The sequence below is a fragment of the Triticum aestivum genome, chromosome 3B (assembly GCF_018294505.1).
Source record: "Triticum aestivum cultivar Chinese Spring chromosome 3B, IWGSC CS RefSeq v2.1, whole genome shotgun sequence".
Lineage (NCBI taxonomy): Eukaryota > Viridiplantae > Streptophyta > Magnoliopsida > Poales > Poaceae > Triticum > Triticum aestivum.
The window spans coordinates 572,170,968-572,243,056 of NC_057801.1; the positions used below are offsets into that span (position 1 = coordinate 572,170,968).

The 72,089-nt window shown below is 46.1% G+C and overlaps 2 protein-coding genes and 1 long non-coding RNA gene across 3 annotated transcripts; 1 reads left to right on the forward strand and 2 right to left on the reverse strand.

Moving 5' to 3' along the window:
- Window positions 1–6,033: 6,033 nt before the first annotated feature.
- LOC123065764 (expansin-A8) lies at window positions 6,034–7,144 on the reverse strand. Its single transcript, XM_044488984.1, has 2 exons — window positions 6,967–7,144; window positions 6,034–6,869 (listed from the first exon to the last, which is right to left on the reverse strand). The coding sequence occupies exons 1-2, from the start codon at window positions 7,088–7,090 to the stop codon at window positions 6,244–6,246; spliced, it is 750 nt and encodes a 249-aa protein (XP_044344919.1). The 5' UTR covers window positions 7,091–7,144; the 3' UTR covers window positions 6,034–6,243.
- A 14,043-nt stretch (window positions 7,145–21,187) lies between these two features.
- On the reverse strand, window positions 21,188–22,257 carry LOC123065765 (expansin-A8). Its single transcript, XM_044488985.1, has 2 exons — window positions 22,077–22,257; window positions 21,188–21,979 (listed from the first exon to the last, which is right to left on the reverse strand). The coding sequence occupies exons 1-2, from the start codon at window positions 22,198–22,200 to the stop codon at window positions 21,354–21,356; spliced, it is 750 nt and encodes a 249-aa protein (XP_044344920.1). The 5' UTR covers window positions 22,201–22,257; the 3' UTR covers window positions 21,188–21,353.
- Window positions 22,258–33,426: 11,169 nt separating this feature from the next.
- On the forward strand, window positions 33,427–35,307 carry LOC123065766 (uncharacterized). The gene is made up of 4 exons (XR_006431137.1): window positions 33,427–34,232; window positions 34,306–34,421; window positions 34,593–34,684; window positions 35,100–35,307. It is a non-coding gene; the product is annotated as an uncharacterized lncRNA (long non-coding RNA).
- The last annotated feature ends 36,782 nt before the right edge of the window (window positions 35,308–72,089 follow it).

The following is a 72,089-nucleotide window of genomic DNA, read 5'->3' on the forward strand; positions in this document are numbered from 1 at the left end:
TGGCGGAGCATAAATCTTGGCTGAGCCTATGGGATACTGTAGCACCGGGCAAGGTTAAAATACATATGTGGCGTCTCATTCGGAATGGGCTGGCTGTGGGCACAGAGTTACAGAGGAGGAAGATCAAGGAGGGAGTTGTTTGTGTTGCTTGTGGGAGGGAGGAGACTAACTATCATAGATTTTGGGGTTGCTTTCACTCAGCAAAATTCTGGAAGATCATGCAGTGGGAATTGGGGGTACCGGTGGCGATCCCACCGGAGTCAGCATGCCCTCAGAGTGCATTATCTAGGTGGCTCATGGAGTGGCTCCCGACAGTGTCCGATGATGAGAAAGCCGTCTTGGTTCAAGGTGTGTATGCACTCTGGTTAGCCAGGAATAACGCAAGAGAAGGACGGAGGATCGAGGATGCTGCAGCTATTGCGAGAAGAGTTTTCCAGTTAATGGAGGAGTGGCAGTCCATACATGGTCGAAAATGCAAGCAAGACAACCCTGCTCCGAAGGAAAAATGGCAACCACCTGATCAAGGGTGGGTGAAGGCAAACGTGGACGGAGCTACGTCCAAGGGAGGGGAGTTGGGAGGCGTAGGAGTGGTCATCAGGAACCAGGAGGGCGCGTTCATGGCCGGGGCGTGCCAGGCCTATCCTGGGTGCAAGGATGCGGCGATGGTGGAAATACAGGCATGCAAAAGGGCAGCACAACTAGCTCAGGAGCTAAATGTTGGACGCCTGCATGTGGAGATGGACTCCCTTGAGATAGTCAGCAAGCTGAATAACAAGGAGAGGGACTTATCTATGCTGGGATCGGTCATAGAAGAGGTTAAGCAACTTCTGGCGTTGAGGGATGGCTGGAAAGTCACTTGGGTTAGACGTTCTGTTAATAATGCAGCTCATCTGTTAGCTAGACATAGTGTGGCAAATAATCTGTGTAAGGTTTGGCTAGCCGAACCCCCGGACTGTATTTTGCAGGCTGTTTCGGACGAGATCCCTGCTTGGGACGTTTAAATAAAGAGTATGCGAGCTTCAAAAAAAAAAAAGAATTAACCCCGTACCCGGCGTTGTACAAGTTCCCGTACCCGCACGCACCACCTGCATATTTGTGTAAGTTGCGTCCTGCTTAGTAAAAGAAGATCGAGGATCTGCGGCATCCAAATAATGCATGCAGCTCAAGCGTAAAAGAAACCTTACCCATGGTGTCCGACGCGTCGCTGCCGCCGTAGAATGTTGCAAATGCAGGCGTCCATTGAGCAACGGAGGCCTTGAATGCAAAGGCCAACAAGGTGGTGAGAAGAAGCAGAGAAGGAGCGTCCATTTCAATTTCAGAGCACGCCTAGTAAGTAATGTAGCTAGGCCGACAAGTCCTCAAGGTTTATGTCTTGTGCTTTTGCAATGGTAATGGTGTCCCTATTTATAGTGTTCACATCATCAGAGCTTGCGTGTTGGTTGCTAATAATTGTAAGCTTGATTGATTATGGAGATTTTCTATGTGATGATTTTCGTTAGGATTGGTCAGCTTAACAATTATTGGGATGAACATGCCTTGATTTGCTTAGGATGGCCGTTGGCTCTTGACGGTTAAGACTAACACGGGTACGCGGATTAAACAGGATCATACCCATGTGCAGTTTTTCCCTATCAAATTGCAGGAGGCACGTCTTATATTCCGACGAAGCATGAAGTTCTAGTAGGCCGGCCGGCAGACAGGCGTATGATCTTTATCGGGAAAAAAGAAGTAAAGACAGACTTGTGATGTTATTTCAGGCAAGATATCTGAACTTGTGAAGAGGATTGTGACCTTGTCCTTTCAAGTTTATCATAATTCAACTATAGCAGCGTGACGATCTGTTTGGCGGTGAACGAAAATCATTTCTTTGACATTATTCAGTTTTTTCGATTAATCAATCCTCGTTGGAGTTCTAACACTAGAATGAATATTCAATCTCTGAACTGCTAGCACGTCATTGCTTACACTGAAATCATTTTGGAGTACATCATTTGTGAGCATACCTGACAGTCTGACGCTAATCACTAATGCTCTCGTGTGCGAACGCTATTGTAGCATGTCAGGTGTACATAGGTAGATTAATCGTGTAGACAATACATAGTCAACCCCATAACCACCGTGCCCTTCAGTTAGAACATGCATGCATGTCAGTCTAACAAAGTCTTGGGTAATCATGTGCAAGTACATTTTAATTCACCGATCAATCAGGCATGTCATAACTTGGACCTGCTTAATCCAGAAAAATAATGTACCTGCTTAAGTTAAATAATTCTGGAAAAAATACACTCGTACATTAGGGTGTACTAGTAACAATTTTATATTAGGTAGGATATTAGTTGCATGTTATATTAGGTAAGATATATCTGTTGCACGTTGGTATTTGGTAAGATATCAATTATTTTTTTCGCAGGAATGGTAGGATATTAATTACATGGCAGATTTCATGGGATAGCGTTGAGTCAAAACGTGTTTATAACCAATGGCAGTGGTGGGTAATTAGTGCGTTAAACGTGTTTGGTGCTCAACATTGGAGGAATTTGAACCGCTAGATAACATGATTTGACGGCCGAGATGGTTTGGATCTGCCCCTTTGGGTTTTTTTATATTGGTATAGATATAGATACTGCATTGGTGTCAATTTTTATAATGAAAATACATTTTTTAAGTGTGGTACACAAAACAAATCACGGACTATTATAGTGAACAGTACATGCGGTAGAAACACGTGGTTATTATTTTTGTAGCTCACATAAAACTTATTAACCGAAAGAAAAAACGTCACAGTCCCCCCGGGCGACGCGAGCGGCAACTAGTGTTCCTTCGCGCGCTGCCTCCCCTCCCACCTCCATCTTTCGTCATCTCCCAAGGCGAACACCGGCCAAGGTCATGCAGACGCCGATGACGGTGGCGGCTAGGCCTCAGTTGCTCCGTACCGTGAGGAGGACTTTGGAACCTGCGCCCTGCATCTGGCATGGCGACATCGCCCTCGGCAGGCGGTGGTCGTGGGTGGTTCCAGCCGGCGCTCTCGACCACTCGGGTGGTGCGACGCCGGCGGGCAGTTGGTTGCAACGTGGTGCTCCTTCTCCTCGCCAGATCGGAGGTTCGGTCCCCTCCCTTCAACTCCCCCTTCCTGCTTTCCAGTTTTATTCGACTCTATGCTGCCGGGATCCGGAGCGGGTTTGTTTCTGGTGGTGTAGTTTGGACCGGGGGGAACCCTAATTCGGCTAGCCCGGCCAGGCGATGGCGATGCCCTAAGACGCCTCTTATCCTCCTTGGAGGCGCAGCCGTGGTCCTCCTAGCCGGCCCCGTCCCCTCTCCCGAATGAAAATTCAAAATCCGTATCGGTTTGGACGGTGACGGTGCACTGCGCGTCGTGTTCTCCATGGAGGCACCGCTTGGGGAGGATCTGGGCTACGAGTAAGGGGCGTCGAACAGGGGCGGAGCCCAATGTGCCGACCCCGAGGCACATGAATACTGCTCCAAATTCATATTTACTATTACATGTCATCTGAAAAAGGCTTGGGCATCAGGGTTGAGGTGAAGCGGTACATCAGGCAGGTTCCACGATCACGCAAAACCCTATGCGCCGCTCGTTGTGTTAATATGTCGACACAACGCACAGGGGAAGCCCCGCATCGCTAGCAGTGGGACGACCCATTATACAAAATCTAGCCAGCCGGTTTTGGGAAACTGCTAGAAGGTTCCTTAAACCGTTTTTTTCTTTTTGACCTGTTTTCTGTTTCTTCTTGGGTTTTTTTGTTTTTCCGCTTTTATATTTCTTTTTCTTCTTTCTTAATTTTGTTGTTTTTTTCTTCTTTTTCGTTTTTAAGCTTATTTCATTTTTCAAGTTTATTTTTTAACGATCATCTTTCAAAAATTGTTTGAAATTTTCAAAAAATGTTCATATTTTAAAGAAATGTTCCTATTTTATAAAATTGTTCATAAATTCAAAAAATGTTCTTGTTTTAAAAAATTGTTTGCATTTTTGAAAGAATTCGAAAATTGTTCGCATTTTTCAAAAATTGTTCTGGAATTTCAAAAAATGTTCTTATCTTACAAAAATGTTTGAATGTTTTCTTTTCAAATTGTTGACAATGTTCAAAAAATGTTCCTGTTCAAAAAAAATTGTTAACAAATTTTAAAAGTTGTTCACGTTTTCACTTATTCAGCAATTTCAATAAATATTCACAAGTTTCTTAAAAAATAATGTGTTCAATTTTTTTTCAGGAATTTTAAAAATGTTCGTGTTTCCCAATTTTGTTTTGGAATTTGGAAAAATGTTCCCGTTTTAAAAAACTGCTCGTGATTTTAAAAAAATTCCTATTTTTCAAAAAATTTATAGTTTTCGAAAAAATCGCAATTTTGGAAATTGTTTGCGTCTCACAACATTCCGTTTTTCGAAAATAAATTGCTTTCGAAATTCTTAAACTAATTCGGATCTGCGCAACATGTTTGGGCTATAAGTGTGATGCTCCCATGTCATTAGATACGGCTCCTAGCTTAGCTGGTAGGAATGCGTCGTTTATAGCAATTGATCATGATCATGTGTTCTAATCAATTGTTGTGCAATTTTTTTAGCTACAGTGCAATTTGACGCAGAGAGCGTCACACAGAAGGTCCCCATGACCTGCCCCTTTTCGATCCAAATGTCATTGTTTTGCTAGCCTTTTTAAGGCAAACTTGTTTACTTATATCTGTACTCAGATATTGTTGTTCGCTGACTCTTGTATATTCGAGCGAATATATTCGAGCCTTAAGGGCCCTGGCTTGTAATATAAAGATTGTATTATTTTAATTTACGTCTAGAGTTGTGTCATAAAGTCTTCACGCGAGTCTCCGATCTTGATCGTGTATATTTGTGTTTATGACTAATGCACGATGTATAGAAGTATGTCATTGGAGGAAGAAGTGGGAGGAGGAAGATGTCCAAGCCGTTGGATTTCAACCCAAAAGAAAAGAAAGTCAACTAAAATTCAAGCACAAACAGGCGACCCCGTATTAAACAGCTCCACCTCTTCGGATATTGGGCATACACATATAATCTTATGATCTTATGGCACAAGAGAATTAATAGAAAAGTACAAAAACTTGGACAAGCAAAACAGAGATACAAAGAAACAAAAGAGGAGATAAAGCCTCAGATGAAATCATCGGGCCTGACTATTTGAGTATCCTTGAGTGAGTACCTACATCAACCTCGCAAAAGTCTGTTTAATCCGCACGGCTTTCGGCAGAGAACTGTTTGCGTTAGGCTACCTTGCACAAACGTTTCCACACACAAAATTGTGTGTGATATACATACGAACGGAAATGTTTTTTTTAGAATTCACCGTGTGGGATGTACAAACGAACGGAAACGATTGGCTTTCGATGCCTCGCCAGATCACACACAAACTCATTTTACCCCAGCCTGTGTGCCAGGAGGGCCTATCCCCGACGGTTTCTGGGTCGTGTGGGAAGGACCCCCCTATAACCCACACTCATTTGGCGACGGTTCCAAACACCATCGCGGAAAGGCGTTAAAAACCGTTTGTATAGCAGGTCTGTGCATCAGTGGATGTACGACGTCCCTCTCCAATAGGCGTTCCCAAGTCAGGGATCTCGTTCCCGACTATGATACCACTTGTTGGAATAGGAAACACACGGTGATCTGTTGAGCATCGGCAAGCAACCACACGATTTGTTAACCGGTCGGTGAACAAGCATGACTATGGTGCTCCTAATCTGCATTACCACCACCAAAACATTGGGCCACCGAGCATCAGCTCCCCCTTGACGGTTTCGGGTGCAGGTAGTTTGGGGAGGTCACCGGCGATACAATCGTGGCAAGGTTCAAAGAGATGACCAGGGCTTGCAAGGCGTGCACGATAGTGCCGCGGCCACGGTTGACAGGTACATGTGGTTGGTTGGCGGTATATACAAGTATGTCATTGGTTACAGGAGGAAGATGTCCCAGCCGTTGGATTTCAACCCAAAAGAAAAGAAAATCGACTGAAATTCAGGTACAAATAGACGACCCCATACTAAACAGTAGAGTTTTGATTGAAGATAAATTACTCTTTCGATGTTGGGCACACACATATAATCTTATGATCTTATGCCACAAGAGAACTAATAGAAAAACTTGGACAAGCAAAACAAAGATACAAAGAAACAAAAAACGAGATAGAGCCTCAGATGAAATCATCGGGCCAGACTATTTGAGTACCCCCACATGAGTACCTACATCAACCTCGCAAGATGTTAGAACTGCTGCCACGAAGTGTAGGTGCCACCGAACCACCAGTTGGACGGCGCAACATTGTCGGCCGTGACGACCCGACCGTCGTCAGTCTGTACCCGGAAGGACATGCTCTGGCCGTTGAGGTAGGCATTGCTCTGCCAGGTGGCACCCCAGTTCCTGCTCATTACCATCCAGTCAGTCTTGGACCCCTTGATCCACATTTGGGACAACACGCCGCTACCGCCGACATTTGCCACCGTCACGAGCTCAAAGTAGTCGTTCCCGTTAATGGTGAACCTCATGCCCCCACTCCTCTGGCATGGAACCCTCCTGTAGTTCACAGGCACAATGCCGGCTTGGTAGACGGCGATGGTCTCCCACGCGGGCTGCGACATATCGAAGTGTTGTCGCGGCGGGTTGCACCATCCACCGTTGTCGCTGGCCAGGGCGTAGTTGGGCGGGCAGAAGTTGGTTGCCGTGATGGTGATGGACGTGCCCTGTTTGCACGACGGCGTCTTGCTTGCGTCGCAGGTGATGGTGAAGCACATGCCGCATGATGCGCCGTTGTTGAAGAGCGCCGTGCTCAACGCAGCTGAATTAACCCCGTACCCGGCGTTGTACAAGTTTCCGTACCCGCACGCACCACCTGCATTTTTGTGTAAGTTGTGTCTTGTTTAGTAAGAAGATCAAGGATGTGCGTCATCCAAATAATGTATGCAGCTCAAGCGTAAAAGAAACATTACCCATGGTGTCCGACGCGTCGCTGCCGCCGTAGAATGTTGCAAATGCAGGCGTCCATTGAGCAACGGAGGCCTTGAATGCAAAGGCCAACAAGGTGGTGAGAAGAAGCAAAGAAGGAGTATCCATTTCAATTTCAGACTACGCCTAGTAAGTAATGTAGCAAGGCAGGCAAGTCCTCAAGATTTTTGTCTTGTCCTTTTGCAATGGTAATGGCGTCCCTATTTATAGTGTTCAGATCATCAGAGCTTGCGTGTTGGTTGCTAATAATTGTAAGCTTGATTGATTATGGAGATTTTCTATGTGATGATTTTCGTTAGGAATGGTCAGCATAACAATTATTGGGATGAACATGCCTTGATTTGCTCAGGATGGCCGTTGGCTCTTGACGGTTAAGACTTAAGACACGGATACGCGGATTAAACAGCATCATACCCATGTGCCGTTTTTCCCTAGCAAAGTACACGAGGCACCGCTTTCAAGTTCTCTTAGTGGATGGGATGTCTTGTATTGCGACGAAGTATGAATTTCTAGTAGGCCGGCCGGCAACAGACGTATGATCTTCATCAGAAAAAAACAAAGTAGAAACAGACTTGTGAATTGTGATGTTATTCAGTGAACTTGTGAAGTGGAATAACGTTGTCCCTTAAACTTTATCAGAATTCAGTAATGCAAGCGTGACGATTTGTTAGACCGTGAAGGAAAATCATTCTTTTAACACTATTCAGTTGTTTCCAATAATCAAATGATTTGTTTGTAACTTAGGAGGATGCGATGGGGATAAATCTCAGATTTTATTTCAAGTTCGAACACTAGAATGAATATTGAAACTCTGAACTGCCAGCACGTCATTGCTTACAACTGCAACCATTTTCGAGTACAATTTGTGAGCATACCTGACAGTCTTTAGCTAATCAGTCATGCTCTCATGAGGTTACGTGTGAACACTATTATACCATATCAGGCGTACATATGGATTAATTGTGTAGGCAATCCATAGTCAACCCCATAACCACCGTTTCTTTCAGTTAGAACATGCATGTCAGGTTCACAAAGTCTTGGGTAAGGGTAATCATGTGCGAGTAAATTTTAATCCACCGATCAACAATCAAGCATGTGATAATTTTTGCACCTGCTTAATCCAGAAAAATAACGTACATGCTTAAGTTAAAAATTCTGAAAAAATAGACAAGCACATTAGGATGTTTTTCTTAGGGGAAGTATACATTAGGATGTATACTGCATTGCTGTAAATTTTCATGATGAAAATACACTTCTATGTGTGCTATACAAAACAAATCATGAACTTTTATAGAGAACAGTATACATGATAGAAACACATGATTATTTTTTGTGTAGCTCACATATAACTTATTCACCATGAAACTTTACAAACATTTAATATACATCCCTATGTTTATGTGTATTTTTTGTCAGATTTTTTTGAAACAAAAAAATTGATTTTTGATTATTTATTAATTCAGCCTCCATGGAGCTCGACATCCATTAGTGATTTCCGGCACACACCATGCTATTAAAACATTTTCTCAAGCGCTCTCTGGATCCATGTTATGAGTGTGTTCAAAATGCGGGAATGTGTATGTGATGATCACAAGCTTGGTGGAGCATAGAGAATGAAAAGAGAAAATATGGCTTGGTTTGCTAGGGATAAATTGATTCTCCCTAAATTCCAGGTGGCACGAGCTTGAGAGATATAAGGTTATTTGAAGTGTTGTAGTAATGGTGATAGTGTATTAAGGGCGAATCACTATAGATCACCTGATAGTGTATTATGGATAATCCTGATAATGTATTAAACTGTTCTAGTAATGGTGATTTATACTCAATATCGCTGATGACTGGATTTAAATCGACAACCGAGGGTTCATCGCTTCCTCCTCACAGAACGATTCACACACTCGCTAGACTGCAAACTTCATTTATTTTTCTCCTTGGTCACATGCACACCTTAGGCCCAATTGGACCAAATAATTGTATATTATCGATTTTGTCATGGGAGCAGTCACCCAGTCTGTGTAGCAATCTGTGTGCTTGGCATCAGAAGCCTGGGCGGGATTGCCAAAATAAAATCCAACGGCCAGAAACGCTGAACCTTCAAATCTGATGGCCGATACCACTAATGGTCTAAGAGGTCTGAGAAAGTACAGTTTCAATGTCTCTAAATGTGCTCGATTGTTGACAACAAACTATTACCGTAAATGGAAACTTGAGAAATCTTGCTTTTACTGGCAATGCATTTAAGGTTTGGCATGGTAAATAACATGGATTGGAACTGCTAAAGAGAGGCCCTGCTTGGCGAGTTGGCATTGGAAAATATAAAGGTTTGGACGGACCCGTGGATCCCTCACGACATGTCTCATCAAAGTTCGAACAGTCACAACGGAAGGTCATTGTAGGTTTAATACGGTGGATGATTTTCTAGGTAATCATGGACCATGGAAGTTTTGAGGGCCGTCGGCAATTTTATCTGCTACTTGATGCTGAAGCAATCTTAAAGATTAGAACATCGCCAAGAGGGGACGACGATTTATAGTTTTTTTCCTAGCAAGCATGGTAGATTCTCGATGAAGAGTGCATATAACCACAGAGACCATTTCGAGTGTTATTTGCGGCTCAAAACTTTTTGGAATTACCAAGAACCCTAAAATAATTTTAGGGTTATTCATAAAGCTAAAATTGATCTACAAAATGTGTGTGAGCTTTCCTTTTTAATGTTTTGCGTTGGGAAATAATTTCCCTAAATCCCACATAGCATTTGAAACCCTGGATTAAAGTTTGGAGATTTATATGAACCTTAAATCATTTTAGGGAATAAATATAATATCCCATAACAGAGTTGCAAAATATTTATTTGGTTTGAAATACATTTTCCTAAGCCCCAAGTATTTGTTGAACATATGTGGGGTTTTCCCCCCAAAAATTGGATTAGATTTGATCTTTGAATCAAATTCAAATTCAACTGCAAAAAGGAAACAGAAAAGAAAAGAAAGAAAAAGAGAAAACTAAACCTAGCCTACCCTATTACCTAGCCCACTAGCCCCTGACGTAACTAACGCTCAGTGAGCGAAGCTCAGCGTTCAGCGAGCCCAGTCGAGCGAGCCAATGGCCCATTTGTATTCCAAATTGGTACACAAGGGCAATATAACGTTGACCGTTTGATTTTATGACGATCCAATGATTTTTTTTTTAGAAAAGGAGGATGACCCCCAGCCTCTGCATCTGGCCGATGCATACAACCACTTTATTAATTATTCTTACAAGACCTCACAAAGTTATACAATAGTAAGACTAAAGTCGTCGTCTAAGCAACAAACTGTCGCTACACCTATCCAGTTGATGAAGGGGCGCAGATAGCCTGGGCCTAATACCAAACAGACATCGCAGCCAAGCCTAGCATCTAAGACCTGAGACCCCAACCTGTTGGAAATATGCCCTAGAGGCAATAATAAAATGGTTATTATTATATTTCCTTGTTCATGATAATTGTTTATCGTTCATGCTATAATTATATTAACTGGAAACTGTAATACATGTGTGAATACATAGACCACAACATGTCCCTAGTGAGCCTCTAGTTGACTAGCTCGTTGGTCAATAGATGGTTATGGTTTCCTGACCATGGACATAGGATGTCATTGATAACGGGATCACATCATTAGGAGAATGATGTGATGGACAAGATCCAATCCTAAGCATAGCACAAGATCGTGTAGTTCGTTTGCTAAAGCTTTTCTAATGTCAAGTATCATTTCCTTAGACCATGAGATTGTGCAACTCCCGGATACCGTAGGAATGCTTTGGGTGTACCAAACGTCACAACGTAACTGGGTGGCTATAAAGGTGCACTACAGGTATCTCCAAAAGTGTCTGTTGGGTTGGACGAATCGAGACTAGGATTTGTCACTCCGTATGACGGAGAGGTATCTCTGGGCCCCACTTGGTAATGCATCATCATAATGAGCTCAATGTGACTAAGTAGTTAGTCACGGGATCATGCATTATGGAACGAGTAAAGTGACTTGTCGGTAACGAGATTGAACGAGGTATTGGGATACCGACGATCGAATCTCGGGCAAGTAACATACCGATTGACAAAGGGAATTACATACGGGATTGCTTGAATCCTTGACATCATGGTTCATCCGATGAGATCATCGTGGAACATGTGGGAGCCAATATGGGTATCCAGATCCCGCTGTTGGTTATTGACCAGAGAACGTCTCGGTCATGTCTGCATGGTTCCTGAACCCGTAGGGTCTACACACTTAAGGTTCGGTGACGCTAGAGTTGTTATGGGAAATAGTATGTGGTTACCGAAGGTTGTTCGGAGTCTCGGATGAGATCCCGGACATGACGAGGAGCTCCGAAATGGTCCGGAGGTGAAGATCGGTATATTGGACGAAGGGTATTGGAGTCCGGAATTGTTTCGGGGGTACCAGGTGATGACCAGCGTGTCCGAAAGGGGTTTCAGAGGCCTCAGCAAGTGTTGGGGGCCTTATGGGCCAAGGGGAGAGGGCACATCAGCCCACTAAGGGGCTGAGCGCCCCTCCCACCCCATCTCACGTAACCAGGAGAGGTGGGGGCGCCACCCCTAGGGCAGCCGCCCCTCCCGGCTTGGGGGGCAAGTTTTCTAGGGGGTGGGGGCGCCCAAACCCATCTAGGGTTTCCCCTATGGCCGCCGCCCCTCCCCTAGGGAACCCTAGGGCACCTCCCCCTCCTCCCTTCCCCCTATATATAGTGAGGGAGAGAGAGGGCAGCCGCACCCTTCCCCTGGCGCAGCCCTCTCCCTCCTCCAACACCTCCTCCTCCTCCGTAGTGCTTGGCGAAGCCCTGCCGGAGAACCACGAGCTCCATCACCACCATGCCGTCGTGCTGTCGGAGTTTTCCCTCAACTTCTCCTCTCCCCTTGCTGGATCAAGAAGGAGGAGACGTCCCCGGGCTGTACGTGTGTTGAACGCGGAGGCGCCGTCCGTTCGGCGCTTAGATCGAAATTGACCGCGATCTGAATCGCTGCGAGTACGACTCCACCAACCGCGTTCTTGTAATGCTTCCGCATCGCGATCTTCAAGGGTATGAAGATGCACTCCCCTCTCCCTCGTTGCAAGTCTCTCCATAGATTGATCTTGATGATGCGTAGAAAATTTTGAATTATTGCTACATTCCCCAACAGTGGCATCATGAGCTAGGTCTATTGCGTAGATTCTATGCACGAGTAGAACACAAGTTGTTGTGGGCGTTGATTTTGTTCAATATGCTTACCGTTACTAGTCTTATCTTGTTTCGACGGTATTGTGGGATGAAGCCGCCCGGACCGACCTTACACGTACGCTTACGTGAGACAGGTTCCACCGACTGACATGCACTTGTTGCATAAAGTGGCTAGCGAGTGCCAGTCTCTCCCACTTTAGTCGGATCGAATTCGATGAAAAGGGTCCTTATGAAGGGTAAATAGCAATTGGCATATCACCGTTGTGGCTTTGCGTAGGTAAGAAACGTTCTTGCTAGAAACCCGTAGCAGCCACGTAAAACATGCAACAACAATTAGAGGACGTCTAACTTGTTTTTGCAGGGTATGCTATGTGATGTGATATGGCCCAAAAGAATGTGATGAATGATATATGTGATGTATGAGATTGATCATGTTCTTCTAATAGGAATCACGACTTGCATGTCGATGGGTATGACAACCGACAGGAGCCATAGGAGTTGTCTTAATTTATTGTATGACCTGCGTGTCATTGAATAACGCCATGTAATTACTTTACTTTATTGCTAAACCGTTAGCCATAGTAGTAGAAGTAATAGTTGGCGAGACAACTTCATGAAGACACGATGATGGAGATCATGATGATGGAGATCATGGTGTCATGCTGGTGACAATGATGATCATTGAGCCCCGAAGATGGACATCAAAAGGAGCAAAATGATATTGGCCATATCATGTCACTATTTGATTGCATGTGATGTTTATCATGTTTATGCATCTTATTTGCTTAGAACGACTGTAGTAAATAAGATATCCCTCATAATAATTTCAAGAAAGTGTTCCCGCTAACTGTGCACCATTGCGAAAGTTCGTTGTTTTGAAGCACCACGTGATGATCGGGTGTGATAGATTCTAACATTCACATACAACGGGTGTAAGCCAGATTTACACACGCGAAACACTTAGGTTGACTTGACGAGCCTAGCATGTACAGACATGGCTTCGGAACACAAGAGACCGAAAGGTCGAACATGAGTCGTATAGTGGATACGATCAACATGAAGATGTTCACCGATGATGACTATTCCGTCTCACGTGATGATCAGACACGGCCTAGTTGACTCGGATCATGTATCACTTAGATGACTAGAGGGATGTCTGTCTGAGTGGGAGTTCATAAGAGGAACTTAATTATCTCGAACATAGTCAAAAGGTTTTTGCAAATTATGTCGTAGCTCGCGCTTTAGTTCTACTGTTTTAGATATGTTCCTAGAGAAAATTTAGTTGAAAGTTGATAGTAGCAATTATGCGGACTGGGTCCGTAAACTGAGGATTGTCCTCATTGCAGCATAGAAGGCTTATGTCCTTAATGCACCGCTCGGTGTGCTGAACCTCGAACGTCGTCTGTGGATGTTGCGAACATCTGACATACACGCTTTGGTAACTACGTGATAGTTCAGTAATGTTAAACAATTTAGAATTGAGGCACCGAAGACGATTTCGAAACATCGCGGAACATATGAGATGTTTCGAGGGCTGAAATTGGGATTTCAGGCTCGTGCCCACGTCAAGAGGTATAAGACCTCCGACGAGTTTCTTAGCCTGCAAACTAAGGGAGAAAAGCTCAATCGTTGAGCTTGTGCTCAGATTGTCTGAGTACAACAATCACTTGAATCAAGTGGGAGTTAATCTTCCAGATAAGATAGTGATGTTTCTCCAAAGTCATTGCCACCAAGCTGCTAGAGCTTCGTGATGAACTATAACATATCAGGGATAGATATGATGATCCTTGAAATATTCGCGATGTTTGACGCCGCGAAAGTAGAAATCAAAAAGGAGCATCAATTATTGATGGTTAGTGAAACCACTAGTTTCAAGAAGGGCAAGGGCAAGAAGGGATACTTCATGAAATGGCAAATCAGTTGCTGCTCTAGTGAAGAAACCCAAGGTTGAAACCAAACCCAAGACTAAGTGCTTCTGTAATGAGGGAAACGGTCACTGAAGCAGGACTACCCTAGATACTTGGTAGATGAGAAGGCTGGCAAGGTCGATAGAAGTATATTGGATATACATTATATTAATGTGTACTTTACTAGTATTCTTAGTAGCACCAGGGTATTAGATACCGGTTCGGTTGCTAAGTGTTGGTAACTCGAAATAAAAGCTGCGGAATAAACGGAGACTAGCTAAAGGTGAGATGACGATATGTGTTGGAAGTGTTTCCAAGCTTGATGTGATCAAGCATCGCATACTCCCTCTACCATCGAGATTGGTGTTAAACCTAAATAATTGTTATTTGGTGTTTGCATTGAGCATAGACATGATTGGATTATGTTTATCGCAATATGGTTATTCATTTAAGGAGAATAATGGTTATTCTGTTTATTTGAATAATACCTTCAATGGTCTTGCACCTAAAATGAATGGTTTATTGAATCTCGATCGCAGTGATACACATGTTCATGCCAAAAGATATAAGATAGTAATGATAGTACCACATACTTGTGGCACTGCCACTTGAGTCATATTGGTATATATAAAACGCATGAAGAAGCTCCATGTTTGATGGATCTTTGGACTCACTCATTTTGAAAATATTGAGACATGCGAACCATGTCTATCGGTATATATGCATGAAGAAACTCCATACAGATGGATCGTTTGGACTCACTTGATTTTGAATCACTTGAGACATGCAAATCATACCACATGGGAAAGATGACTGAAGACCTCATATTCAGTGAGATGGAACAGGAGAGCAACTTGTTGGAAGTAATACATTTGATGTGTGCAATCCAATGAGTGCCGAGGCACGCAGTGAATATCATTATGTTCTTACTTCACAGATGATTTGAGTAGATGTTGAGTATATTTACTTGATGAAACAAAAGTCTGAATTATTGAAAGGTTCAAGTAATTTTAGAGTGAAGTTGAAGATCATCGTGACAAGAGGATATAATGTTTATGATATGATATAGAGATAAATATCTGAGTTACGAGTTTGGCACACAATTAAGACATTGTGGAGATTGTTTCACAACTAATACCGCCTGGAACACCATAGTGTGATGGTGTGTCTGAACATCATAATTGCACCCTATTGGATATGGTGCGTACCATGATGTCTCTTATCGAATTACCACTATCGTTTATGGGTTACGCATTAGAGACAACCGCATTCACTTTAATGGGCACCACGTAATTCCGTTGAGATGACACCGTATGAACTATGGTTTAGTGAAACTTAAGTTGCCGTTTCTTAAAAGTTTAGGGCTGCGACGCTTATGTGAAAAGTTTTGCCTGATAAGCTCAAACCCAAAGCGGATTAATGCATCTTCATAGGACACCCAAAACAGTTGGGTATACCTCCTAATTCAGATCCGGAAGCAAAAGTGATTGTTTCTAGAAACGGGTCCTTTCTCGAGGAAATGTTTCTCTCAAAAGAATTGAGTGGGAGGATGGCGGAGACTTGATGAGGTTATTGAACCGTCACTTCAACTAGTATGTAGTAGGGCACAGGAAGTTGTACCTGTGGCGCCTACACCAATTGAAGTGGAAGCTGATGATAGTGATCATGAAACTTCGGATCAAGTCACTACCAAACCTCGTAGGTCGACAAGGATGCGTACTACTTCAGAGTGGTACTTAATCCTGTCTTGGACGTCATGTTGCTAGTCAACAATGAACCTACGAGCTATGGAGAAGCGATGGTGGGCCCGGATTCCGACGAATGGCTCGAGGCCATAAAATCCGAGAGAGGATCCATGTATGAAAACAAAGTATAGACTTTGGAAGAACTACTCGATGGTCATAAGGCTGTTCAGTACAGATGGATTTTAAAAGGAAGACGGACAATGATGGTAAGTGTCACCATTAAGAAAGCTCGACTTGTCGCTAAGATGTTTTCTGACAAGTTCAACGAGTTGACTATGATGAGACTTTCTCACTCGTAGCGATGCTAAGAGTCTGTTGGAATTATATTAGCAATTACTGCATTATTTATGAAATCTTGCAGATAGGATGTCAAAACATTGTTTCCTCGACGATTTTCTTGAGGAAAGGTTGTATGTGATACAACCAAAAGGTTTTGTCAATCCTGAAAAATGCTAACAAGTATGCAAAGCTCCAGTAATCCTTCTAAGGACTGGAGTAAGCATCTCGGAGATGGAATATACACTTTGATGAGATGATCAAAGATTTTGGGTTTATACAAAGTTTATGAGAAACTTGTATTTCCAAAGAAGTGAGTGGGAGCACTATAGAATTTCTGATGAGTATATGTTGTTGACATATTGTTGATCAAAAATGATGTAGAGTTTCTGGAAAGCATATAGGATTATTTGAAAAGTGTTTTTCAATGGAAAACCTAGATTAAGCTGCTTGAACATTGAGCATCAAGATCTATAAGGATAGATCAAGATCGCTTGATAGTACTTTCAAACGAACACATACCGTGACAAGATTTTGAAGGAGTTCAAAATAGATCGGCAAAGAAGGAGTTCTTGGATGTGTTATAAGGTGTGAGTATTGAGTAAGACTCAATTCATGACCTCGGCAGAAGAGAGAGAATGTACGAAGGTCGTCCCCTATGCTTCAGACATAGACTCTACAGTATGCTATGCTGTGTACCGCACCTGAAGTGTGCCTTGCCATGAGTCAGTCAAGGGGTACAAGAGTGATCCAATAATGGATCACATGACAGCGGTCAAACTTATCCTTAGTAACTAGTGGACTAAGGAATTTTCTCGATTATGGAGGTGGTAAAAGAGTTCGTCGTAAAGGGTTACGCCGATGCAAACTTTGACACTAATCTGGGTGACTCTGAGTAGTAGACCGGATTCGTATAGTAGGGCAGTTATTTGGAATAGTTCCAAATAGCGCGTGGTAGCTGCATCTAGGAGATGACATAGATATTTGTAAAGCACACACGGATCTGAAAGGTTCAGACCCGTTGACTAATAAACCTCTCTCACAAGCGAGATATGATCAGACACCATGGGTGTTGGATTCAATACAATCACATAATGATGTGAACTAGATTATTGACTCTAGTGCAAGTGGGAGACTGTTGGAAATATGCCCTAGAGGCAATAATAAAATGGTTATTATTATATTTCCTTGTTCATGATAATTGTCTATTGTTCATGCTATAATTGTATTAACTGAAAACTGTAATACATGTGTGAATACATAGACCACAACATGTCCCTAGTGAGCCTCTAGTTGACTAGCTTGTTGATCAATAGATGGTTATAGTTTCCTGACCATGGACATAGAATGTCATTGATAATGGGATCACATCATTAGGAGAATGATGTGATGGACAAGACCCAATCCTAAGCATAGCACAAGATCGTGTAGTTCGTTTGCTAAAGCTTTTCTAATGTCAAGTATAATTTTCTTAGACCATGAGATTGTGCAACTCCCGGATACCGTAGGAATGCTTTGGGTGTACCAAACGTCACAACGTAACTGTGTGGCTATAAAGGTGCACTACAGGTATAATGAGCTCAATGTGACTAAGTAGTTAGTCATGGGATCATGCATTATGGAACGAATAAAGTGACTTGCCGGTAAGGAGATTGAACGAGGTATTGGGATACCGACGATCGAATCTCGGGCAAGTAACATACCGATTGACAAAGAGAATTGCATACGGGATTGCTTGAATCCTTGACATTGTGGTTCATCCGATGAGATCATCGTGGAACATGTGGGAGCCAATATGGGTATCCAGATCCCGCTGTTGGTTATTGAACGGAGAACGTCTCGGTCATTTCTGCATGGTTCCCGAACCCGTAGGGTCTACACACTTAAGATTCGGTGACGCTAGAGTTGTTACAGGAAATAGTATGTGGTTACCGAAGGTTGTTCGGAGTCCCGGATGAGATCCCGGACATGACGAGGAGCTCCGCAATGGTCCAGAGGTGAAGATCGGTATATTGGACGAAGGGTATTGAAGTCCGGAACTGTTCCGGGGGTACCAGGTGATGACCAGCGTGTCCGAAAGGGGTTTCGGAGGCCTCGGCAAGCGTTGGGGGGCCTTATGGGCCAAGGGGAGAGGGCACATCAGCCCACCAAGGGGCTGAGCGCCCCTCCCACCCCATCTCACTTAACCAGGGGAGGTGGGGGCGCCACCCCTAGGGCAGCCGCCCCTCCCGGCTTGGGGGCAAGTTTCCTAGGGGGTGGGGGCGCCCAAACCCATCTAGGGTTTCCCCTGTGGCCGCCGCCCCTCCCCTAGGGAACCCTAGGGCGCCTCCCCCTCCTCCCTTTCCCCTATATATAGTGAGGGAGAGAGAGGGCAGCCGCACCCTTCCCCTGGCGCAGCCCTCTCCCTCCTCCAACACCTCCTCCTCCTCCGTAGTGCTTGGAAGATCTGTCGTGTGTAGCACCTGCCGACCAGGTATGACAAAGCGTAGCACCTGTCGTTCAGGCATGACTTGACATCTCCACCGAAGCTCTGTGCAAGACGAAGCCGCTCCACCTCCTGCCTCTGACTTACAGCGCTGCTCCCAAGAGAGAAACGACACCGCAGTGCCGCCATCGTCCGATCTAGGACACGAGATCCTAGAGTTTCCCCCGGAGCAGTGCCCATCACCAGCAACCGTCAAGGACCCACACAGTGCCCACCACCACTCAGCCCTCAAGGCGACGCCTTTAGGAAGGTCATGACGTCAAGGACGCCGCCGCCACCCACCAAAGTTAGGGTGTTCACCCGAGAGGCAAAGAGGGGGGAAAATGAAGGAGCAAACATATATCGACGTCTCCAAGAAGAAGAACGGCGCCCTTGAGCGTTGTCGTCGGCGCGGCCGACTGGGGCCGACCAAGAGGTTTCCCCCTATCTCGATCTCCTCCACCAGCTTCACCCGCTGCCTGGGTCCCGGCAACCACGCCGACACCGTCAGGAACCCGCAGGAGAGAAGCCCACTGATCAGGGCCGGATGACTGCTGCCAGATCTAGCGCTAGAATCCACCGCCCGCGTGCACCGGCAGCCGAACGACCCCGACAACGCCGGCCATAGATCTAGACACACCCAGATCCGACGCACCCACCGCGCTGACGACCACCTCCACTCGCTGGAGTGGAGAACCACCCCGGCCGCGCAGCCAAGCGCCGGCGACACCACGGGCCGCCACCACCCACAACAGGACGAATTTGGGTAGGGGGCGCCCAGATCCGCTGCCACCACGCGCCATGGCTGACCACCACGCTGCCCCGGCAACCATGGAGGCGCAGCCCCGCCGAAAAGTCGTGGAGCCGCCGCTCCAGCTTCCTATCTCCGCCGCCACGCTTGACGCCCAGGGTCGCCGTCGCGCGCAGCCCGAGTCCGCCCCCAGGATGAAGGGCGAGCCTGCCACCACCATCCGCCGGACGAGCTTTGCTCGCCGGCTTCCTCCGGCGACGGTGGGGGAAGGTGGGTCGGGGTGGGTTGGGGGCGACGGCGGCTAGAGTTCGCCTGAGCCGCCCCCCTGGGGGCAGCGCGAGCGCGTCCTTCTAATGTCCTACAGCTAGCCCCAATGACTAATGATCTTCCATCTCTTCTCTCCCACTCACAGCTAGCCCCAACAACCCGTCGTCAACCTCTCGCTTGAGGAACGGGAGCCCATGATCCTGGCCTCACGCGCACAACCCCACTGAACTCCAGGGCAATGGCCACGATCCACCAGACATGCTTGCCCTGTAAATAGACCTCATTACCCTGCAAAAATCCCCTATAGAAGCTTCCCACATCGCCGCTAGGCAGTCTCAAATTTGACACAATGTCGCCACCTCTACAGTTACTATACCCGGTAATTCCGATGAGCACCGACCACCACTTGCCCAGGCACAGACACCCTCATCCTCGGCATGCATGGGCAAATAGGTTTGGCATGGTCCGCAACCCCAGCGCCCCCTCATAGCACGGCTTCACCATCACACAAATAGCGCCGCCGCACCATTGCCGATTTTAGCGAGGTAAGCTTGTCATCGACCTCACCGACATGCCCATCATATCTGCCTTGGCACGTTGCGCACCCTTGATTAGTAGATTTTTTGACGATCGTTCTAAATCAGCACATGCAACCTTACCGAAGCTCGAACGGCGCCGAGCAACTCTCGAGAGCCATTGCGATCCTCTTCTGATAATTCATCCAAGCCAAGAATTGTGATAATGTTCTGAAGTTCATTGTAGTGTTGTAAAGTTTCCGCCTGATCTCGTCAACCCCCAAGCACGCCAATGCCACCTTCATCTTTGCCGCACCATGAAGAGCACTGTCGACCATCGCAACGTTGATCCATCCAATCCCGATCCGTGCGTCGTTGTCCTCGAAATCTTTGGTGACTACCCCGGTGAGCACCGAAACCCTAGCCCGTGTATTGTACGATCTAAACCAACAACAAAGGATTAGAAACCACTAGAAATGGTATCAACCAATCACACAACGTCACGTCATTTATGATCGTAAAGCATTACCATCCAATCAGGACATGCCATCCCTTTAAGGCTGGCCATAGTGGGGGTAACATAAGTAGTATCATGCACTTGGGACTCGCAAACATGCTTATGTGGTAGGTAATTAAAGAAGAGAGAGATGAATATAGTAACATAGGTAGATACTGTAACATAATAAATGTGATGCTATTATGTGTCATGCATGACAATAAATGAGACCACCTATGATACTAATCTATGATACTATGCACTATAGAGGTAGTAACATAGACTAGTAACATATCCCCGCTATGACCAGCCTAAGTCCAACAACTCCATTATGTTCCTGCCTCGAACCAGAACTAGCCAATTAGAAGCCACCACATATCCCTTATTTTATTTAATAATTTTCACCAATTTAATCTTTGTAACTTTTATAGTAAACCCCTACATGTTCAAACCTTTATAAATTTTTACCTGCACTTCTAAATTGAGTGAATATCTTTTGCATATTAATCCTCATAGAATGCAATATTCTTCAGAACCATTTAAATTTACTTTTGAGATGTTGGGCACACACATATAATCTTATGATCTTATGCCACAAGAGAATTAAGGCAAGCTAAGTACACAAACTTGGACAAGCAAAACATAGATACAAAGAAACAAAATAGGAGATATAGCCTCGGATGAAATCATCGGGCCTGTTTATTTGAGTACCCACAAATGAAATCATCAACCTCGCAAGATGTTAGAACTGCTGCCACGAAGTGTAGGTGCCACCGAACCACCAGTTGTATGGCGCAACATTGTCGGCCGTGACGACCCGGCCGTCGTCGGTCTGTACCTTGAAGGACAAGCTCTGGCCGTTGAGGTAAGCATTGCTCTGCCAGCTGGCACCCCAGTTCCTGCTCATTACCATCCAGTCAGTCTTGGACCCCTTTATCCACATTTGGGACACCACGCCGCTACCGGCGACATTTGCCACCGTCACGAGCTCAAAGTAGTCGTTCCCGTTAATGGTGAACCTCATGCCCCCACTCCTCTGGCAGGGAACTCTCCTGTAGTTGACGGGCACAATGCCGGCTTGGTAGACAGCGATGGTCTCCCACGCGGGTTGCGACATGTCGAAGTGCTGCCGCGGCGGGTTGCACCATCCGCCGTTGTCGCTGGCCAGGGCGTAGTTGGGCGGGCAGAAGTTGGTGGCCGTGATGGTGATGGACGTGCCCTGTTTGCACGACTGCGTCTTGCTAGCGTCGCAGGTGATAGTGAAGCACATGCCGCATGATGCGCCGTTGTTGAAGAGCGTCGTGCTCAACGCGGCTGAATTAACCCCGTACCCAGCATTGTACAAGTTCCCGTACCCGCACGCACCACCTGCATTTTAGTGGAAGTTGCGTCCTGCTTAGTAAGAAGATCAAGGATGTGCGTCATCCAAATAATGCATGCAGCTCAAGCGTAAAAGAAACATTACCCATGGTGTCTGACGCGTCGCTGCCGCCGTAGAATGTTGCATATGCAGGCGTCCATTGAGCAACGGAGGCCTTGAATGCAAAGGCCAACAAGGTGGTGAGAAAAAGCAGAGAAGGAGTCTCCATTTCAATTTCAGAGTACGCCTAGTAAGTATAGCTAGGCAGGCAAGTCCTCAAGGTTTTTGTCTTGTGCTTTTGCAATGGTAATGGCGTCCCTATTTATAGTGTTCAGATCATCAGAGCTTGCGTGTTGGTTGCTAATGATTATAAGCTTGATTGATTGTGGAGATTTTCTATGTGATGATTTTCGTTAGGATTGGTCAGCTTAACAATTATTGGGATGAACATGCCTTGATTTGCTCAGGATGGCCGTTGGCTCTTGACGGTTAAGACTTAAGACACGGATACGCGGATTAAACAGAATCATACCCATGTGCCGTTTTTCCATAGCACATTTCTTAGTGGATGTGATGTCTTGGTACTCCGAAGAGGTATGAACTTCTATTAGATCGTGAGGTATAATGTTTATGAGAGAAAAAAAGACAGGCTTCTGATACTATTCGTCTTCGGTTTTATTTTAGAGACATTCAGTTATGCTGATCGAATGATACCTGAACCAGTGAAGAGGATTCGCGTTGCCCTTTCAAGTTTATCATAATTCAGCAATACCAGCGCGACGATCTGTTAGGCGGTTGAGCGAAAATCATTTCCGTGACGCTATTCAGTTGTTTCGAATACTCAATCCTCTTTGGGGGTCTAACACTAGAATGAATGTTCAAACTCTGAACTGTCAGAACGTCATTGCTTGCACTGCAATCATTTTCGGCGTACAGTTTGTGAGCATATCTGACAGTCTGATGCTAATCGTCATGCTCTCGTGAGGTTACGTGTGAACGCTATTGTACTGTATCAGGTGTACACATATCAACTAATCGTGTAGACAATCCATAGTCAACCCCATAACCACCGTGACCTTCAGTTAGAACATGCATGCATGTCAGCCTAACAGAGTCTTGGGTAATCATGTGCAAGTACATTTTAGTCCACCGATCAACAATCAGGCATGTGACAGTTCGCACTTGATTAGTCCTGAAAAATAACGCACATGGGTCTGCCAATATGGCAATATCACTATTACAAAAAGTGCAAAAGATATTCTGATTCAGTTTCTCAAGCACTCCTGAATTATGTTATGAGTGAGTTCAAATTGCCGCCAGGCGTTTGTGATGATCTCACAAGAATGATACAGTAGTATTGGTGGGGCATCGAGAATTGTAAAAAGAAGATAATTTGAGTAGGGCGTTTCGGTGTTCAGGCTCATCTGCACCTAGTTAGAAAATAATTCATAAAAAATAAAAAAAAATATCAAAAAATTCCAAAAAAAAATTGTGCGGCATACAATTTGATGCGTGAGGCCTGCTCCAAATTTCAAGTCATTTGGACATCTGAGCAGCTCTCAGCAAAAAAGACAAATCAGACCAAAACAGTGCACAAATAGTAAACATTTTTACAAACCTCCAATTTGTCTTTTTTGCAGAGAGCTCCTCGGATGTCCAAATGATTTAAAAATTGGAGCGGGCCTCACGCATCAAATTGTCTGCCACACAAAAAAAATGGAATTTTTTGAATTTTTCTGCTATTTGTTTTGATTTTTTTTTTGTCAGCGCGGGTGCAGATGAGCTCGGATGCAGAGATGGATTTTTTAGATAATTTGGGTTACTAGGGCACTCTTGAATTGTGATGATCAAAGAGTAAGGTTATTTAACTATGGCTTACCTGCTCTGTGACTATTTATGTGCTTAATTGTTGAAGGCGAACCAGCAGATGCGGCAAGATCATCACCTTTAAAAATGGTAAACGGATTTTATTTTCTAGGCTTGTCGAATAGTAACTACTAGAAGGGTTGGGCGCGCTTTGTTGTGCCTTTGGTATTGTTGGGTTACTTAAAAAGAATTACTCACTCTATTTCAAAATATAACGTGTATTACTTTTTTGAAAAGTCAAACATTTTAAGTTTGATCAAATTTGTAGGCAAATATATCAAATCAGTATGATTAGATTCATCATCAAATGAATTTTCATACTTTTTTTGTTTAATATTGTGGATCTCGATATTCTTTTCTCTGAACTTGGTCAAAGTTAAAGAAACGTGATTTTACAAAAAAAAAATGCCCCTTATATTTGGAATGATAGAATATTTAGTTTGGCGGGTGGGGAGATGATGGAATGTTTTTTTTTATAATGCAGTGATTTGTTGGGCCTTTCATGGTATGGTTTTGTGTTATTCGCTAACCAACATATATTATGTGGGAAATTTTTGGCATAGGTGCATGTACTATAATGATGATGTAGTATCACATGGTGGCACTTCTTTTTTCTGGGTGGTGGGTGGGCGCGTGGGATTGATATATTTTTATAGGCCGGTTGCTGCTTACTGATTTGAAAAATCGTTGACCCAGTCAAAATCGTAACCCAAATTTAAAAATGAACCTCAATCGAATGAAAGAGCATCAAAATTAGGAAACATATGGAATTAAAAGAATTGAGTGGGAGAGTTCCTTGAGAAATTGATGACCCAATTAAAATTGGGTGGCCCAATTCTAAATTGAAGACCTCAACTAATTGTGAGGCCTTAAAAATTAGGAAGCATAGTGTATAGTATAGTAGAATTAAATGAGAGAGCTTTGAGAAATTGTTGCCCGGTAAAATCGGATCACCCAATTAACAATTGAAGACATCAATTGAAGGTGAGCTCTTTAAAACTAGGGAGCATAGTGTTATAGAGGATGGCGCATAAGAGCATGGTTAATAATATAGCCAGGTGATGGCTATAAGGAACCGCCATGTCATCTATAGCCATCATCTATATGCACTCATACAATAATATGGGTTATAAAGTTGGCTATTGCATTAGTACTTTTTTCTATCTTCTCTCTATCTATTTCTTTACATTTATTGCATTTACTTAGGAATGTGTATGTAGTTAGGCTCTTGCATGAGAGCTCATTCCCCTTGCTTTTTCACATCTCTCTTCTTCACATAGGCAAAAGTGTCATGTAGGCGGGCTAAAAGCTCACTATTGTACTTGCTCAAAAGGAGTAATTTTGGCAAAGGATAACTTGGTAAAGCATAGTTACGAGGGTAGTAATTGACATTGCTTTTATGATCAGGACGAATCAATACAACAATTTTTATCCAATGCCCACTTGCTAAATTACTATGCTAGACCATTCATGCGTCCTTTAACGTATCTCCACCCCCACGTTATCGAATTTATTTGGGACTTGGTTAACCGGGGTAGAGCCTAAGCTTGCGGCACATATTCGAGTTAGAGTGTGTGCATTACTTCGGGTTATATGGGATTGACGGAATGATGTTGCCTTTAATAGACAAACTGTCATAATTTTTTTGCAGGTTATCTTCAGGGTGTATGCTAGGATCCGTACGTGCTCCTTACTCAGTCATATGGACCACAAGGAGCTTATAGATATTTGGTGCAGCCGATGAAAGATGGTCGATGGGATACTTACAACCAGTAGCAAATAAGCAGAGGCGCTTTGGCCGAGAGGTTATTAGCAAATAAGCAGGTTTAACTAAGAGCTGTTGCGAGCGTGTATTTGCAATTTCCTTCCGATTTTGATCGCGTGCTTGGGATGACGATCGGCCGGTCGAGGATACAGGGATTCACGAACCATTCCAGATGCATAAGATACAGCGCCGGTATCTAGTCATCTTATCCTATTTCACCCGTTGTGACAACTTTTTTTATGTGTTTCGTAGCATTGTTTGAGATTGTATTTTGAACATGGATCTTTTTAAATAATATGGATGTGTGCATCGGGAGACACAGAGGCCGAAGGTATGTCTCCATTTTGGAATAGAATATACATAGAGCAACGTTCATCAATAATCTCGTTGCGCCCTCAGTGCAGTATTTTAAGTATTTCAAGTCACACGCAAACTATGAGGACTCGATGCGCCATTGGCACAAAAACTAAAAGCAACGAGCAGATAGGCCAAGTGTTTCATGTTTGTTTGACCGTTGTATTTCTTTCTGTGCCCGAGCATCCAAAGTGATGTTCTAATCCTGAGTTTATATGAGCTTGGGTGAACAGTAAAATAAAAAAAATGAAAGAAATTTAATTTTTTTTATGAAACTTTAGCAAATATTTTCATAGCTTGCAAAATTTCATCACCAAATGGCCTTCATGTAAAATGTGGCAAAAAAACAAGATCGGTGCTTCAAAATGCGCTTGAAAATTATGTTTTAGAGCATCAATTTTATTTTTTTCGCTACAATTTTTCACGAATGTCATATGGTGGTGAAATTTTGCAGCTATTAAACATTTATCAAAATTTCACACAAAAGTATGTTTTTCCTATTTACTGTTCACCCGACCTCAGTGAGCCCAGGACGACAACAGCTGCGCTCCGCCGAGCACACTCAGCCGCGCTCGATAGATACATCAAGTTTGGTTGCATGCCTGCACCGAATATGTTGCCCAATGACCCATTCATGTGGCTTTCTCAGGCTAACGTTGCCACGGGTGTACTGTTGGCCTCCCATTTAGCTTCTTAGAGCATTTCTAGCAGACCCCCGCAAAATCCCGACCAGCATAAGCCGTTTACAGGTCGACTAAGATCTCGTTTGCGGGTTGAAAACGTGCGCGGCAAAACAAAAACCATATATGAAACTGCATAATTTGAAGAAAAAAAGGTTTGCGGGAGAAATCAACCATAGTAGTTCATCATATACTACATATACTACATGATCAAACACTAATTCATTACAAACACTAGTTCATATTACATACTACATTCACTACTAGTAGTAGGGGGTGGGGATCTCACGGCGGCGAGCTCGCGGCCATGGACGACGCGGTGGAGGAGCTCAATCCTCCTCGTCAGAGCTGCCGAGGTTGATGTACTTCTCTTTCTGCTCCTCGCGGATGCGCCTCCACTCGTTGTCCTTCTCCTTGGCGGCAAGGTTTGCCGCGACTGCCTGCTGGAACACGAGGTCTTCGAGCTCCTCGTGGTGGCTTCGGTGCTCCGCCTCCTCGCGCAAGCTGCGTTCGGAAATGGCGGCCGCGACTGTGTCAACATCGGCAACGAAGTCCTCGGGCCCAACGACGCGACGGCGCACAATCTCCTCGGGCTCCTGCGGCTCCTCCAGCTCCTCCGACCACTCCCTCTTCACGGGGAGAAGCCTCACGCCGGAAGAGGAAGAGCGCCACGCAGGTGAGCCCACGGCGGAGGAGCCCGCCGCGGAGGACCCCGCGGCCTGCTGACAGTTGCACTCATCCGTCTCGCGATGGAGGAACCTCGACGGCGGCGAGAGGCCCCTGTTCATCCACTTTTTGGCCCCGCGCTTCCTCGTGTCGTCCGAGCGGACATGATGCTCGCGCTCAGGGTCGCGGCGACTGCTGGAGCCGCGACCGAAGCTCCACATGGCGTTTCGAGGCGGGTGCGGGCTCGTCGGCGGCGAGAAATGCGAGAGGGCAGTGGAGAATCGCGGTGGAACACGGCAGCGGAGGGATAGGGTTTCGACCCCCCCCCCCAAACCCGTAGATATACCACTTCTGCTGGGCGGTTTGCGGGCCGCGGTAAAAAAAATTACGGGTCGGACGAGCATACGGGCTTTGTTCTGGCCAGAAAATTGGGCCAAACCCATATACTCGCCGGACTTATGCGGGTTTGCGAGATTTGCGGGGTCTGCTAGAGATGCAGACCCCTTAAAACTGCGACCCATATAAGTGTTTTACGGGCCGAGAAAAACACATTATAAGGGCTGATTTTAACTCCGGTCGAACAGAGCCCGTATAATCAACCCGTAAAAATGAATATTCTCTTAATATACCTCCGTTCTCTTCCTCAGGCTGTTCCCATCTCCACCTCCGTCCCAAACAAATCCACACATACAAGAGGACAGATGAGGTGCAAAATTGAGCGTGCCCGAGAAGAATTGGCAGGTTGAGAAACTAGTAATCAAACGCCTCAGCTTAACCTGCACTGACCGTAGTACGAGCAGGCTGTAGCCATTCGTCCGTTGACCATGAGCAAGAGCAGTACGCGCAGGCTGTAGCCAACTAGCCATTCGTCCTGCGAGGAAGGGGAATGGGGGACGAGGTGGGAGAGGCTCATGGCGAGGAGGAGGGACTCCTTGCGGAGAGGCACACCATCTCGCGGGCGTAGCTGGCAGCGGGCTCCCATGCCTGTGCATACACGTCGTACCCCCGGGGACGGACGGGCGGCGGCCCGGATGAGCAGCGCGGTGGCCGGGGACGGACGGGGCGGCGGCTCGGATGAGCAGCGCGGCAGCCGGGGACGAACGGAGCGGTGGCCTGGAGCGAGCCATGAAGGCTCCGATGGCAGTTGGACTCCCGCCAACTGTCTTTCGCATATACAGGGCCCTTTCAGGTTGGCTCCGAAATCCTTATTTTCACGGGTTTGGCATGGATATTTCCGCGCCCTTTAAAAAAATTTATAGGTCGGGGTCGTTTACGGATTCTATTCGGCTCGCTTTTTCTGTTTGAAACTGTAAACTGGCGGTTATTTTACAGTTTCGTGTGTTTTAAGGGGTCTGCTAGAGATGCTCTTTGGGCATCTTCAATGGCAACCCGCAGATTTCTTCCCCGCATTCGTCTGCGGACAGGGCGACTAGTCCGGACACGCATGCGGGAGGCAGCTATCCAATCGTATCCCGCTAGTAAATTTAAATTCAAATGTACTCCGATCCACACAACGTATTGGATCACACCCGCGGCGGATCGCATCCCCGATCATAACTAAAAAAGAGGCAAATACCTTTAGTTTTTACATGCCCAAACTCAAAAGAAAATCAATCCGACAGTCCGACATTTCTGCCCTCTCGGACGACAATCTTAGCCAGTTGCTCTCCAATCAAGGAGTTGCCGAACTGGGTGGGATCCGAGTCTTCCACCTGCCCATCCTCATAGCCTCCTCCTCCTCCCTCACCTCCACCGTGGATGATGTCGAGCATCTTCCTGTCCGCGTCGTACGCCTGCTCCCCCGCTCTTGGCATTGCAGCAAACAGCGTGCGGGCACCCATCTGCTCCCCGCCCGCCATCCTCACCCGGACGAGCTGCGACAAAGAATACTCGAGGAAGAGCGGCACCACGTTAACATCGACTATGTAAGGAACCGTACGAGCGATGGTTGTGAGCTGCTTGGCAGCGTAGTAGTACGTAGGCTTGTAAGGCTCCGGCCATGGCGCCATCTGTACTGTGGGAGCGCCCGTCTGGCGGCGTCTGCCACGGCCTCGCCAACCGCCTCGTCCACCACACCCTCCACGCCCATCGCCACCACTAGGCCCACCGGCGGCCAACCGCTTCTTGAGTTTCTCCTCCTTTGCGGCCTTCGCTTTGACTCGGCGAATTTACCGCGTCGCCAAGATGATCTTCTGGGCGAGCATGATGCTCGGATCCTCCGGCACCTCCGCCGGCTCCATCTTTGATAGGTTCTCCGACGGTTCCACGCATTGGCGGCGGAGGGAAGGAGAAGGCGGGAGAAAATAGCGGGAATTGGGCGAAAAGCGGTGAGTAGTGGAAGAAGAGAGTGCGGGATTTTGGCGCGGAAACAGTGTGGGATGCTACAAAAGCATGGTCTCCGCCTTTCTTTTGGGTGGGCCAAGGGAGGCGGGAGCGGCTTTTCACGTGTCCAGAGTCCCGCAACCCCCCCCCCCCACACACACACGTTTGTCTCCGGTTTGCGAGAGAAATCGCGCTCGGACTACTTCGTGGACCGGTACAAGACTGCGTTGGATGGCTTCCTCGGTCCAGACGATTGCGGAAGGTTTGGGGGTCGGCGTTGGAGATGCCCTTCTCTAGTATAATCTTGTTTTAAGCTCCTTTTGGTTTTTGTTTTTCCTTTACACCCATGTGATCATTTGATCAAACATGTTCCCGCTCTCTCCTTCTAAATCAATGAAGCCGGCAACCTGCCTGATCTTTCAAAAAATAGTATAGTCTTGTTTTATTTTATTTATTTCGAAATGGAGGCAAAAGATTTGCCTCATCGATTAATTAAGCAAAAGAGAATAGCCCAGTTAATTAACGGAAAACCGGACGAAAACCGATACAGACCAAGCACACGTACACTACTCTCATAGCATGCAACCTGACAACCAAACCCAACACCTAACGACCACCAATACATCGCAAAGACACCCCAACGAGAGTAACTTAGCTAAAGACCACGTGCACCACCAAATCGACAAAGACAAGTCAGGCCATAAGGACAACCCAAGAGACTGGTAACCATCCAGCAAGCACCTGCGGACATCTTATTGACCTTGTCTAAGGGCATATTTATCCCTTAGTAGTTTTGGTGATTGATGACAATGCTTTTGCGGACTAATCGTGTGCATTGAGCTTTTCAGATATATCATGTCTAAACACAAGACGATTTGGTGCCCCTAGAAGACTATTGAAGAAGGTGTTCCTCTACGTTTCTTTTCGGTGGATTTGAGTCATAGGAAAGCCGTACTATTAAGAGGGGTACGTGTTGGAAAGGTTTGGGTGGAATCTCACGTACACATTTGTTCCTTTTTGCACCACCTTTCCTTTGGCTCTTTGGAGCATCCTCCGTCTCTACGTGTCTCTACAAAATGAAGGATACCTATTGTTGCTGAACTGAGACAGGCGGTAGTACTGCTCCCCAAAGTGGTACTATCGCTGGCCCTTGCGGTAGTACCGGGTTCCTGCATGGTAGTACCGTGGCCTCAGGCCAGGAGCAGTTGCTCAAGCGGTAGTAGGGACGGATGTAATTTTTTACATCCGTGCCCTACGCGGTAGTACCGTGAGCTCTGGCCAGGCACAGCAGCACGAGCGGAAGTAGGGGCGGATGTAATTTTTTACATCCGCGCCCTACACGGTAGTACCACGCTAGGCTTGCGGTAGTACCATGACGGATTTTCGCATAGACCTAAACTCAGCGGGAGTAGTCACGGATATAATTTTTTATGTCCGTGCCTTCTCAGCCTTGACTATCCCTGCCTTGTGGTAGTACCGCAAGGGGGCGCGGTAGTACCGCGCCAGCAGTTCTACCGCTCCCTGTCTTTGCACAGCAGGTCTAGTCCTGGCCCGTGCCGTGCCAGCGGTAGTACCGTGGTGCACCGCGGTAGTACCGCAGGCCCGTGTGGTAGTACCGCTTGTATGGTGCAGTAGTACCGCGTGTCGCGGGCTGAGTTGGCGGATAACGGTTGGATTTGTTCTTCCACTATATAAGGGGAGTCTTCTTCTCCTAGTTGACCACCTCTTCCATCCCCAAGCTCCATTGATGCTCTAAGCTCCATTTTCGCTCGATCTCTCTCCCTAGCCAATCAAACTTGTTGATTCTCTAGAGATTGGTTGAGAAGGCCTCGATCTACACTTCCACCAAGAGAAATTTGATTCCCCCTCTAATCCCTTGCGGATCCATAGTCCATTGTGGTGAAGCTTCGTGGTGTCATTGGGATCCTCAAATTAAGTTGTGGAGATTGCCCCAACCTTGTTTCTAAAGGTTCGGTCGCCGCCTCCAAGGGCACCAATAGTGGAGTCACGGCATCTCGCATTGTGTGAGGGGGTCAGGAGAATACGGTGGACCTAGTGGCTTCTTGGGGTGCATTGTGCCTCCACACCGCTCCAATGGAGATGTACTTCCCCTCAAAGGGAAGGAACTTCAGTAACACATCCTCGTCTCCATCGGTTCCACTCATGGTTATCTCTTACCTTTACTTGTGTAAGTTGTTTTGTGTTATATCCTTTGCTTGCTTGTGTACTTATTGTTGTTGCATCATATAGGTTGGTCACCTAGTTGCATATCTAGACAACCTACTTTGATGCAAAGTTTAATTTGTAAAGAAAAGCTAAAAAATGTTAGTTGCCTATTCACCCCCCCCCTCTCTAGTCAACTATATTGATCCTTTCAATTGGTATCAGAGCCTCGTCTCTTTATAAGGACTTTGTCGTCCGAGGTGTATGGTTGACACCGGAGATGGTGAGGAGGAGCACCCCGGTGTGATTCCGTCCTCATCTACAGCCGATGGGGGAACCTCGGTCTCACGTGAGGAATTCAATGTGGCTTTGGACACATTGAAAACCTCCATGACAGCCGAGGTCAAAGGCATGCTTAAGAACTTTCTTGATGGTCTCAAATTATACACCACACTGTTGGAAGTTGTCGATCCCACTAACAAGGTGACGGATGCTAACTCCGACAAGGGGGAAGCTACTAGTGAGAAAGTTCCTTTGTCTAGTGTTAGAAATGGTAGTGGCACTTTTGCCCATGTGAACCTCCACTTACTTATGGAGGACCGGTTCCCTCTACTCATTTAAATCATGTCGGTTATCCCCCTAAGATTGTGAAAAATGAGGATTTTGATGATTGGTTCTATCGCTTTAAGTGTCATTTAAACCATGTTAAAACTAATCTTTGGAGAATCATTGAAGAAGGTTTCTATCCGCATGACCGAAGCAACTTCACCCCTAGAGAAGCCGCGGATGATCAATTCAATGAGAATGCTCTCTTCATCCTCCAAGATGCAATTCCACCCGAAGATATTGCACATCTCCGACCCTTCACCGTGGCCAAGGAAGCATGGCACCATGTTGTTTCCCTCTACAAGGGAAGCGCAAGCATTCAACGCTCCAACTATGAAGTGGTGCAAGACAAAGCCGATGAGTTTGCAATGAATGAAGATGAAGAACCTCATGAGCTTTACCGGAGATTAACCACTCTTGCGGTCTCACTCCGAGATCATGGGAGCAAGGATACGGATGGCAATTGGATCAAGCGCAAGTTCCTCAAGGCCATGATGCCCTACCACAAGGCCATGCCCTCCGTCATCCGTCAAAGGCCGGACTTACACACCTTGTCCTCAAGTGAAGTGTTGGATGAGTTCGTGGCAATGAGGATCTTGGACAAGACCGCCGAGGCGCCGACAATGCGGTCTTGCGTTCTCAAAGAGCAAAGAAGCCCAACCTTGCCTTGAAGGCCAAGGTTGGTGTGGAAGAAGAGGATGAAGAGGAAGAAGAGGAGAGTAACCCTGAAGATACGAAATATGATTACCATGAGCACATGGCTCTTGCTTCAAGGCAATTTTGGAGCAAGAAGAACACAAGGCCCAACTCCAACAAGAATAACCACTACAACGAGAACCCCCCTATACCAACACATGTCTACCAACGATGTGGTAATAAGTGTTGTTTGTTTAATCTCCCACTTCCCACGCACCACGCTCCTCCTCATTCCCTGAGAAATAGCCGTGCCCACCTCCCACCCACATCCGGGCTTCCCTGTCCAAATATTACGCAACCCATGTCAAAAAAGAAATAAATCACGCAGCCAAAATTTCTATGCGCCCTCTCCCTCTCCCCTGTCCCTTGGTTTCTCCCTCTCAACCACGACCTCACCGGCTAGATCCGACGCTCTCCCACGCTCTCGCTTATAGGCCCGGATTCCCCTCGGTCATCTCCTCTGATCGCTGCTGCCACCTCACCAGCTAGAACCGGCGATCTCCCACGCCCGTCGCTCATAGGCCCGGATTCCCTTTCGCCCTCTCCTCTGATTTTCCATCGGGGCGACGTTCTCCACACCTTTGCATGCGCCCCGCAGCAACCCTAGTGACATGTGGTCACCGGGGCGGCTCCATCGCCTCTGGTTTGTATCGCGCTGCTGCTGGATCGCGGATGACGGTGCTGTCCCGCGTTGGCTGTGTTGACGGTTAATCTGTACTACAGTTTGGATAAAAAACACAGTGCTTTATAGGCCCGTAAGGCATAATGCAACCCAAAGGTATGATTTTAGCTGCTGATGCTTTTCCCCTTCTGTTTTCAAGCTAAAACATCTCTGTTCTGGAGGATCTGGAGGAGCTCCAGGCTGTATTGACATTGGCTTCGGAACGAAATTTCCGAGCTCTGCAAACCACTTCCACACTGAAGTTGTACTACTCCATGACGGGGAGATTTGTGTCAGCTGTATCTAATTATTTGTCCACGTGTATCTCATTATGTGATTTTCCCCTTGCGGTTTTTGTGCCCGTAAGATGTCAGCTAACAGTTTGTCAGTCTCTGAATACTTGCAGTAACCATGATTTTGGTTTGGTATGAAATTATCCTACACGTGTGGTTTCAAACTGTTGACAATAGATGCACAGATAGGTAAGATTGTGTAAAAACTTTTAGCTTGCCTTGGCTGATTGTGTGAGGATTCACTTGCTTTAATTGCATACAGATTCATGGGCGGATGGATATGTACAGCTTACGACTACACTGGAGAAAGTGGAGCAACTCATTTGCTTCCTTGATACACCCTTGACCATCCCCTGGTTCAGAAGGCCACTAACACATGTCAGTTTACTTATCGTAGAATTCTTATTTAGTAGACATTCGTAGTTTTTACACTAACTGGTCCAGCGAGTCAAGTGTGCCATCATATGTCTGTTATACAGTGTTAACTTTTGTCTAGTCCCATATTTTGTACATTCATATAGGAATTGATGATCCATTATCCAATGACAGGACAAATGGTACACAATTAGGGAGCTGAGTGGTGATAAGGATCAAATTCTCTTGATTATATGATATGCCACATTGGCAGTAAAGGCGCATGGGTACTGTTTCTTTAACTTGGGAAGTACTGACAAAAATTGTTCAACCATTACTTAGATTTGCTTTTATTTAGATTGTCATTACATAGGTCTCCTCTGATGTATTTTCTGAAATATTTATTCAGCTTTTGTACTAGCTTGGTCTTGAAATATCAAATGGTGCCATGTTAATTTCGTTTTATTTCTCTGTAAACATCTTGGATCTCACTTCTCTAGAAACAAAATTCCCCTTCTATTCCTAGAGATGCCCATGTGATGATGTGTTTCTTTTACATGTTGTTGCTTCTGTTGGTTCCTTAATTATCTGTGCATTCGAAGAGTCTAATGTGTGGCATTGTAATTCTTAGGTAACTAGAAAGTTTGTCTAATGTAGATTATTAAATGATTTTGAGCTCCAATTTATGTCTAAATAGTGCAGGGACAGGAGCCTACTCGATGGGCTGAAAAAAGCGGAGGTTCGGTTGCGGCTCCCAGATGCACAGCAGCAGTGCGGCCACTCCCATATGCACAAGAGTGGCATGACGACTGCGAGATGTACAGATGTGGCACAGCCACTCTAGAGTGATGGTTTGTAGTGCAACACCATCAGTTAGTCATCTGCCTCATCCCGTACGATAATCCAGTACCATAGCTCAGTCACCTAGACTGATTTGTCCGCTCATATTTCTAATGCCGCATTAATGCGTCTATGATTAGTGGTTGGCATTCATTGTAGTTTTTTTCGTGGCGCTCTATGGGTTTTTATTTCTCGTATGTCTATTAATTTATACTTCTTGATAGCAACTTAGCCATATTCCTACAGTACAATGCAAGATGCAGCAGCCAGAAGATATACGGATATTACTAGGAGTAATTGCAGCTATCCATTTTGTACCAGTATAGTTGTTCAGTCAAGTAGGAAAAGTTAGATGCATGTACATGTATGAAACTGTCTACACAGTATGCAAGTTTGCAGCAATTTTTTCGTCAAAAAACCTAATCACTATTGAAAAAGTAGCTTCTATTTTGATAGTAATCTCTTAGTTTAAATACTGAACCATCTCACCTGACAAAGTTTATCTATTAGTTAAATAGATTGGCAATGCAAAGCGCACAAATTTCTCAGTATTTTAGATTATCTTAAGAGAATTCGTATTTAGAGAACCATTTGGTCTGGAGACCTTTGTGTGAGTAATGATGTTTTGATGACTTCTCCATTCTAACCATGGTATTGGCTTATGGAGATCACAGTTTATCTATGGAGCAACATTAATGTCAGTATACTTACATTTGAAATATTGGTTTGTGGTCCTCAAAATTACCAATACATATGTTGTATCTTCAGGTTACAGAAACTGATTGTTCCAGGCAGTGACGACTGCTTGTGTTTTACTACATTTAAGTGTAGTCTGTGTATGTGTAATTTAAAATATAGTTTTCAAATCACAACTGGTGAATCCTACCAACACTGGTTCCATGCAAAATTCTCGGCACTAAAACCTAGAACACCACAGGCGCCAAGTAGGAATTTCTGCTAGGTAATTTGTAATTGTAGTTCTATCACCAGTGCAAAATCTGACCAGTTGATAAGACCACAAAAAAGTTCAAAATTATTGGTCATGCAGTCGGATTAATTATTGCATAGCCTTCAACTTTTGTTTGTTGTCTTCTAAATTTTTCTGCTCTATTGACATTTTTTCTACCAGAAGTTACTGATCTCATTCGTTTATTTTTGTAGGTTCCTAAGATATTTTGATGATGGATGGCTCAGATGCAGATTGCAAGGTTGGGAATGGCATTCCTACTAGATAGTGTTATGTTATATTTTAGGACATCATTTCCGGTGTCAATGTTTCAAACATTATGTATTAGAATAGTTGAGATGTTGAATCAAACGTCCAGGATTGGCTATTACTTGTTAGTACCAAAACATGTAATCCTTGGAGTCATGTTCTTTGTAATGCAACAAAGTAAATTTAATATATTACACCTTTCTCTATATTATTTGTTCCTCCTATTAACTATCACCATTGATCTTATCATTCTGGAAGGTAATATATAAAATACATTTGATGACCATTTGAATATCCTTTTGTGCAGGGTGCTAGCAACGCATATGATATGTTGTCAATCTCTCACTCAATATGTTGATACCATGCAACGCTTTTTCACATGGTTTACCAACGCATGTGTATATGTTGTTGTAGACCGTCGCAACGCCACCAACGACAACGCATATTAATCCGTTGGTGTAGACCTTAGCAACGGTTATATGGACATGCACCAACGCATCGATGCATTGCTATAGGGGGGTTCGTGTTGTAGTAACTCAAGTGGCTTCAAGGGCAAGCAACATGTGAGAACATGCTACAATTGTGGTAATGTGAGCCATTTTGTTGCGGAGTGCCCTTACGAGAAGCGGGAAGACAATGGTGGCAAGCTCATCAAAAAAGACAAAGCCAAGCCCTTCCCCAACAAGAACAACTTCACCAAGAAGACTCCGACCAAAGGGTTGGTGGCACAAGAAGAGAATACAATGAGGATGATGATGACGATGAAGATAGTGAATCCATGGCCATGGCCTCCGTTGCCATTGCCACTACTCCACGGGTGTCTCTCTTCGATTCACCCAACGAGAACATCCCCGCCAAGTGCCTCATGGCTAAAGCCACCAACAAGGTAACCCCCAACATCAAAACCACCATCATTAATAATCCCTCCTTGACGGATTGCATTGATGAAAGTGAGGGGTCTAATGAGGAAGTAAATGAATTTGAGTCTTTTATGAGTAAGCTCAAGGGCAAATGCAAGAAGCACTTCGTTGCTCTATTGGAACAACTTGGAGAAGGCAATGACATGATCGAGGCTCATGAAGAAACCATCTCTAAGATGGAAGGTCATAGTCGTGACTATGCCGATGAGATATCGGATCTCTTTAATGCACTTGAGGAAGAGCATTTTCATCGTTTGGCTCTTGAGGAGTCACACAACGATGACCATGCTAAATTAAAGAAAGATATTGATCATGCTCTTGTTGTATCTCGTGTGCTAAATTCTGAGAAGGCTAAACTTGGGGTTGACCATGCTAGACTCAAGGAGGAGTTTGATATACTTGACAAGGCTCACAAGGTCTTGAAGGGTGCTCATGCTAGCCTCAAGGAGTCTCATGATCAACTCCAAGTGAAGCTAACCAAGGAGAAAGCCACTTTTCCTCATATGGTATTAATTGATAATGCAAATGCTACTAACCCGTGTCGTGAGCATGTGCATCTTGTGGAGGAGAATGCCAAGTTGAAGGAGCAACTTGAGAAAGGCCTTGTGTCGTGCATACAAGGTGAGAAGAACCTCAATGACCTTTTGAGCAATCAAAAGGAAGTTGTGGCCAAGGAGGGAGTTGGGTTCGCACCCAAGTCCAAGAACAAGAAGAAGAACATAAGACCAAACAACCTCCTCCTCTCAAGCAAACTTTTGTGAAGGAGGGAGAGGGTGCTCCAAAGGAGAAGAAGAACAATGTGAAGGGTGGTGATGTCAAAAAGGGCAATGCCACCCCTTCCAACAAAGCCGACGACTTTAACCCTTCTTATGTGTTGTGTCGTGCTAGTGATGGGCATGTTTATGCTAAATTTGTTGGTTCTCCTTATGAGCACATTGAATGGTCTATTTGGGTTCCTAAGACCCTTGTTACTAACATCAAAGGACCCATTACAAAATGGGTACCTAAAACTAAGCATTGATCTCTTGTAGGTGTTTTCTTTCGGTGGGGGATCATGGTTGCTCGATAGTGGAGCCACAAATCATATGACCGGAAGTAAGGACTTGGTGGTGGACATGCACAAGATCCCATCTATGCCCACCGACATCGAGTGGGGTGATGCCTCGTCTTCTAAGGTATTGGGTCTTGGCAAGGTTGTCATTTCTCATGATCTCATGATCGAGAAAGTTATGCTTGTTGAGTCCCTTGCATACAATTTACTTTCTGTTCGTCAACTTGCACTCATGGGCTTTGCCACATTCTTTGATATTGATATCGTGGCCCTCTTGTGGAGCAAGAATCTTAAAGTAGCCTTTGTTGGGCATGTCGAGAACGGTCTTTGTGTGATTAACTTTTTGGAGCGACCCACTAAGACCGTGACATGCCTAATGGCTAAAGTTGATGTGGGGTGGCTTTGGCATCGCCGTTTAGCCCATGTCAATATGAGATCTTTGCAAAGTATTCTCAAGGGGGACCATGTGTGTGGACTAACAAATGTTAGTTTTGCCAAATATCGTGCTTGCAGTGCTTGTATTGAAGGAAAGCTACATGAGAAGGCTCACCTTCCCACGACTATCATCTACTCGAAGAGACCCTTAGAGCTCCTTCACATGGATCTCTTTGGGCCTCCATCCTTTGATAGTCTTGGGGGTAGAAAGTATTGCTTTTTGATTGTCGATGATTACTCAAGGTACACTTGGGTATATTTCTTCAAGAGGAAGAGTGAAACACAACAAACTTTCATCGACTTTGCAAATGAAGCTCAACGTAAACACGATGCAAAGATCTTGACAATAAGAAGTGACAATGGCACCGAGTTCAAGAACTACACCTTGGATGAGTTTCTTAGTGATGAGGGAATCAAGCATCAATATTCCGCTCCATACACCCCTCAACAAAATGGTGTTGCAAAGAGGAAGAATCAGATGTTGATGGATGCGACAAGGACCATGATGGCGGAGTTCAAGTCTCCTTACAACTTTTGGACCGAAGCCATCAACACCGCGTGTCATGCCTCCAATCGGCTTTATATCCGCAAAGGCTTGAACAAGACTCCATATGAAATACTCACCGGTAACAAGCCCAACCTCAAGTACTTCCGTGTGTTCGGGTGTAAGTGCTTCATTCTCAAGAAAGGTGTTCGTTTGTCTAAATTTGAGGCTAGAGCTCATGAGGGCATATTTTTTGGTTATGCTACAAACTCTCATGCTTACCGTGTCCTCAACAAGTCCACGGGACTCATTGAGGAGACGTGTAACATGGAGTTTGACAAGAATAACGGCTCCCAAGTGGAGCAAAGTGGTACTGTGATGTAGGTGATGAAATTCCTCCCCAAGCCATAAGAAGAATGGGTGTTGGTCATATCCTACCCATTGAGGAACCCCTTGTGGCCAAAAGAGAAGGACAATGCTCCACTCAAGTGGAGCCATCACCGACCCAAGACTACATGCTTCCAAAGAACAAAGTGAAGGCCCTCAACCACATGAACAAGATCAAGGGCAATATCAACCTCAAGATGGTGGTGAGCCACCAAGTGATGCCCAAGTTCAAGTTCTCCCTCTCGAGCAAGTTCAAGATCAAGAACAAGCTCAAGACGACGCTCAAGATGATCAAGTTTCCGCTCCTCTTTTCACACCCGAGGAGGAATTAGAGCATCGTGCCGCTAAGATCACTTCCAAGCTCACAACCAAAGGTCATCTCATGGAGAATGTGGTTGGAAGCCTAAGAAAGGGAGTAAGCACTCGTAGACAATTAGCAAACTATTGTGAACATCACGCGTTTGTTTCTTGTGTCGAACCCCAAAAGGTCTATGAGGCGCTCGAGGATCCGGATTGGCTCAATGCCATGCATGAAGAGCTCAACAACTTTGAGCACAACCAAGTGTGGAAACTAGTGCCAAGGCCAACCGGGAATCATAATGTCATTGGAGCCGAGTGGATATTCAAGAACAAGCAAGATGCTCATGGAATCATTGTTCGCAACAAGGCTCGTTTGGTGGCACAAGGCTACTCCCAAGTAGAGGGTATCGACTATGGTGAAACTTTTGCTCCCGTTGCTCGCTTTGAATCTATTCGTTTGTTGATTGCCTATGCTTCTCATCATAATTCCAAGTTGCAACAAATGGATGTGAAGAGTGCTTTTCTTAATGGTCCCATTAATGAGTTGGTGTATGTCAAACAACCCCTGGGGTTCGAGGATCCCTATTTCCCCAATCATGTGTACCAACTCAACAAGGTAGTCTATGGCCTTAAACAAGCCCCACGTGCATGGTATGAGTATCTTACTGAGTTGTTGCAAGATTGTGGGTTCGAAATTGGGAAAATCGACCCCACTCTTTTTACTAAGAAGGTCAAAGGGGAGTTGTTTGTCTGCCAACTATATGTTGATGATGTTATCTTTGGTTCCCCTAACAAAGCTTTCAATGAGGAAATTGCCGCTCTCATGACCTCAAAGTTCAAGATGTCTATGATGGGAGAGTTGAAGTTTTTTCTCGAATTCGAAATCAAACAAAGAAGAGAAGGAACCTTCATCAACCAAGCCAAATACACTCAAGACATGCTCAACAGATTCAAGCTAAGTGATGTCAAGCCGGCTTCTACTCCAATGCCCTTCAAATGCCAACTTGATATAGATCCCAATGGTAAAGCGGTGGATCAAAAGGTATATCGCTCCATGATTGGCTCCCTGCTTTACCTTTGTGCATCTAGACCGGATATCATGTTCAGTGTGGGAATTTGTGCACAGTTTCAAGCCGCACCTAAGGAAAGCCACTTTGTGGCGGTCAAACGAATCTTTTGATATTTGGCTCATACCCCAAACTTTGGTCTTTGGTACCCAAGAGGAGACAACTTTGATATTTTGGGCTATACAGACTCAGATTGGGCGGGAGACAAAGTGGATAGGAAGTCCACCTCTGGAGGGTGCCAATTGCTCGGCTGCTCTTTGGTGAGTTGGTCTTCTAAGAAGCAAAGTTGTGTATCTCTCTCGTCCATCTAAGCAGAGTATGTGGCTGCCGTTAGTTGTTGTGCTCAACTTCTATGGATGAGGCAAACTTTGAAGGATTATGGTGTCACTTGTGACGAAGTGCCTCTTTGGTGTGACAATGAATGTGCCATCAAGATCTCTCTCAACCTGGTGCAACACTTCAAGACGAAGCATATTGAGATTTGGTATCACTTCATCCTGGATCACATTAGGCGAGGGGAGATCAAGCTCAAGTATGTCAACACTCATGATAACCTTGCAGATATTTTCATGAAGCCCTTGGATGAAGCAAGATTTCACGAGTTAAGGCATGAGTTAAATGTCATTGATTCGAGCAATGTAGCTTGAACCCATGCACACCCCACCATACTCAATGTGATATCTTGTTTAGGTGTAGGCATGGACATAGGGGCAGTGTTTTTCTCTCAATGAACTCTCCCTCCCCCCATTATGCATAAATTGATCAACTCTTTCACATTAGCCATTTTTATGGTACTTGTGCTTCAAAGACGAGTTTTGGTCATGGGCCCAAGGATAACTCTTCGCGGTGCCATACAAATTGACTCATACATAGGTGGCTCCGGCCACCGCCCTCTCTTCTTGAGAGTTTTGTTTCATGTTTTGGTCTTTGTTGTCTTTTGTCTTCGTTTGTGCCGTGTCTGTGTTTGTGTTAGCTCGCGTGCTAGCTCTTGGTGTGTCTGGTTGCGTGAAGGTTGCGTTGCAAAGGCTGTTTTCTTCTTTCGTTTGCGAAACTTGCATTTTCTTGGGTCTACGGTACTACCGTGGCTCGCTACGGTATTGCCGCAGGAGCTGCGCACCGTACTACTGCAACCAGCATGGCAGTAATTTTTTTTACTACCGCTGGTTGAGCGGTACTACCGCCAAGCGTGCAGTACTTCCCCCCGGATGGTACTATCGCAATGAGGCGCGGTACTACCACGCAATCGTGAGCGCGTGGGGGTTAAGAGTGGGCAGGGGGAGTTCTAACTCCCCCATACCCATTCAACTCCTTTTCCCCACGTCGTCTCTCTCTCTCCTGCTCAAGAACGGCACCGAAGGACCTCGCCGGATCTCCGTCTCCGGCCGCTCTCCTCGGATTCCGACCGGTAGGATCGTTCTCCACCTTGCCCTCTGGCCATGGACCAAGGTTTTTCCCCAAATCCCTTGCTTGTTGCTTCGTTGTCTTGTCTCTAGGTTTTGGGGGAGATGCTTGTGTTCTTGAGATTTTAGGCCAAATCTTTGCAAGAGTAGGGTGTAGGAGAGTCATTTTGCAGTAGAGATGCTATTTGGATCGTTGCTACTCGGTAGGTTTGATCAACCGTAGTACCGCTCCATTGTTGCGGCATTTTGGATCTGATCCCGTGTGGATCTGAACTCGAGCGGTACTACCGCACCTCCCCTGCGGTACTACCGCTCCCGCTGCGTTTGCCTCGCATGGTACTACCGCTCCCCCAGAGCAGTACTACCACACGCGGCGCGGAAGTAAAATTTTACTTCCACTCTAGGCACGGTACTATCGTGCTGTCCCAGCGCGGTACTACCGCGGCTAGAGTGGTAGTAAAATTTTAGTTCCGTACCTTGGAGCGGTACTATCGCTGACTTCAAACCTTCCTAGTAGCAACTACCCAATGTTATTTCTACTTGTTTCGTTTGTCTTCATGTGGTCTTTGAATTGATACTTCTTGCTTCTTCTTGCGTGTTCTTGTGTTTGTGTCATAGGTGGTGGCTCCGGTTCCAATGTTCGTCGCTCGAATCCCAGTCGTGACACCGGTTCGAAGCGCATGCGCAACCAAGATGAAGCTCCAGAGGGCTCTAATGCCTCCCAATGCAGAACCAAGCACACCGCCACCAAGCTCAAGGAGCCCACCATGGGCATGGATGAGATACCACTGACTGAGTTCATCGTTCGAAGGAAGATCAACCCCTATGTGAATCCCCGTTCCAACTTCAAAGGGAATGATCTGTTCTGGACCAAGTAGCAGAACCTTATCTATCTGGATGTGATCAAGGCCAAGCAGAACATCTACGTGGACATGCACTGGATTGACATGAATCACATGAGGCAGGATAAGCACCATGACTATTTTCGTGAGGCCTTGGATCTGGTGGAGCAATTTGGCATTGAGAACATGCTTACCTTTCACCTGGACTTTGACCCAGAGATTGTAGCTCAGTTCTTTGCTTCGGTCCACTTCCATTCTGATGAGCCAAGGACCATGACATGGATGACCAATGGTCAACAATTGACTGCTAAGTGGAAGGACTTCATGGATTTGCTTCAGGTTCCTGATGAGGGGCTCGACACGCACGTTGGTGTTCGCCCTCATGCCAACTCTGAGTCAGCTAACAAGAACAAGCTTCAGCCCCTCTTGGTTGAGAAGACGCTTCCTAGTAAGAAGAAGGTGTGGGTGCTGAATTCCTTCCTTGACATCATGCATCGGATCTTCCGCAACTCCCTCTTCCCGCGCATTAGTGAGAAGGACAAGGTGCATGCCTATCTTGTGGATATGATGCTCCTTTGTGATGAGGCACGTTAGGCTTAGACACAACCACTTGATGTCTCACATATCATGTGGTGCGAGCTTCAGTTTGCGGTGTTCAACCGTAAGGTCCCCATTTATGGGCCTTACCTGTTTCTCTTGATCACCAAGACTTGGGAGAAGCTCTATCCCGATGATGAGTTTGTTGCCCCCGGTTGGATTCGGCATGAGCCCATAAAGCTCCGCATCAAGAGCCAATGAGCTAACACCACCACCAGTGCTGAGGCCGAGGCTGACAAGATGGATGTGGATGAGGATGAGTTTGAGGAGGAGGAAGCGGATGAGGACAGTTCTGATGGATACACTCCTTCCTCTACTGAGCCCTCTTGGGCTAAGAAGCTGAAGAAGATGATGAAGAAGCTGTTCTGCATGCAGACCCAGGGGAAGTACAGGGCCCATGTTGACTCCAAGAAGAGTCGCCAACACTATAAGAAGATATTGAGGACCTTTGGCGAGTTGTGACCAGTGGCTCAGAGGAAGTCATCACTCCGGAGGCTGACTGGATAGCCAGGCAGGGGTATCAGTGGACGGAGTCAGAGGAGGAGCCTATTCCCGCTGCCGAGACCGATGAGGAGTCTTTTTCAGCCTGAGCTACCACCTGTGCCGTAGGTGTCCTCTCTGCCTTTTTGGTGTCTCGGTGCCAAAGCGGGAGAGAGTGTAGGATTTGCGCGTCTTGTGTCGTGTGTTTAGCTTTGTCGCTTTGCTTTTGGTCTGTTGAAACCCTCGTTTGCTTTGGTTTGGTTTGTGCTCGTAAGACCAAGTTATCTATCATATGGTGTAAGACATATGCACTCTAACGTATCTTATTGTCTTCGTTACTTAGTAGTTCATGAGCCTATGCTATCTTGCGCCCTTCTCTTTATGCTCATATTTATATCTTGCCTACTTGCTTAGTGTTAGTTATATTGTTAAAAGAGATGCCTTGTCTATAAAATACAGGGGGAGTGTTGATCCTAGTATGTGTGTCGTGCAGTCCAAAGCACTTCTCGAGAGTGCACACATCTAGGGGGAGCCCATCTATATTTTATAAATGGTGGGTTTGTGGTTGCTTCATTTTATATCCCTATGTGCAAATCCCGTATTATCATCAATCCACCAAAAAGGGGGAGATTGTAAGGGCATATTTATACCTTAGTAGTTTTGGTGACTGATGACAATGCTTTTGCGGACTAATCGTGTGCATTGAGCTTCTCAAATATATCATTTCTAAAGACAAGACGTTGAAGACGGTGTTCCTCTACGTTTCTTTTCGGTGGATTTGAGTCGTAGGAAAGCCATACTATTAAGAGAGGGTCCGTATTGGAAAGGTTTGGGTGGAATCTCACATACACATTTGTTCCTTTTTGCACCACCTTTCCTTTGACTCTTTGGAGCATCCTCCGTCTCTCTGTGTCTCTGCAAAATGAAGGATTCCTATTGTTGCTGAATTGAGACAGGCGGTAGTACTGCTCCCCAGAGCGGTACTACCGCTGGCCCTTGCGGTAGTATCGGGCTCCTGCACGGTAGTACCATGGGTGCTCATGGTAGTACCGCTCCTTGGGAACGGTAGTACCGTGGCCTCAGGCCAGGAGCAGTTGCTCAAGCGGTAGTAGGGGCGGATTTAATTTTTTACATCCGCGCCCTACGCGGTAGTACCGCGCCCTTAGCGCGGTAGTACCCTGAGCTCTGGCCAGGCACAGCAGCAGAAGCGGAAGTAGGGGCGGATGTAATTTTTTACATCCGTGCCCTACACGATAGTACCGCGCCAGGCTTGCGGTAGTACCATGTCGGATTTTTGCATAGACCTAAACTCAGCGGAAGTAGTCACGGATGTAATTTTTTATGTCTGTGCCTTCTCAGTCTTGACTATCCCTGCCTTGCGGTAGTACCGCAAGGGGGCGCGGTAGTACCGCGCCAGCGGTTCTACCGCTCCCTGTCTTTGCACAGCAGGTCTAGTCCTGGCCCCTGCCATGCCAGCGGTAGTACCGCGGTGCGCCGCGGTAGTACCGCAGGTCCGTGCGGTAGTACCGCAGGCCCGTGCGGTAGTACCGCATGTCGCGGGCTGAGTTGGTGGATAATGGTTGGATTTGTTCTTCCACTATATAAGGGGAGTCTTCTTCTCCGAGTTGACCACCTCTTCCATCCCCAAGCTCCATTGATCCTCTAAGCTCCATTTTCACCCGATCTCTCTCCCTAGCAAATCAAACTTGTTGATTCTCTAGGGATTGGTTGGGAAGGCCTCGATCCACACTTCCACCAAGAGAAATTTGATTCCCCCTCTAATCCCTTGCGGATCTTGTTACTGTTGGGTGTTTGAGCACCCTAGACGGTTGAGGTCACCGCGGAGCCATAGTCCATTGCGGTGAAGCTTCGTGGTGTCATTGGGAGCCTCCAATTAAGTTGTGGAGATTGCCCCAACCTTGTTTGTAAAGGTTCGGTCGCCGCCTCCAAGGGCACCAATAGTGGAATCACGACATCTCGCATTGTGTGACGGCGTGAGGAGAATACGATGGCCCCAGTGGCTTCTTGGAGTGCATTGTGCCTCCACACTGCTCCAACGGAGATGTACTTCCCCTCAAAGGGAATGAACTTCGGTAACACATCCTCGTCTCCATTGGTTCTACTCTTGGTTATCTCTTACCTTTACTTGTGCAACTTGTTTTGTGTTATATCCTTGATTGCTTGTGTGCTTATTGTTGTTGCATCATATAGGTTGCTCAGCTAGTTGCATATCTAGACAACCTACTTTGATGCAAAGTTTAATTTGGTAAAGAAAAGCTAAAAATTGTTAGTTTCCTATTCACCCCCCTCCCTCTAGTCAACTATATCGATCCTTTCACCTTGTCACGCACAGAAACCTGCCCAACAATCACGTGCAAGTGGGTGCCCGCAACATCGGAACCTCCATGCTCCACATGGGCGAGCGGTAGGTTGGGCTCCGAAGGATCGGGCGCCAACGTACCTACCACCTCAACATCATCAGTCATAGGTACCACTGACATAATGGACTCGGGTGTCTTCACTTTCTCACATGACAGAGCCTCGGAGTTAGGTGTCAACACACATGTCTCATCAACCTCTCCACTCAAAGATGTCACATGCCCAATGGCCATAGACGAAGCAGTGGTAGAACCAACCAAGTCTCCACTGTCCACAAAGGCGGGCAGCTGTGCTAGTGAGGGTGTCATGGCCACCACCGAGGACTCCAATGAGCCCAGCTCCATCGGTAACACCATAGATGATTCCCCACAAAGCTCCTACAACTCAGGCATAATCTGTAGAACTGGAGCCACAACCTCGGAGAAGACCCCACTCCCCGGGACATACGACATCGCATGTAGATCACGAGGAGAAAAATCTTTGAAGAAGCATTCAGCCTCCTCAACGGAACCAACCGGGAGCTTAGGCAACAAAGGCACAACCGATGCAACCTGAAGTTTGGCAAGTTCATCATGAAGCTCAATGTGAAACAACTCAACCTCCTTAAGGAGCTTCGTATGAAGCAGAGCAAGCTGGGACTCCAAAGAAGAGTCCAAAAAGACATTGACATTGGAATCCTTGCAACACCCAGATTGGGACCTTGGCGGCACCGACACATGCGACGACGAGTGGCCCATGACCTGTGCCCAACTCCTAGTCAACAAAGTACAAGCCAGGACGGACGGGGAGCGGCTCCGCTCGCAAGGAGCGCGAGTGACCGGAGAGCCAACGCGAGCGACCGAAGAGCGATCTGGAACGACTGGAGATAGATCTCGAGCAACCGGAGAGCGAGCACTACAAAATCTCTCCCTATGATGGTCTGCCGGCATGGCAGTTTTGGAGAACCTATAATGAATTTTATGTTGTTTTTAGCCAGGGGCATTGAGCCTAGGGCACTGGATGTTGCTCGTGGTTTCATTTGGAATGAATGCAACCGGAGGTGAGCCAAGTTCATCGAAAAAAAGAATATAATTCAACAAAGATACTGAAATAATAGCAATCAATGATCTGTATTGATCTCCTGACCCCAACCAGTTGGTCCCGTTGGCGCCGATGCAACAACATATCTCCGTATGTTACATGCCAACAGGCACCCTATCCGGGTAGGTTCATGAGCACATGAACCAAATAAAAAAGGACATTAAACTGCATTGATATATTTGGAATATACTCCTTCCCTCCCAAAGTAAGTGTGTCAATCTTAGTACAACTTCATACTAAAGTTAGTACAAAGTTGAGATACTTATTTTAAGATGGAGGGAGTATTTTTCTAACAAAGGCCCTAAAAAGCGCTAACTTCACTAAAATCAAGTGTCGCCCTTCTTGTCGTCGGCGCCATCAAACGAAGGAGATGTATAATCGCTTGATGGCCTGCAAGACACACAGAGTAGTAGGTAGCATCTTCGTGTAAGTATCCCAATAGTTATCGTCCAATAGAAGAGTGGAGGAGTGAGTGGCGTTTCGACACACAAGTTGTCACCGGTCTTGTGCGAAGTAACTGTCTGACAAATTGTAGATGATATTATTGTCATGTGAAACAAATATACCCGAGTGGTGGATAAGATTGATTGTGGCATCGAGAATAGTAACGACTTGAAGTTAAACAGCGAAAAGTAAGTGACTGGAAATAAATGGTGATATCCTGCAATAGAGAGATTAGGCACAGAGAAACTTCGGATCATTGTTTACATCAAGTGTCTCAGTGCGACGGTAATGTCAGTTGCCTTGTATCGTGGTTCTAACAGATAGATTGTTTGTGGATTACCCTTGAGTGGCCGGACTCCACGCCGGATTCGTTTTTCCCTATAATCTCGCTTCGATGTTGCTATAAAATGGTCATCTCCATAATTAAGGTCGTGAGGCCGGAACAATGCATTAGGTCATGTGGATCACCGTTATCTCATATTGTCTTGGCCCCTCTCGTAGATATCCCCACCTGTCACCTGAATGTCACGGATTCACTAAAAAATGTGTTTAAACAATATGTGTTACATGTGTATGTCTTCAAATCATGTTGCATGGGCCCTTAAATTGGACAGCACGCATTACTCTAATCACAGATAAAAGACTTACTAAATAGTTATAAACTATAACCATGAATGATGATGTATACAATAGGCACAAATGAATCTTACCAATCATCGCCATCTCCCACGCCTATGGGGAATTACTCATGCATGGGAGAAGAATAATGAACCATCACAAAGATTAAAACAAGGGCAATCATATCGATAATATCACGTAGATCCACAATAAGATGAATGACTAAAGAGATCTCAATCTCAAGAGAGTACAAAGAGGGTTATCAACCCTAGTCTTACAATTTGGAATTCCTCTCCCTTTGATGCTGCGACGAAAGGAAATTAAGATGGGTGGACAAGAAGGAATGGACCTTCAGTGGTTCTTCTTCTCCGGATCACTTCTCCCACTATTCTGGATAGTGTGGCTGTGGTTGTGTCTCTCTAATGCAATCTCTCCCTACATGAAAGTTTTTCATGTAGATGAGGTAGAGCTAGAGGTGACTGGTGATCAGTGCGCTCGTACCAAAGGTCGTATTCGCTAGAAACTCTGGTGAAGAAGAAAAGCAAATTTTCTTCTTTCTCGAAGGATTAGCGTTAGAAAGACGCGAAAATATCAAAATGTCACTACAAAAAAAATACACTTCCGTGATGATACGTGTTTGTCACAATAGGTCGCGTTTTTTGTCATGCATGTACATCCATGACAAATTTATGACAGAATCAAGATAGTCATACCTGTGCTGTCGTAGAAGTGTTCCATGACATTACCAAAATTATCATCACGGAAGTGTCCACTTCCATGACGATAAATCGCGTGTCACAGAAGTGCTTTCGTCAAGGGTGACCGACACGTGGCATCCACCATAACGGAACACCGTTAAGCTATCGGGTTGGGTTTTGGATCCGATAACCCGTTAACAGCCCCGACCAATGGGGATTTTCCACGTGGAAAATCATCATTGGCTGGAGGAAACACGTGTCGGCTCATTGTTGGGACAAATGTCATCCACTCATTGGACAGAAGGCGCCTATGATACGTTGACACATGGCACGGCCCAACAGAGGCCCATTCCTGTGAAAAGGCCGGCCCGTTTGAATTGGTCAAAAGGTGACGGGCCGGCCCATGGAAAGCCTGTTAACGGCATGTTCGCATATAGCCCATTTACAGCCCGCTAACCCAAGGCCCGTTACGCCCTATCCGAATTAGGCCCAGTAGCGTCATCTGGGCCATCCAATATGATTCCAGCCCGTTTTCACTTCTGGCCCATGTATGGCCCATGACGTCTTTCAGCCCATATGAGGCCCTATGTAACTCTTGGCCTATTAACACCCCATGGTGAAACTGGCCCGTAATGAACACTGTATCACTTTAGACCCATTAACGGCCCGTGGTGAAACTGGCCCGTAATGAACAGTGTATCACTTTATACCCATGAAGGGCCCGTTATTCAGTTGGGCCGTTTCCAGCCCATGTTATCTTTCGGCCTTCTCAGAGCCCATTTATTCTTGGGCTCATTTCGAGCATTCGTTTACTTACGACCCATTACTGTCATTTTCTGCTTGTGGGCCAAATTCAGCCCGTGGTTACAGTTGGCCCATTTGTGGTCCGTTAATACATTGGGCCATTTTCATAGCATCATCAAATACAACCTATTAAAGATGGCCCGTTATGGTCGGCCCATGAACGGACGATTCCAACTCTAGCCCGTTTACGGCCATAATGCGGCCTGTTATTGTCCCATGTTTGGCCAATCGATCATACGGCCCGTATAAGGCCCATTGATGATACGGCCCGTAGAAGGCCCATTGTTTCTACGACCCGTAGAAGGCCCAATGTTTCTACAGCCCGAGAAGGCCTACTGTTTCTACGGCCCGTAGAAGGCCCACTATTTCTACGACCCATAGGAGGCCCAGTGTCACTACAGTAAATATTAGCACATGGTTATTGTGGCCTAGTTTTAAAAAATAGGTTATTGCAGCCACTAGCAAACCGCGGAAAAAGAACTGCACTAACTACAAGCAAACAAATAAACAAGACAACAAGGAAATAAATAAGCAAGCAACTTATGCTAGGCTATCATGGCTATTACACATATTACATCCACTGGGCATCAAAGTTCACCACCAGTGCAAATATAGGGAACACAGCCGCATATAAACGCCGCAGCAAAACAAGTCCAGAACTGAAACCACTTCAGAAGAGTTCAAGAAACAATATCCTGGGTACCCATAATGCTGGCAAGATGCTTAGCAAGCTTATTAACTTTCTCTTGTTTGGCGCTTAAATCCTCCAGCGCTTGTTGTTGCACAAGAAAGTACGCATCTGAATTCTGCAGGGACTTCCTCAGTCCTTCGCTTCTTGCCGTAGCACAACTGACTGATGCCTTTCAACTTGTAGCTAAGACTGAATAAGCCGAAGTGATTCAGGCAGTGAGTTCGAAGAGCTTGTGCCAGCGGTACTGGCCAGTAACTCGAACACTGCATCAACACAGGACTGTGGGGTTTTCTCACTATCTACAAGATCATTTTTATCACCTTTCTTGGAGACCAACAGGGTTGTCTCACTATCTTGAACCTTATCTGCATTACTTTCTCTACCATTGCATAGTGGGGTGCTCTTCTCCAATATTCTGTTTGCATACTATAAGAGAAACAAGGAGAAACATCACATGTTTAGCTTGTAGTATACCAAACTCATTTTGGTAAACCAGTTTAGTAGTAAGGTGGACAAGATAACAGCATGAAACAAACATATATCTATGTACTATGGTCACTGTATTGTCCATATAATTCTAGTTTATGTTCCCTAATCAAGATAGAGACACAGTTCAACTCATATATTTTTAAGACACAGCAGCATAGACAGAATATAAGTGTGAGAAACTACACAACATTGACAGCACTTGTATTGTGCATAACATGAGAACATAACTGTTTATACAACTTAAACTGAAATCAACATAGAGCAAGAAGTTAGAACAGCAATCCAGTTAAAGAAATAGGTTTAAAACATACCTTTTGCGCCATTGGAGTTTCAATTGGATCCTTCAAATTCGAAAGTAGTTGGTATGAGTAAATACAGTGATGCAACAGCAAAGGAGTATGGACCATAGCTACGGAATCTGACCTGAGAACAGTTGCTCTTCTGCTTTAAACGTGGAGTTTGGGTTAGCTGCGGTGGTCTTCGTGCTTTGGGCACTGCAGTAGCTTTACAAACTGCTCGTGTGGGGGTACTCTGTGGTGGACATGGTGCTTTGTCAACTATAAGTGGGTTACTATCTATTGGGGTTGCGGTTAGATGGGTTGTAGCTGGTTCTCTGCCCAACGGTATAAGTGTGCAATCTGGAAGAGTCTCGATTATGTGTGGTGGGGCTAGTTTGTGGGCCAGTACAACCATGGTTCTATCTGCATCGACGGGTAGCATTGTCTTTTGTGAAGAACGGGTTTTTGCTCCCTTAGATACTGCCATCACCCCCTCCAATTCAAATGGCTAATAAACAAGAAAAGAAATTGAACGTACAGACATTGTATGATAGACAGATGTGGTAATTCACATATATGTTGTCTAATCAAACAGGACAGCATGACACAATTTCACATATATGATGCCTAACTAAACAGGATAGCATGACACAGTTTCAGATATATGATGGATAACTTAAGAGGATATAATGGCATAATTCAACATATGATGAGTACCTAAACAGGATGACATGACAAAACTATATGATGTCTTTCTAAAATAGGTTGGGATGAAATAATTCACATACATGTTGTCTAAGTATACAGGATGGCATGATATAATTGACATAATTGATTCATATACTAAGCAGCTAGCACTCGCATGTATGATCTCTAAACTAAGCAGATAGAATTCAATATTGTGCATATGATGTCTAAACTAAGCAATGCAAGACACCATATGCATCATATGTGAAATATAAACATTGCAACTTAGAGCATACACCTCAGGTGGGATATAGGACTGGTCATATGTCTCTAAATCCTCCTCTAAGGAGCTCCCTGTAACCATCGAGATATATGCTTCAACAGGTACCATTGCCTGCTCTGAAGACCTTGTTTTCACTCCAGATTTTTTCCATAACCGGCTCAAATGGCTGATACACATGAAGAGTAGTTCAATATACACAGATTGTCGACAAATGGAATACGTAATGAAAAAAAAGATGGCATGAGATAATTCACATATATGATGCCTGGCTCCATGGTGGTGCATAATTCACATATATGATAACTGGCTGAAAAACATGGCATTGCATAATTCACATATCTGATATAGAAAGCAAACAGGAGGCATTCACACAAAGCATGTCTGATGTAAGCAGATGGCATGGCAATGCAAGACACCATATGCATGATATGAGCAATATAACCCAGCCAAGTTAGAGCATGCACCTCGGGGGGGGGGATACGACTGGTCATCTCTCTCTGAATCCTCCTCTGAGGAGCTATCTGTAACCAGCAAGAAATCTGCATCGACAGGTAGCACTGATTACTCAGAAGACCTTGTTTTCAGTCCAGATTTTCCCATGACCGACTCAAATGGCTGATGCACAGGAAGAGTAGATGAATGTATAAACATTGTTGACAAATGGAATACATTATGGAAAAAAAATATGGCACAATACAATTCACATATACGATGACTGGCTAAATAGGATGGCATTGCATGATTCACGTATATGTTGCCTGGCTAAAGAAGATGGCATTGCATAATTCCCATATACTCCCTCCGTTCCTAAATATTTGTATTTTTAGATATTTTAAATGGAGTACCACATACGGATGTATATAGACATATTTTAGAGTGTAGATTCACTCATTTTGTTCCGTATGTAGTCACTTGTTGAAATCTCTAAAAAGACAAATATTTAGGAATGGTGGGAGTATGATATAGAAACCAAACAGGTGGCATTCACACAAAGCAAATCTAAACTAAGCTCATGACATATAAGATGTATAATGTAAGCAATGCAAGGCGCCATATGCATGATATGACCAACATCAGCATGCTAGGTTAGAGCAAACACCTCAAGTGGTAAACAGGCATGGTCGGCCCCTTCTAAATCTCCATCTGAACAGTTATCTTCCTCTGGAATACAATCTGGAAATGCAGGAGAGGGGGGGCACTTCTCCCACCATGGAGCAGCGTCTGCATGACATTATATTCGCACGCAACGGTCTTCTCTTTTTCTCTACATGTTCAGTATGATTGTGTACAATATCTGACATGCATAATAAAAAAATAGTTAGATTTTGTAAGGCCTAAGTGGTGCATGCAAAAATCAAGACTGATGGTAGCAAACGAGTGGATGGATCCAAAACTAATGATAGCAGGTAGATTATAGCTTCAGTTTAAAAAGATAGACAATGGATCATATATTGTTTGTTGCCCACCCAACATGAACCGCATAGAAGACCCCAGATGAACCAGATAGTAGACAGATACTATTCGTTGCTGGCTCGATATGAGACCCATGGGCAATTCAAAACTCAAGATTGAACGATAAAGTAGCAGGTAATAATAACAGATGTATAACGTAAGCCAACACGAAAGACTGTGACCTCTCTGCCGGAACTGTCTAGTCCTCAGGTTCATCTGCTCAGTCGATGATGGTAATGTAGTTGGCGTGGCTGCCGGCAATGGGGAAGATGATCTGAGGCGGCGAAAGAAAGTCTGCAGGGGGGATCTCTGCTGCAGTGAACGCTTCTATCGATTGTGCACCTCAGGTGGGGTGGATGACAGCACGGCAGGAGCAGGACATAACACACAGAGTTTTCTTTGACGCCAATCTGAAAATGAAGTAAATCTATAAGGGTTCCTTAGAATTGGAGGATTCTATAAACGCAGGGACAGGAAAAACACAGGAATAGGATAGGAATGCACGTGCAAAATAGAGCATTTGGAAACATAGGATTTCAGTCAACCTGGGTGTTTGGCTCACATGAATTGGAAGAACAGAGGAATGGAGAAACAAAGTGATGCGACGAGTGTACAACCTCTTTGGCATAGCCTTGTGTACCTCAGCATCATTGGGTTGGACGTGGAGGATGGTGATGATGCTGGTGTGACTGTCGGAGGCGGGGAAGAAGATCCGAGGCCTCTGGAAACGGTTTTTTCTGAGGGTACTGCTCTGCTGTGATGGACGGTTTCGTCGTTGGAGCAGCTCCGCTAAGGTGTACGGCGACGAGGCTAAAGCATGAAAAGACAAACAACTTTAATCTAAAGTGGGACCCTAATGTCAACTGCAATAGATGATGTAAAATACATCACCAAAAAGTGCTAGATGTAAAACGCATCAGCCGCGCCACGGCCGCTCTGACAGATGTTGTAAGTACTGTTCACTCTGAACTTAACTGAAGAAAATGAACTTCACAGTCAAAACTGAATTTTACTGTCGAAACTGATTGAACTAGTAATAGCGCATTGCAATAGATGTTTAGGGCGTTCGAGCGCTAGTAGCAGAGAAGCAGTGATCTAAATCAGCAGACGCTCGAGCAGGGAACGCACTAGCATAGAGCAAGTCGTGCAGTAGCACCGCGAGCGAGTGCTAAAGCAGCAACTCCTGTAGCTGCCGAAGGTCGTGCAGCAGCAGCAGCAGCGCAAGCGAGAGCAAGAGTAGAGCAGCAGCACGAACAAAAGCAGGAGCAGTGCAGCAGCGCGACTGACAGCAAGAACAGAGCTGCAGCGCGAGCGAGAGCCGGAGCAGCTGCAGCTAGTGCCGTTGTGGAAGTAGCCACCGAGGAAGCAACGACATGGGGGAGAGACATCGTGGATGATGTGGCCGGCGACGGCGCCGTCGATGGAGACGCCATGTCTGCTCGGTATCGAGCACCGGTAGCCCCGTGAGATCGAATAAAAGATAAAATGCAGCGGTGAGTGCAGAACCTCCTTGGTGGCGCCGAGTTGGCCTCGGCTTCATCGGAGGAATTGGTGAGGGTGTTGCGGTTCCGGTGGGGCAGGTCAAGACGGCGCTGTGGGGATTGAGGTGGCACGATAGACGAGGCAAAAGTTGGGGCAGCTCCTTGGAGGTGGAGGACAGGAAGGCTGATCCGGCGGGACGACGAGATCGACAACAGATCCTCATCCGGTGCGGTGGATGAGGGACGGCGAGTTGTTGTGTTGGACGACGTAGTCGGGGAAGAGTCTCCGGCTGGGTGGCGGTCGGGAGGCCGATGGAGGAGCATGGGGTTTCGCGGGTTTTGGCGGCCTCGGTGTACGAATGGGGGGCGAAGGGGGAGGGGGAGCCAAGCTTAGGGACGCACTTGTCCGAAATGTAGGGTAAGTTACCAGCGTACCCCCACCGGTTTTGACACCGCGACGTGGAGCTTCATTTCTGGCTGAGGGGTAGAAGGGGGATTTCGCGTGTCTGGGCTACGGGAGCGATTTCGGATGAGGAGGGAGTTCTCGCGCGTCCAAATTTTGGGATAACAAGGCACGACGCAGGTTGAAGAAGCGGGAATTTCAAAGCAGGTGAGACAAAAGATACTCGAGCTTGAAAATTTTGGGATAACAAGGTGCGGATTCCTTGTTCGGCAGAACAAACTTAACGTGTAAAAAATCATACAAGACACAAGAGAGTCATGTCCCCTTTTACTATATTGCTATAGATGCCATTGAAAAAACTACAAGAAAAATGTAAAAAAATCGGGAGAACATGATTACCCTGCATAGTACCAAATCAATTCACACTTCCCTCAACAACAACAAAAAACAAATCAATTCCCACCAAAGAAAGAGTAATGTCCCTTTTTATATGATTACAGATGCCATGATCTCGAATTTGAATTTTTGAATCCACGTTATGTTGAATTCGAATATATCATTAGGTGACCTTGCGGTTTATAATTGATGTAGTCATACATTTTGATCTTCCATCATATATGAACATTTTACTCCACCATGTGAACATATATATTGTCGTCTACCATATGGACTAAATTTGAATCAATTTTCCTTATCTGAATATGATTTTTGTCAAGTTATACAGTAATTTAAATATTATCTTGATAACAAACATGCATATAGCAGTAATCATATTTCACTATGAACTACATGTACCATACGCTCTCCAATTCAAATATCTGTATCCATTTTATGTTGAATTCAAATCATAGTACATTATTGGTCTAGGTAGCGAGATGTTCGGGATAATCTAAACCCTGTTTTCATACGTATAATTTTTGGCTGAATTGGGACAAGTTTTGGTATAAGCCTCTTGCAAAACCGGAGATTCTCTCAACAAGCCTCGTGGTTCCGAGAGGGAACGTGTTACCTTTGTGTGCGAAACGATATATGCTGCCTCCCCCCTGATTTTATTTACAGAGGCAACATAGAACTATATGAGTGCCCTGTTAAATTTTGGAATTATTTCGGGTTCATTTGGCCTTTTTATGTACTTTTAATGTGCATAATATAAATATGAATTGCATGCACATGCTCCGGTGCACCAAAGTGGGTTGAAAAATCACATGTGTGTCCTTGGTTGAATTTCTAGGTCCCATGGAAGAAATGAGAATGAAATTCAAATATCTGGGCGTCATGACTCTGCCGAGAACATCGAGAAACTTAGATTTTAAATTCATGTAAATCCAAAACTCGGCTGGAAATCATGAAACTTGGCATGGTGTCATGTCATGGCACTAACATGTTGTGGTAAAAAATTGGGCCGATTTGGAAGCTCGTGGTTCTAAGAGGGAACGTGCCACCTTTGAGTGTGAAACGATATACGCTGCCCCCCCCCCCCCCCCCCGCCCTTGAGTTTCTTAACAAAGGCAACATAGAACTACATTAGTGCCATGTTAAATTTTGGAATTATTCCGGGTTCGTTTGTCGTTCTTTATACATTAATTGAGTTTCTGGTCATTTAATGTGCATAAGTCAAATTTGAACTACAAGCACATGCTCTCATGCACCAAAGTTGGTTGAAAAATCACATTTGTGTCATCGGGTGAATTTGTAGGTCCCATGCAAGAAATGAGAATAAAATTAAAACATCTGGGCATCGTGGCTCGGCCGAGAACATTGAGAAACTTGGTTTTAAAATTCTTGTAAATCCAAAACACATCTGAAAATCATGAAACTTGGCATGGATGTCATGTCATGGTACTACAATGTTGTGGTAAAAAAATGGCCGAATAGGAACAGATTTTGGTATGAGCTTCTTGCAAACCAAAGCTTCTCTCAAGAAGGCTCGTGGTTCTGAGAGGGAACGTGTCACCTTTGAGTGCGAAACGATATATGTTGTCCCCCTTGAGTTTATTTACAAAGGCAACATAGAACTACATGAGTGCCCTGTTAAATTTTTGAATTATTCCGGCTTTGTTTGGCCTTATTTACACATTAATTGAGTTTTTGGTCATTTAATGTGCATAATTCAAATTTGAACTGCAAGCACGTGCTCCCGTGCACCAAAGTTGGTTGAAAATCACATTTGTGTCCTCGGGTGAATTTCTACTCCCATGCAAAAAATGAGAATAAGATTCAAACATCTGGGCATCGTGGCTCGGTCAAGAACATTGAGAAACTTGGTTTTAAAATCATGAAACTTGGCATGGTGTCATGTCATGGTAGTACCATGCCGTGGTAAAAAAAATGGCCAAATAGGAACAAATTTTGGTATAAGCTTCTTGCAAATCGGAGCTTCTCTCAAGAAGGCTCGTGGTTCTGGGAGGGAACGTGTCACCTTTGTGTGCATAATTCAAATTTGAAATACAAGCACATGTTCCAGTGCACCAAAGTTGGTTGAAAAATCACATGTGTGTCCTCGGGTAAATTTCTAGGTTCCATGCAAGAAATGGGAATGATATTCAAAATTCTGGGCGTCGTGGCTGGGTTGGAAACATTGAGAAACTTAGTTTTTTAATTCCTGTAAATCCAAAACACGCATGAAAATAATGAAACTTGGCTTGGTGCCATGACATGGCACCAACATGCTGTGGTAAATTTGCAGTCCGATTTGCGAAGGCGCACACATTAACAATCAACAAAGTCATTTTGGAACAAGTGTTGTCACGTTACAATCGGAAACACAAGTATTATTGAAACCGTGGGCGTTCTACTTACTAGTACCATTTACGTGCCGCCACGCGTCCCCATTTTTTATTATCTAGGAGGCGCCGTGCAGGGTAGCTATTGAGTACGAGTGGCGTGCGATCAGACCCCTGCGCGTGCTTATCGGGAGGAGAGCCCTTTGACCTCCATCTGCCATCCACCTCTCTCCCAAGGTCTCCATTAATGGCTCCCGAGCCTCTGTTTAATGGCGTGGCTATGTCTCACTCGACTGAGATTTAAGAGAGAAAAAAGAAAATCTGAAAGCACGGATCTTGATGTAAGATCCTACGGACCTATATAGCATCTACTGCGACTTATAGCAAGACTGATGAATATATAAGGACGATTTTTTTTGGATCAAAGAAGGGCTTGCCCCTTCCGATTTTCATTACTGAAAACCACCACAATTCACAAGAAGTTCAACACAACTCCAGCCTAACACGAAGGACTAAAAGCTACCAGATTGAAATCGCAACATCCCAAGAGGCCAACAAAGGCCAAACATCCGCGCTAGAACCCAACATTTCACAACCGACGACACAATTCACATCCTAAACCGATTATTACATCAACAGAAACCAGGAAACTGAAGGAAGCCCAGCAGCAACTAGAAGAACAGCAACGCCAGGGTTGCCACATCAAGAGTTTTCTTCATTCCAGCCTCGCAACATTGATCTTCCACAGAAAGACAAGGACGATTAATTATCTTACATAATTAGAAAGATAATTAAAAAAGCCACATGCGGCTACGCCCGAAATACACAAGGGCAAAAGAAGAAGGAAGACAAGGATCTGGCTCACTGATCTCTACTTTCTTGATGTGTTGCTGCAGGCCGCGGGAACTAGTATCCGCGGCGAGCGGCGATGAACTCTTTCGTGCCCTCAAGATGCTGCTTCAGAACATCCACGGATTCCTCCACCAGCCTTTGGTGCTTGTTGCGGAGCATGTCATTCTCGTCCATAAGTTTCTTGACGATGACGTCGGTCCTCTTCAACAAGGCACTGGTCTCCTCCTGTTGGTCTGCACTTCGGACGATCTTCTCCCTCAGCAGGTCGCGCTCGGCCCGGAGCCTCTCATTGCCCTCCCTTAGTTGCCGGATGACGTCGGTAGCCTGTTCAAATGAGGCTTTCACGTCGTCCTACAACCTCGCCAAGCCGGAGATCTGATCCATCTGGCTATGGACGATTGCATGCATGCGCCTGTAACAGTCGTCGCCTGCCCGCGAGAAATTTTCCCAGGCCGCCGCGGCGCGGCGGGACATCTCTGCTGCATTCGTAGCACAGCAGGACATCTCTGCTGCTTTCGCGGCGCAGCCGGACCAGTCTGCTGCATCGACGGCGCGGCGGGACCTCTGTGCTGCTTCAGCGGCACGGCAGGACCTCTGTGCTACTACTTCCGCACGGCGCGACATGTCGTCTGCTCTCGCAGCAAGGCGGGACATCTCTCGTGCTTCCGCTTCCATGCTCGCCTCTCCCTAGTGGCAATCTCTCGACCCAAAACTCACGCTGGCCATGGCAGACGCAAGGGAAGGATGCTGAATGACTTGTTTGTTTTTGTGGATGAGGAGTTGAGGAGGATGTGCAGTCATCTTGGCATACTAGTATTTATAACTGAGTACTAATACGCTCCTAAGTGGGAAACCATTTAGGTTGTGATCGGTGTGAACAGGTTTGGAATTCAATATACTAGGGTGGTACTAATACGCTCCTAAGTGGGAAACCGTTTAGGTTGTGATCGGTGTGAACAGGTTTGTAATTCAATATAGCGTGGAGTAATTTGGAATGTGACGAGACGCAAGCTCAAAATTTATAGACGGTTCTAGTTTCGAAGTGCGGCACTATTTCCGGATGGAGTACTTCTTTTTCTACTCCCTCCTTTCCGGTTTTATAGGGCTTATCTCAAAATTTTAGTTTTTCCATTTTATAAGGCTCAATTTGGTTGTTCCCCAACACATGTTCAGATTCCAAGGTGCATTAAATCATTGCATGCAAGTATTAAGAGAAAATTGACCAATGCATGTACTTTATGCATGCATGCATTGCAATTAATGCATCGATAAACATAATTTTTTGAGAAAAACAAGAGCATTAATTAGGTGCTTTTGCAAACTACAAAAAATATACCACCACTCACCATAAACCGGGAAGGAGGGAGTACTGTTGTGTATGTGCAATAACTGGCACCGTCATATACATATCTTACGGTTAATGGGGCGTTCGACAGGAATAGCCGCGTGGCGAGCTCTAGGCTAGTTCTTTTTTCAAACGCATTAAACCTATTGTCGTGGTACTAAGACTGACAGTAGAATAGGGGGTAGGTATGGAGAGGCAAGATCCTAGCTATGGAGTAGTTGTATACGCAATGGATTTACTAGTTCAGGCCCTTCTCAGAGGAAGTAACAGCCCTACGTCTCGGAGCCCGGAGGCGGTCGACTGGATTATAAGCGTATGAGTTACAGGGGTGCGAACCCTTCTGCCAGTGGAGGGGGTGGCTTATATAGTGTCTGCCAGGACCCAGTCAGCCCACGTAGCGGAGGGTTTAAAGTACATTAAGGCATGGCGTTACAGGTAACGCCTTACATAAAGTGTCATCATGGCCATAAAGACTACTTAATTACAGACCGTTTGGATACAAAGTGGCTCTTGGACTCCTGGTGGTCGAGTGAATCTTCATGGTCAAGTGTCTTCGAGTCTGTTGAGTGGAATCCTTCCAGGTCAATTGGAAGGGAGTTTCTTCTAAAGATGTCCTTGGGAAGGGTAACTTGGACAGGTCTATGACCCTACCCTAGGTACATGACTTCATCATTAGCCCCCGAATGGATCGAGGTTTGAGTGAGGAAGGAGTTGATAGTATTTCTGACTTGATTTTTGTGTTGCAAGTGTGTCTCACTATGGATCAATGACTTCTTAGTGATTGCGTCAACTTCTCTTTCAGTCGCCTTGATCCATTCTTTATAATTGTCGAGTGAACTTTATGAACTTGGAGATTTCCGAGCGATGGATCGTAGGAGATCTTCCGTCTGACAAGCTGCTCTGCTGTTAGCGGATTTAGTGGGATCCGAATTTCGGGAAGCACGGGAAGCGGAGCAGGCCGCGGTACTCGTACGGGATAAGGCAGAGACGCCTCGATTTCCGTGCCGCTTTTTTCGCCACGTATCGCTCGCGCGACTGTTGAGGGATTTGACAGGATTGTCCGGGCCTATCAGTCAGCCACTCGGAAGCGACTCCATATAAGGCGTCGGGCGGAGGTTTTTGAACAGTGCGCTCTCGTTCCCCCCCCCCCCCATCTTCAGATTCATCCGCTGCGCTCGCCACCTGCTCTATGCCACTGCTCCGTGCCTGCCTCATCGGCGACAATGGTGAAGGAGAAGACGGCAGCTTTGGAGCGGGCGAAGAAGGCGACGGCGAAGGCGAAGGGGAGAGCGACCAGTCGGGGCGGATCCTCGTCGCGGTCCAGCTTGTCGCAAGGTTGGATCCAGGGCGATTGGATTCGCTCGACCATCACCCAGAAGTATCTCGACGACCTGGCCAATGAAGGGCTGATATCCCACGGGTCAGCGAGGCTTCCGGGAACAGAGTGGCAGCCTCAGCCTCAGGAGGGTGAGTGTGTGCTCTTAGCCACCCATGTAGATCGCGGGTTCTCTCTGCCGCCGAATCTTTTCTTTAGGGGGTTTCTAAATTTCTTTGGGGCACAACTTCATCACTTCACACCCAATTCCATCGCCTACCTCTCCGCGTTCGTGTATTTGTGTGAAAACTTCTTGGGTTGTCGGCCGCACTGGGGCCTCTTCAAGCACATATTCACTTGTCGTTCTCAGACGGTGAAAAAGGCTAGTCCGAATGACGAAAAGACCCAAGTAATCCAGATGTGCGCGGGTCTTGGGATCCAGATGAGAAGCAAGAGTGCTTTTCCAGCCATGACCCTTCCCGAGTCAGTTAGAGGGTGGCAGTCGACTTGGTTCTACTGCCAAGATGAGTCGACGCCAGGGCAGTCGACTGGCCTTCCTCTGTTCTCCATGGACCAAGTGAACAAGCCGTCTTCTCTGAAGGTGCTTCCGGAGGAGAAGGCTCAGGTTAAAATGTTGATGGAACGCGTAGTCCAGCTCATTCGGGATGGAGTGACTGGCATGGATCTTCTGGAGGTTTTCCTTCGACGGCGTATTCAATCACTCCAATACCGAGGCCACCCGATGTGGCTGTATTGTGGTACTGAAGATATCACTCGGGTCCATCCAGAGGCGGTCAGCAATGCCACACTGTAGAGGTGGATGACTGCCATCACAAGGAATAAGTATAACCCACATGGGGCTAGGAGGATCCCACCACTCGACCATACCTATGAACCAGACACGGTATGACCACTTATCACCGGTTGTGATCCTGTTTCATTCATTCTATTTTACTGCAAATCGGTCGATTGACCTTTGTCTTGTTTTGTTATCTTCCAGGCTACCACTGAGTTGTATTCGATGCCCAACGGGGCGCAGGCATAGACTGAGGAGGAGGAAGGAAGTGGAGGTGAAAGTCAAGAGGAGTGGGAATCGGATGGTGATGAGAGTGATGAAGATGTTGGCTCGCGCCTTCCCGTTCTGAAAGGAGATCCAAACTTGTCCATGATCCTGCAGTCGAGCGTGGCAAAGGAGTCGCGCCTGTTGTTCAGTCGACCAAGCGTCCTCGGACGACCTCTCTGCTGTCGACTGAGAAAGCGCCGAAGCAATCTCAAGTGGCGCCGTCAAAGTCGACGAAGGCCTTGCCGAAGATGAAGATGGTGATTCCCACTATTTCTGGGTAATGACGTAACTTGCGTCTCCTTGTTTCTCATGGATTTACTCCTGGTCGATTCGTTAGCTGACCGACTGATTTCTGATACTGTAGTGTTGCTACTTCTGCTACCTTGACCAGACCCGAAGACCACGAAATGAAAGATGTTGTCACTTCCAACCCTGGTATGACCTTTGTAATTCAGTCGTCAGTCGGTAAGATCTTTGTCCTTAACTTTGACTCTTTTCTGCAGCTCCAACTAACATCATCATTGACCTTCCTGATGACGATGACGAGGAACCACTGAGGCAGAGGAGGAACAGGAAAGCGTCTGCTGGCAAGGCAGCTCAGGTCGTGTCAGCTCCCGAGACGTTGGTTGTGGAGGGGGACAACATCACCCGGCCTACCATATCCTTTGCGGTGCCGCTGATGAGTGCATGCCCTTCGTCGTCGAGTGCTGATTAGCCTTCACTTTTCTCGACCCACCACGTCCCAGAAGACCAAGCAAGCGCTGCTAAAGAAGCCATATGCCAGGCGGGGGTCATGATGGAGCAAGTGAAGGCGATCCGAGATGCCAGTCAAGCGGCTTATGACGCCAGTTCAGCTCTTCAGAGCAATGTTCAGGTTAGTCAATCACCGCCTGTTCTGTTAGGATATGATACCTGAAAAACTTTTCTTTCTGAAAATCTTAGTATCTGTCGTACGCCCACTAGGTGCGTCGATTGAAATTCTGGATTGGTGGGGGCACGCTGAGTGCACCCACTGGGTGTAGTCCCCAAGGCTATGGTGGACTGCTGGCAGTCGACCATAGTCTTTATGTCTTAAGCTGTTTTCTCGTTATTTTCTTTACTCGATCAGGTCGAATGGAATCATAGACCGGTGGGGGCACGCTGAGCGCACCCACTGGGTGTAGTCCCCGAGACTGTGGTCGACTGCTGGCAGTCGACTACAGTCTGAAGAACACCTTTTTTTGTGGCTATCTGCTGGTGGTTAGCCTTTTTGTCTTTTTTGGTCGACTGATTGACTCTAGCTGATAGAACTAGTGGGGGCATGCTGAGTGCACCCACTGGGCGTAGTCCCTGAGACTACAGTCGAATGTTTAGATTCGGCTATAGTCTTAGAAATGCTACGATTTTTCCTTAGTCACTCGGAAGTGACCTATCTTTGACGTCTGTCGATTAGTTCTTCGCAAAAATCTTGTGAGCTTGCAGCTCGTTATACTGAATTGGAGAACAAGCATATCCAGCTCGAACTTGATCTGAAGCTTGTCCAGGAGAACTTCACGAAGGCGAAGGAGGAGGCAAAAGGTATGTTTGGTGAGAAACTTGATGACTGCCTTTGTTTCTTGTTCATTCCTAGTCTGATTTCACTGTGATTTTGCAGATAAACTGAGGGATTCTCTCATGAAGAAGGATCTTGACCTCGCAGAGGCGCAGAAAGCAGCTTCAGAGAGAACCAAGCTCGTAGAAGAAAAGCTGGCCTCAATCACCAAGCTTGAAGAGGAGAATACTAATCTGAAAGCTGCTCTTGATGCAGCCAACAAGGAGGTCAATCGACTGAAGAATGACAAGATTGCTTTGAGTGACAAGGCCAGCGAGTTGGCGGGAAAGAAGAATGATCTGGAGGCTTATCTGGGAGGACTCGCCAAGAAGCTCTTCCTCATGCTCGAAGGTAATCCTTTGTATCAGACAGGCCTTTTAACTATGATCTTGCCATCAAACTGCTGTCTTAACTTTGGGGTTGTGTCTGCAGAATTCTGCCAGAACTTTGAGGAGGAGACTGGTCGACTGGAGACGAGCCTAGATCCCATCAACTCTCCTGTGAAGGACGAAGCCGCCATGAATGTGCTCCGACTTGAGTCTCGCATTGCTGCTGTTGTCGACTATCTTGCAAGGCTGAAGGTTGCAACTTCTCGCATCGACACAGCACTCTGGCCAGGAGAAACACTTCAGAATGACCTTGAGTCTTTGATGACTCGACTGAACGAAGTTCCAAGTCGAGTGCAAGAATGGAAGAAGTGTTCTGCCAGGTGCGGTGCGGACGTTGCTCTGTCTCTGGCTCGTGTTCACTGCAAGGAAGCGCGAGAGGACAAGCTGGCAGCTCTCAAGGTGGCCAATACTAAGAAGCATGACTTTCGATCCTTCATGGAGACCTTCATTGCTGCTGCCACTCGGATCGCAGATGGAATCGACCTGGACGAGTTCGTTGCACCTTCCAGCCCACCACAGGAGGGGTAAAAAACTTCTATGCTTGACTCTTTAAATTTGTCTCGGTATGCCGAGTGGTTTTTGTAACCGATAAACTTTAACGGGCTTAGCGCCTGAGCACTTATGGTTCCGTAAGACGTTATCTGAACTTGGATTCGACGTTGAATATGTTTGCATCTGCCTCCGAACTAACACCATCTTTCGTTTGGTCTATACCCTGGTGTTTGAGATGCTCTTTTGCAGGCTAGGATGAAGCACATATTGCAATCGACTTATACCTCATCATTCTTAGGCGAGCACTGGGCTGCAGCTAAGCCCCCGAGTGGGAGGTTTGCTCTCCACTCGGTAGGATTTTCAAAAACTTAGGCGAGCGCTGGGCTGCAGCTAAGCCCCCGAGTGGGAGGTCTGCTCTCCACTCGGTAGGATTTTCAAAAACTTAGGCGAGTACTTGGACTGCAGCTAAGCCTCCGAGTGGGAGGCTGGCTCACCACTCGGTAGGATTTTATTTAAACTTAGGTGAGTACTTGGAATGCAGCTAAGCCTCCGAGTGGGAGGTTGGCTCACCACTCGGTAGGATTTTATTTAAACTTAGGCGAGTACTTGGACTGCAGCTAACCCTCCGAGTGGGAGGCGGGCTCACCACTCGACAGGATTTTGTTGAACTTAGGTGAAACTGATTCGCAGCTAAGCCACCCACTGGGGGGACCTTTATGTGAACAAAAGTAACAACAATCACTAGGAAAATTATAACACTATTGTCTTTGAAAAATGAACTACAGAAGTACTTTTATTACATTTCCAAGTGCATACTTAAGTGTAAAAGGGGCGGAGCAGCTCCGCGTTCCAAGCTCGGGGCTCATCGATCTGGTGCTCGACATTGTAAAGACAGTATGCTCCATTGTGGAGAACCTTGGTGATGATGAAGGGGCCTTCCCAAGAAGGAGCAAGCTTGTGTGGCTTCTGCTGATCCACTCGGAGAACCAAATCTCCTTCCTGGAAGGCTCGACTCTTCACGTTTTTGGCGTGGAAGCAACGCAAGTCCTGCTGATAAATGGTCGATCGGATCAAGGCCATCTCCCTTTCTTCTTCTAGAAGGTCGACTGCATCCTGCCGGGCTTGCTCTGCTTCAGCTTCATTGTAGAGTTCGACTCGGGGTGTGTTGTGAAGCAGGTCACTCGGCAAGACTGCTTCAGCTCCGTAGACCAAGAAGAACGGAGTTCTCCCAGTCGACCGGTTAGGTGTGGTCCTTAATCCCCAAAGCACTGATGGAAGTTCGTCGACCCATGCACTAGCTGCATGCTTGAGATCGCGCATCAATCGGGGTTTTAACCCTTTGAGAATCAAGCCATTTGCTCATTCTGCCTGTCCATTCGACTGAGGGTGAGCGACTGAAGCATAGTCGACTCGTGTGCCCTGAGCTATGTAGAAAGCTCTGAATTCCTCGGAATCGAAGTTTGACCCGTTGTCAGTGATGATGCTATGTGGAACTCCATATTTGAATATCAACGCCCTGATGAAGCTGACAGCAGTGCTGGCATCAAGATTCTTGATGGGTTTAGCCTCAATCCACTTGGTGAACTTGTCGACTGCTACCAGCAGATGGGTGAAGCCGCTTCTGCCTGTTCTCAGAGGTCCAACCATATCCAATCCCCATACAGCGAAAGGCCAGATGAGTGGTATGGTCTTTAAGGCCGAGGCGGGCTTATGTGACATATTGGAGTAAAATTGACATCCTTCACACTTGTCGACTATCTCCTTTGCCATTTCATTTGCTCTTGGCAAGTAAAATCCTGCTCGGTACGCTTTGGCCACAATGGTCCGAGAGGACGCATGATGGCCACAGGTCCCCGAGTGGATATCGTCAAGGATTATCCGACCTTCTTCTGGCGTTATACATTTCTGACCAACTCCAGTCGCGCTTTCTCTGTACAACTGTCCCCTTATCACGGTAAAGGCTTTAGATCGGCGGACGATCTGTCGAGCCTCTTCTTCATCCTTCGGGAGCTCTTTCCTTAAGATATACGCGATATACAGCACTGTCCAATCGGGAGTGATCACCAACGCTTCCTTGATCAGGTCGGCCACTGCTGGAACTTCAACTTCAGTCGGATCTGTGACACTTTTAGGCTGCGGAGCTTCTTCGGTAAAAGGATCTTCTTTAACTGATGGAGTATGGATATGCTCCAAGAACACATCACTGGGAATGGCTTCTCTCTTGGAACATATCTTCGCCAAATCATCAGCCGCTTGATTCTTCAGTCGGGGTATATGATGGAGCTCTAACCTTCAAATTTCTTTTCAAGCTTTCTCACTGCATTGCAGTATCCAGTCATGGCCGGGCTTCTAACGTCCCACTCCTTCATCACCTGATTGACCACTAAATCTGAGTCGACATAAACCATAAGGCGACGGACGCCGAGTGAAATGGCCATGCGCAACCCATATAAAAGTGCCTCATATTCTGCTTCATTATTGGAGGAATCAAAGTGGATTTGGAGCACATATCTGAGCTTATCTCCTCGGGGGGAAACCAATACTACCCCAGCACCGGAACCATTTAACATCTTAGAACCATCAAAGAACATGGTCCAATGCTCCGAGTGAACTTGAGTCGGCTGTTGTTGTTCAATCCACTCGGCAAGGAAATCTGCTATTGCTTGGGACTTAATGGCTTTCTTTGCCTCAAACTTGATATCAAGGGGAAGGAGTTCAATCGCCCATTTCACCACTCGACCAGTTGCATCTCTGTTGTGCAGAATCTCTGACAGTGGGGCGTCGCTGACGACTGTAATGGAATGATCAGAGAAATAATGAGCAACCTTCTTCATGGTCATGTAGATCCCATACACGAGCTTTTGATAATGAGGGTATCTTTGCTTCGATGGGGTCAAAACTTCGGAAAGATAATATACTGGGCGCTGAACTTTGAAGGCTTTCCCTTCTTCTTCCCGCTCGACCGTAAGTATTGTACCGATGACTTGTCCTGTGGCTGCAATGTAAAGCAACAGAGGCTCTTTGCTGATCGGAGCAGCAAGCACCGGCTGGGTGGATAGCAGAGCTTTTAGCTCGGCAAATGATGCATCGGCTTCTGGAGTCCACTCGAACTTGTCTGACTTCTTCATCAGTCGGTAAAGAGGCAATGCCTTTTCACCGAGGCGAGAGATGAATCGACTTAATGCGGCCAAGCATCCAGTAAGCTTCTGGACATCGTGCACACGCACAGGGCGTTTCATTCGGAGTATAGTGCCAACTTTTTCTGGGTTAGCGTTGATTCCTCGTTCGGAAACGAGAAAACCGAGTAACTTTCCACCGGGAACTCCGAATGTGCACTTTGATGGATTGAGCTTGATATCATATCTCCTGAGATTGGCAAATGTTTCGGCGAGGTCAGTCAGCAGGTCGGAACCCTTCCGAGATTTGACCACAATATCATCCACGTACGCTTCCATGTTCCGACTGATTTGAGTGAGTAAACACTTCTGAATCATCCTCATAAACGTGGCTCCGGCATTCTTGAGGCCGAATGGCATGGTGACATAGCAGAAGCACCCGAATGGAGTGATGAAAGCTATTTTGATCTCGTCGGGTCCATACAGACGGATCTGATGGTACCCGGAATAGGCGTCTAAAAAAGACAATCTCTCACATCCCGCAATCGAGTCGACAATTTGGTCGATGCGAGGAAGAGGAAAATGATCTTTCGGGCAGGCCCGATTGATATGTTTGAAATCGATGCACATGCGAAGTGACTTGTCCTTCTTGGGGACCATGACAACATTGGCGAGCCACTCGGAGTGGTAAACCTCTCGGATAAACTCCGCTGCCAGGAGCCGAGCCACCTCCTCGCCAATGGCCTTTCTCTTCTGGACGGCGGACCGTCGAAGATGTTCTTTGACAGGTTTTGCTTTTGGGTCGACTCGTAAACGATGCTCAGCCAGCCCCCTGGGAACACCCGGCATGTCAGCAGGCTTCCATGCAAAGATGTCCCAGTTCTCACGGAGGAACTGGATGAGCGCTTCTTCCTATTTAGAGTCGAGTGTTGTAGAAATATGAGTCGGAGCAGCACTGGGGTCGGTCGGGTGAATGTGAACGGGTGTCGTCTCACCAGACGACTGGAATGTTGACTCTGTGGCGGGCTTCTTGGCCCGCAATAAGTCACTCAGATCTGCATTTTTCTGATATTCTTCCAGCTCCACCACTGTTATCTGAGAATCGGCAATCTTTGAGCCCTTCTGAAAATACTCTTCTGCCTTTTTCCGATTGCCAGTGATGGTGATCACACCCTTGGGGCCAGGCATCTTCAGTTTGAGGTATACGTAACATGGTCGAGCCATGAACCGTGCATAAGCTGGCCTGCCCAAGATAGCGTGATAAGCGCTCTGGAAATCCACGACTTCAAATGTTAGCTTCTCTTTACGGAAATGCTTCTAGTCGCCGAAAACCACATCTAGAGCTATTTGGCCAAGTGACTCAGCCTTCTTTCCAGGAATGACTCCATGGAACCTCATGTTGCTGGAACTGAGTCTGGACATCGGAATGCCCATTCCTTTTAGCGTCTCCGCATATAATATATTCAATCCACTGCCGCCATCCATCAGAACCTTAGTCAGTCAAGTGCCTTCGACGACTGGGTCGACCACCAAAGCTTGCCTCCCAGGGGTGGCTATGTGTGCCGGATGATCAAACAGGTCGAATGTAATGGCGGTCTGAGACCATTTTAGATAACTGGGTGTCGCCAGAGCGACCATATTCACCACACAGTTGATAACTTTCAATCGACTTGTGCTCTCCACATCAGCAAAAATCATCAGGGTGGAATTGACATGGGGGTACCCTTCGTCACTGTCCTCTTTGTCCACAGCCTTGTCTAACTCCTTCTCCTTATCCTTGGACTGTTTTCCTTGAAACTGCTGGATTAAGAGCCAGCACTGGCGAGTGGTATGTTTTGGGTAGATGAAGTTACCCTCTTCGTCTTTCTTCGTGTGGATGTGACATGGCAGATCCATCATGTCGTTACCTTCCTTATCCTTTAACTTCTTGGGGTTCCAGGATCCTTTGGGCTTCCCTTTTAATTTGCCCTGAGTCACGTCCAGGGCCTCTCCAGGAGCAGCTGGCTCGGCTTTCCGCTTCTGCTTCCGACTGGAGTTTCCTTTTTCCGACTAACTCAGCTTGTACTTGCCACTCCGGAGTCGATCCTCTTCTTCACCATTGGCGTATTTGGTGGCAATCTCCATCATTCGACTCAGGGTCATATCTCCGGTCCGACCAAACTTCAAACTTAACTCTCTGTTCTTAACGCCTTCCTTGAAGGCACAGACTGCTTGATGATCAGATACGTTCCCCACCGTATGATGCAATGTGATCCATCTCTGGATGTAATCTCTCAGGGTCTCATTCGACTTTTGCACGCAGACCTGCAGCTCTGTCAGTCCTGCTGGTCGCTTGCAAGTTCCGTCAAATGTCCTGACGAACACTCGAGCAAGATCTTCCCAAGAGTAAATGCTGCTAGGAGCCAACTGATTCAACCAGGCCCTGGCCGAACCCTCCAACATGAGTGGTAGGTGTTTCATGGCCACCTCATTATTGCCACTGCCGATCTGCACAGCAACTCGGTAGTCCTCGAGCCAAGTATCGGGCTTGGACTCACCAGTGAACTTACTTACCCCAGTGGCCAACCGGAAGTTTGGAGGGATCACCGCGACTCTGATGGCTCTGCTAAAACATTCTGGTCCTGAAACATGGACTCGACTGCTGGTGGGCGCATCTCTGTCGTGGCATTCTCGATGAGCTCTATTCCGGTCGACCAAACCTTGCACGATGATGGATCTCGCGTCAAAGCCTGGTTCCCTGGGGTCGACCTGAGCTCTCCGCCCAACACTGTGCCGACGCCTGTCATCTTGCTGCCAAGGGGCGTAAGACCCACCCCTTGGGGAGGAGTGGGCACTCGACACCGATCATCACGATCGAATCGGTCATCATACTGATCACGTCGACCCCCACGTCCCTCATGCCGTGGAGGCGATCTTGGGCTATGAGCCGACTGGACTGTATTCGCAGCGATGGATCGACTGTGAATCCTATTGCATGACTGTGACACAGCTGAATTCTGATCTCCTGCTACCCGGAGCAAA

Bases quoted from the DNA above. Each gene is read 5' to 3' on its own strand.
- LOC123065764 (XM_044488984.1), bottom strand. From the start codon at position 7,090: ATGGATACTCCTTCTTTGCTTCTTCTCACCACCTTGTTGGCCTTTGCA. The intron at 6,870-6,966 runs GTAATGTTTCTT...ACAAAAATGCAG, and splicing joins CGACGCGTCGGACACCATGG to GTGGTGCGTGCGGGTACGGA.
- LOC123065765 (XM_044488985.1), bottom strand. From the start codon at position 22,200: ATGGAGACTCCTTCTCTGCTTTTTCTCACCACCTTGTTGGCCTTTGCA. The intron at 21,980-22,076 runs GTAATGTTTCTT...ACTAAAATGCAG, and splicing joins CGACGCGTCAGACACCATGG to GTGGTGCGTGCGGGTACGGG.